Genomic DNA, 72,089 nt, shown 5'->3' with positions numbered 1-72,089 from the left:
ATCATGCTGAGAGTATGTTTCTGAAATATGTTTTTAGCCCCCATAAATAGTAACAGTGTAATCAAAGAAAGATGGATTTTTTTCTACTAGCATCTAATAGATTTCCAATCTAAGCATAATTTTACTTTCCTCTAAATTATCCAACATATTAAGTGGTTTTTTATCATAAAATCAATATGATAGTCTAAAAAACTTCATTTTATTAGTCTACAGACAAAGTTACTTGAATGTTTCCAGCGCTATTTAACAATCAGCCATTTAGCCCTTAAACTTGAAATCAATCATTAAACATTCATTTTATCTAACTACAACTATTTGTAAACATTCTCCTCACTTTTCTTGCATCTTCATTAGTACTCTGTCATCTTCACATTAATGAAGACCTAATAGAGTCACTATATGGCATCAGCACAGGCCTTTCATTACACTGCCACTAATAAAGTGGACTATCAGGTAACAACTGAGGTAACTGATCACACTAAAATGAATCATTGATTAAAAATTACATGTAATAAAGGGGCATAAACACTGTGATATATGTCTCTCTCTTCCCTGCAATAAGGGCTGTGTTCAGTGCTCAATCATGTAATTGAGACAAATTATCTTTTGAGATAATCACTGGTAAATCTATCAATAACATCTGCCAGTAAACAGATGTAGGCAAAATTTGCAAATATTCTCCTAATATCCCATTTCAGATTGTTTGACATGTACAGTGTAGTTGAAGGAAAAGTATCTTTTATGTTTGGCTTGTACAGTATCTAATTTAAGCAAGCTCTGGCAACTACCATCATTCAAAGCAGTCACTCCATAATGGACAATGAAACCTATTTCCTTGAGGATCTGCACCCTGTCTCCATAAATATTTTTATACAGAGATCCTTTGTTATTTCATTTGAAAGATAACTTATTTCTGGCTTCCTTAGCTGCACCAAACCCACAATGCTTTCCTCTCCATGCCACATATCTGTCATGAGTTACATTAATATGAGCTTTTTTTCATATGAGGTGTCATAAACCCTCCAACAATATTCTGAGTTTCTTTTCATGTTTGCTGCCAGTTGGGCAATTGAAAGCATAGTCTCCATCTTGTTAAGAGCTACAGCTCTTGTGTCTGGCTAAATAGCAGAGTAGGTCAATTGCCTACCAGCTGTCCCTTAGGGAAAACAAAAGATTCTCTACCCCTTACCCATCTCCTAGTTTTTCTCAAAAAATCATTGAAACATAATCTCTTTCAGATCTCTACTCCTTTGTGAAACTTGCTTGGAACGGCCAATTATAATAAAGGTTTTTGCAAGTGAGAGGATGCAGAAAGGGAAAGGGTACTAATTTCCTTAGGAGAATGGTTTAAGAATAAATATTTCTCATGTAACTGTTTACCAACATGACAGTTAACATTAACAGCTTATTTTCTGTGTAACAAAATTAAAAAGACTGTGCTTTGGTTGAATAGAGCACATCAGAGCCATTTCATAACACTGTATGGAGACAACATTGGCACTCCTTGATTACAAGCCAGCTGTTTTTACTAATGTCTAATTTTAACTGGAATTTTTCCTGTAGGTACACTCAAAAGTGACTCCACACACAAGGAAGGTCAGGATGTAGACAAACTCCTTTCTATTACATTCCAGAATGAAGAAGTCTGGGATTATAGGTGGCAGTTGAGATCCTGCAGTCCCATGAAGGAGGCTCCATGAGTCAGGACTATCTGGAGATCAGGACATCTGATACCAATATCACTGAAAAGAGATGAGATGGGCAATTATCACCATGTAAAAGAGAAGGTAAATAGGATTTATTTCCTCCCAGAAGGGTATGACACAGGTGTAGTAGTTTTGGCTTTAGTCAGCATAGGTCCCCATTTAGGCCTCAGTTTTTAGCAGGCCTCAAAGGTTGTGACACAGATTAGAGGGGACAGGTATCATCTGACTTAAGCAGCCAAAGAGGTATTTCATATCATCTGACATCATCAGGAAGTGTCGGAGAGTATAACAAGCAAGGTGGGAGGAGTCTCGGCTCTCTTTGGTCCCTGCTTCTGACCAGGACGGTTCCCGCTCCCTGACTGCTGATATCAGGCCCTCCTGCCGGTCGGCACGTCTGCTTAGCCGGGGACGTGAGCATATTCCTGTTAATTCCTCTTTCCCTCTTGCTGGGAGGTTTCCTTTGGGGAGGGGGTTTGGTTGGTTCGGAGTTTCACCTGTTAGCTGGGGCGACCTCGGTGAGCCTGTTGTTGTTTCCTGTCACCATGTGCTGTTTCATATTCTGTGTTAAGCTCTCCTCTTCTCTGTATAAATATAAAAACCTCACTGTGTTTAAAGCCTTGTTTCTGCTGTTTTCCCTCACTCTCCTGCTCTGGGAGTGGACTTTTTGACTGGGTACCAGGCAGTTGGCATTTTGCCAGCCCAAACTATAACAACAGGTTATCAGATGAATCTTCTATTTCCTTCAGTTCATGTTGATTTTCTCTGTCCTCAAAAATTTTGCAAACAAAACACTGCACTTCCTGTATTTTTTCCTATATGGTTTGCACCTTAATTAGAAAAAACCCATCAATTGAATTATGCAGATCCAATCATTCAAAGTTAGAATAGTCTGAAAAAGACTACACTGATTACACTGATGTGATGATGATTACAAAACATTGTAATGGTTAAACAGCTGGAGGGAAATCTTCAGTCTACGGAATTTGGTGAGAACTTTTTCACAGATTTCAATAAGGTTAAAATTTGAGCCCCAACACTGTCATCTTTGCTTATCATAGTCTTCACAACCATCCCATTTCTTTTTTTTTTTTTTTTGTAATTTCCCATTTATTAAATTTTGGTTGGATTAAAGGCCTTTTACAGAGCACTGTGTTCAGAACACTGTATCTTGAATTTAAAGAGTGTCTTGGTTCCTGCCATGACAGAGTTAATATTTTCAGTAGTCAGGAGGGGACATGGGTAGAATCTGGCGGTTATTCTGTATCACCTCATGTCTGTCATTTGCTGGACAGAGGAAGGGCTCTATGCAGGGTTTGAGTAGTGTGGTGGAGGGAGTGGTCGGGTATTGTCAGGGATTTTCACCAGGTGAGCAACATTTCTTTTCTTGTACAATCTGTCATTAGTACTATTGCTGTTACTGTTTGTTTTCTTCTCTCATTGCTGTTTCCAATACATTGTTCTTATCTCAATTCACAATCTTTACCCTTTTTTGTGTCTCTAATTCTCCTCTCCATCCTGATATGGAGGAGTGACACGGTTTGGAAGTGTTTCAGTGGTGTCACGTGAAAGGTGGAAGTTTAGACTTCTGTCTGTAGGTACCCCCAGGAAAGTCGAGACTCTGGTGTCTGACAGTATGTCAGTGTTTTGTAATGAGACCCTTTGTCAAACGATTCACAAGTTTGGAGGGTACCTCCACCACCTTTGTTAGGGGGAACTCAACTGAGAGAAGACCCCTCAGTGGGTCCTGCCAAGGTGTTATCCACTGCTGCCAACTGCAAGGACTCACTTTAACATGGAATAACACTCTTTATTAATACCAATTGTGATGGGTTAGTAAGGTTTGAAGGTTGTCAGTGATAGTTTCTAACTGCAAAAATATGTCTTAAAACAATCTACTGATACATATATTAAGAAAGCACAAGCTCTCATACAAAGCAATCTACTAATATGCTATGGGGTAAGCACAAATCAAAGCTCTAGTCCCAAAAGGAGCATTTAATGCACAGAGAATATATTTCTCATTCAAGGTGTCCCTCTGGCTGGTGAAGAAGGTGGACCCAGCCCATCGACTGACCCCAGAAGTTTTGGTGGAGGTCTTTTCCCACTTTCCCGCTATACCCAACTTGCATTTATAGTATTTTCTTGGGTGGAGTTTGAGTGGCTTTAGTCATAAATGCCTTTTATTTCTGATTGGTGTAAAATTATCTTAATCTACCTAATGCGAGGGGAGGGGAGTGGTCATGGCTTGGCATCTGAGGAGGGGGTTTGACATGGTTGTTAGCTTCAGCAGCAGAACATCTTGATTCTCCCTTGGCAGAGAGGTACTGTATGGTCTAGGACCACAGTGTTCTCACATTTTGCTGAGATTTGAATGGAGGGGGTGGTCACATAGTCTCCACTGTTCTTCCATGCTCCATCTGTTCCTCTGAGAAGATGTTTATGGTTATATTGGGGAGCATGTCAATCTCAGTCTGTCCAGGGAGTTGTAGATGCATTTTACCCTAGAATTCTGAATCTCCTCTAGATTTAATCCTACCCATCATCCCACTGTTGGGAACACTAAATTGGAGAAAACCATTCCTAAACCACAAGGCATCATATACAGATTTAATACCAGTATTTATCAAGATTTATGTTATAAATATTTAATATTTATCTACTAAATATGTTTTTGTTTAATATGATCATCCATTTAATATTTTCAAATTAGCCCTTTTGAAGAGACTTTGAAGTCATATTTAGTCTAGGTAAAACAAAGAACAATGATCTTTTGAAAAGAAAGACATGGATGGAGCACCTCTCCTATGAGGAAAGGCTAAGAGAATTGGGATTGTTCAAACTGAAAAGAGAAGGTTTCAGGATGACCTAATTATGATCTTCCAGTTACAGTAAAGATGGGGCAAGACTATTTACAAGAGCATGTAGTAACAGGACAAGGGGGAATGGGTCCAATCTGAAAGAAAATAAATTTAAATTAGATAACAGGAAAAAAATCTTTACTGTGAGCATGGTGAGACTGGAACAGGTTGCTCAGAGAAGTTGTGGATGCCCCATCCCAGGAGGAGTCAAGACCAGGTTGAATGGGGCTCTACCTTGTCTAGTTGAAGGTGTTCCTGCTCATGGCAGAGTGTCTGGAACTACATGATCTTCAAGGTGCCCTTCTAACCCAAACCATTTGATGATTCTGTGATTATTGGTTTTGCTAGGATGAGACAATAGTTCTTGTAAGTGAAAGAAGAAGAAAAGGTGGTTGCTGATTACTTTTAGTTTATATTCTTCTCACATATTTCTTACATTGTCCTTTTTCATACAGAAACTCTCGCGGGTTTATAGCATGTTGTAATGATTTCATCATTTAAGCAAATGGACAAAGATAGGACTGCAGCCCATGAACAACAACATTGCATGGACAGTGTATTAGCTAAGCCTTCCCACCTGCAAAATCATGATTCAGTTTTTTCATTCTACGTTTGTTAGTTTGTTTGTTTGTTTAATTTTTACATCTCAGGTGATAATATCTGCTACAATGGAGAAGGCTTTTAAATAACCAATCCTCTAATAATGTCTTCTGATGCATGGATGGTTCTGCTTCACACTGTGATAAAGTCTGTGTAGATAGCAGACTGCTGTCCCCAGCTGCAGAGTAGTACTAGAGCCTCTGTTTCTCTGTGATGCAAAATGTCAAATGAAACTAGGTCAGTAAACCATAAAGCAAGTTAATTAGATGGTACTGGGACATAAATGCAGAGCAATAGTGAGCTACTGACATTGCTAAGAGTTATGATCTTGCCCTCCATTCTACACTAGAGTCCTTTTACTTTCTGTTGGGGATGTAAAGAATAGAGACATGAAAAACTGGTATGAACATTTTGCCCATAGACTAATACTGTTCTTGTCCTTCTCTGGGTTGATAAATATGATTTTAAAGGGAAACAATTGGCCTACATGCTGCACAATACTGGGTAAAAATGGTTAAAATTTACATTGTGGTTGCTCTTCAAAATAATTTGGAAGCATAATTTGATATGGATTCTGTAAAAAAAATATGTAACTTTTCCAACACCAGCAAGCTTGTCAGTGATTGAAAAATTTTCTGTTTGCCTTATTCCTGTAAAATAGTAACTTGTTCTTTTTTCTCCCTCTAATAAAATTGTCTCTTTCTTTGTCACCTGTTAACTAGTAAAGGAAAGTGCTGAGATAGTGTCTGATTTCTTTACCTACTTCCCTGCATTACAATCTTCCTAAATGTCACTGTGCTCCAATTCTGTCTTTTGACATCCATATTGCTGAACCTTTATGAGTGAGGCCATTATCCATGGTTCTCTCTTTAGAAGAGAGAAAACTGACTTGCTGTTCCACTGAATTCTTTCAGGTGATACAGTATTTTGGGTTTTGTTGTTTTTCAAAACATTTAATGATGATTTTGTTAAGTGGCATTTAAACACTAGCAATAATAATGTAATCTCAACAAGGCAACTGTGTTCACTTTGTTACTATCAGGCTAATGAAGAGCAATTGATGGAGACAAAACAATGTGAAACCATGAAAGTAATTTTTGAAAGAAGAAACTGGAAGCTAAGTGTTAAGGAAGTGTCATGAAGGGAAAAATAATCATTCAAATCTCTTATTAATACAGACTGCACCTGCAACCCTGCAATGACTGTTCTGACATCGTACACTTAAGGGAAACAGAGCACCTAAGATTCGCAGATGGTTGTGTTTGAAAAGGAATGACAAAAGTCAAAGGGTTCACAAAAGAAACATACAGAATTTTATTAGAAAATTATACACTTGGCATGGAAACCGCTATAGGTTAATCCCTTGCCTTCTAGTGTAAGCACATGCCAGTGGGTTTTGAATAATTAATAGGGTAAAAGGTAAGAGAGAAAAAGCAATTAGAGAGGGAGAAAGAAAGAGAGAAAGAAAGTAAGTCCTGGCTCCAGTGTCAATCCTGCTGATGGGTTATCCAAGGTCCTGGGGTGTGTTTGTCTGGGCTTCATGGGAGTTTCTCTCTATGTAAAGTAGTTATCATATGCAGTTCGTTCTTCTAGATCTTTCTGGAAATGGGTCATAGGGCTTCAGGAGTCTTTGATGGTCCTGATCCCCATCTAGTGGGTTCATGTCTATTTCTTGACCTGTGCTTGCACTGTACTGTGCTGTACTCATCTCCAGGAGTCAAAACAAAGATGTTTGTCCCAGAGAAGTGCTGTCCTACTTCCATGTGTTCCCCTCTCCAGCCACATCCTGTTCTTTCTTTACGGCTCAGTATTACCTCCAGTCCTTGGTTAGCTCCACAGCCATCAGGTTGTTTGAGACAAACATATTAGCCTCTTATCTTCAGAGCTTTTACAAGTGCCTACAATCAAGTCACCCATATCACCGAACCCACACTTCCTTTCCAATTCTTCCTTTCTCCAGCCACAGCAAATGTTATGTTTGACTTTTTTTTTTTTGTATGACAGTTCCTCTGCTAGTGACTTATGTTAGAAGAGAAGATCAAGTCTTGAGTTATGTTTATCTCCTTATGTCACCCAAATTTCATCCAGAGTAAATTTGGTATTTGATTGTGGATAACTTGTATGCACAACAAGGTCAGGGAACTTTAAGAAAAATTGTGCATCTATCACTAAGTGCAGTCAGAGCATGCTTGATCCATCTGCACTTAATCTAAAAATAGAAGGTGTATAATACTATTGCAACTTTTTGATTAATAACTTCTGCACAATGTTTCATTCAATAGGTTTCAAATAGGCATAAACTTCTTACACCTACAATGATACAATAGTGTTAGCATATTCATTATTGGGTTCAGGTCCCTTCATTCACTCTGTCATGCAAATTTTTATATTTTTCTGCACACTGGGATAAGAGAAGCTTGAAAATAATGATTTTTCAAACCCTCACATTTTCTTGTGCCTCTTAAACTGATGCCTATATCACTCCTGTTGAGAGTCTTCTATATTCCACTCTCTTATGTCTAGTAGACTTGTCATTGAAAACCCTTACTCTATATGTTTATATTTCCATGCCCTAAACTTTCTTTTTGTCTAACTCAGACACGTACTAGTTGGTAATGGAGCATTTAACATACTTAACAATATGGTTGGATATATTCTTTTTTACATACCTTGAAAGTTTCAAAATGAGAATTTACTGTTCTTATTTGCTCATAGCTTTCCCACAATACTGACAAAGAGTAATAAAACTGTTCTAAGTGTATTTCACAGAATCACAGAATATGCTGAGCTGAAAGGGACCCACAAAGATCACTGAGTCCAACACTTAACAGGACCATCCCCAAGAGTCACATCATGTGCCCAAGACTATCATCCAAATGCTTCTTGAACTCTGGTAGGCTTGGTGCTGTGATCACTTCCCTAGGGAGCCTGTTCCAGTCCCCAGCCACCTCCGGGGGAAGAACCTTCCTCTAATATTCAACCTAAACCTCAGTTGACACAACTTCAGGCATTCCCTCAGTTCTGTCACTGGTCACCACAGAGAAGAGATCAGTGTCTGCCCCTCCTCTTTCCCTCAGGAGGAAGTTGTAGACTGCAATGAGGTCTCCTCTACTCCAGGCTGAACAGACCATGTGACTTCAGCCACTCCTCTTCCAGCTTCCACTCAAGGCCCTTCACCATCTTTGTTACCCTCCTTTGGACTATTTGGTTGATTGTAGTACCTGGCATGCAATTTTCTTAGGACAAATGAATTTGAATATTTTATCAAAGATGTATTTTTAATTTCTATCAAAAGTTAGGAAAAATAAAAGAGACCTGAAATCGAAGTTGATGTCCATTACCATAAATAATATATTGTTGGTTTTGTTTATAGTTAACAATTGAAACCAAGTATGTAATCATAAGATTAATACTAAATCATGATGGGAAGCAAAAGTACTATTTACTGTAATAATCATGACCCATCATGACATAGCAGCAAACTAAAATGAAATTGAACAGGATTATTTGCAAAATCATGCTAGTATTAATTAACCACTTGTATTAATTGAAGCAAAGTAGTATAATTCTTGATAGTTTCGTTACTCAGCTGACCACTTCACATAATAAACTCAGCCAGGGTGATCTTTTTTTAGGGCATCTGTGTGTAGGAAATTAGAGTGGTTCTGTAGACTTCTATGATCACTTTCCTATGATAATTTACTAAATGTAGGGACTTCGTACAATGTTTCAGTCCTAAAACAAATGCATTCTCAACTTATATATCTTTGTTTATTGCATAAATTTTAGAGCCATCTTACTGAACTCTAACCATAGACAGAATTCCTGTTAGGTTATTCTCACTATGTGAAAACAGCATAATAATTCAGTAGAACAAGTATGTTGCAACACAATAAACATTCAAAGTTGCATCCACAGTCAAGAGTAAGGGGAATGTCTTAAAGGATGATTCAAACTAAGCAGCTCTCAGAACAGAATCAAATAGATATCACAATTAGTTCTTTGCTCAAAACCTTAATTGTTTGAGTAATGATAATGTCTTAAGTCCTTGAGTTGTAAACATTTTTTTGTATTTGGTGGCATACCATTATACACTCTGGTTTCTACCCTAAAGACATACAGGTATTTCCTGCATTTGTGGGTGTATTGCCTCTAATTTGAAAATTGCTTTAATTGCATTTTGTACATGCAACAGGAGGTTATAAGTTCCTGGCACTCATAGCAAATAAAATAAGGAGATGGGAAGCAGAAAGATCTGAAATCAGAAGACTTGGAATGATACTCAATAGTCCTCCTTCTGCCATTTATTTAGTATTGCTTGGCCATCACAGCACTAAGAATAGTACAAGTTAGTTAAGCTCAGAGAGGAAGGCCGGATACAAGTATGATTCATGGTAATGATTCTTTTATTTACAAAAAGGTAGAGCAAAAAAAATATCAGTGAAGTGGGAAAACATGTGATAGTCTGTCTTCCAGCTAATTGCAATTCCCCCAGTTCCTTTATGAAGGGTGATTGAAAATGTCGGATAGCCATTGACTCACAGAATAGGATCTCTATGACACAGGTGAAAAAAAAAAGTCAGATTGGGTCATAACAGCTAACCACTGAGAAACAAAATGTCTTGGGCTGGAGACCTACCAGCTGAAAGACACCATAGTACTCCTGTACTAGGTGTCTGCAGAAAGGTTTTGGTGATGACATGAAGATGTCACAGGAGAAGACTCTGGGGAGGGATAGAGGCTGTGCTCTGACAGACCCAGCTAGTTCCAGTCGGCTCCAACAGACTCACCAGAGGGCATAGCTGAGCCTCTCAGCCAAGATTGTGACACCTCCGGAAATGTACAAGAAAAGACATAAAGTGTTGAGTGGAGAGAGAAGAATGGAAAACAGAGAGCGAGAAAGAAATCTTCTCTTCCTATGGTGAGGGAACATAAAAGTAAGAGAAGGGGGGAGATGAGGTGCTTCAAGCAACAGAGCAGAGATTTCCTATAGCCCATGCAGGAAACCATGCTGGAACAAATTTTTCCTAACAGGCACTGCCTGGAAAATCCATACCAGAGCAGATTTATTTTTTCTTTTCCCCTTGAAGAAACTGCAGGTTGTGGGAACAGTCCATGTCGAAGCAGAGGAAAAATGCAAGAATGAGGGTGCAGCAGAGAAACCTCTATGTACTGACCACAAGTGAATATAGAGAACACATTTGCAGTTTCATAAGTTGCTTTTTTCCCCTACAGAATAAGAGATGAAATACCAGAAAAAGTACAACTGGCAAAAATTGAAAATATGCAAATATTACTTGGAGTGAAAATGTTTGTCCAAAAATTTCTTGTGTGAATGCACAAGCAAAGTGTTTTCCATGCTTTGAACAGAATCATTAATATATTCTATGATTATTTTCACATTAGAGAGAATGTGAAATCTATAACAGAAGAGGAAACATCAAACTTATATTCAGTAAAGAGCTCTTGATTTTGACAACAAAGTAATTGACTGAAGAACTTACCATCACAAACAGTACAGACCTTAATTCAACCTAACACAAGAAACTCCTCTTTGAAAAGGTTTTAATGTAAAACAAAAATAACTTTCTACTTCTGGTTAAGAAGTTTTGATAACAAGAATATCGAGTAGCTTATGCCCCACAACAGAGCCAAGCACATGACTTGGAGTGTTATAGAATGATATATAGCAGTATAGTCTGGAATTTCTTTTGTATATATTTTATTATGGGATTGCTATGTAAACGTAACAGTAACCTAGACATGGTTTTGAACAGTTACCTAGATATGGATCTAAACAAAACAAGAATCATTAAATATTGACAAAAATATGAATGCAAAATAAATATTCCAAGATTGTTTTCTATAGTTAAGTATTACTATTAAAAAGTTGAATATAAATATAACTTACTACAAGTTATTTTGTGCTTTTGGCATCAAGTAAACATGGATGGATGAACGTTAAAAATTTAGATTTGTGCTGAAATGCTGAGGATTTTTTTCACACAATGTAATCTAGTAGTTTTCTAATTTTTCCAGAGATTTTCTTGTTTTCCTTTGACATAATCGAAATGATACAATGATGCTCTGAAGATAATTGAACTCTCAAATAAAACATACATATGACCATGTATGCTTCATGTGAACAAATAACCTAAGTAACAGTAAAGAACTTCTGAAGTTTAGTTTCTGGTTTTGGAATTTGTCTTGTGAGAGTCATTTCAATATGCACTGTCTTCTGAGAGCGGTCCTATGTTAACAGCTGACACACTGTCTTGTATTTGAGTATTTTTTTCAATGAAATTAAGTTCAAGTAAAAATATTTCATTAATTTGTATAATACTTTGTACTAATTAGCTCTTAACTAGTTCATCTTTGTTAACAATAAATTCTGCATTATGTGAAAAATGGAAAGCCATATTGACCTGTCATTTTATCATAAATTCATGCTTGCTATAGAGTCAATGACATTCAGAAACTGTATTAACCTTTGAAATAAAATGAATCACCAAGACAGTAACAGCTGAAGCTTATGTGTCACCTCTACTTAGCAAAGTATGGAAAAATGCTCTCTTCTTTTGAGTCCAAGTAATGTAGAAAACTATTTCAGTTATGACTAACAGGACATGTGTGTCCTGCAATATCACTGACATGCAGGTGATTCTAAAACATTTACACCTAATATAAAACAAATATGCAAAACAAAATGCATGAATTCTTTGAACAAGGAAGAAACCTGAAACTGCCACAGAAAGAAATGGGCACATCACCAGCTAGTTCTAAAAGTTAATGTAATAAAGACAGATGGCAATAGGTTCACTTTGACAATTATTGCAGGGCCACTTCTACTGTCTTCTTGGCTGATGAAGTTTATTTTGAGTATAACCAGAAAACATATTTGGGAAAAATAATATTATATATAGGCAGTAGTGTGCTATTTCTTTGACGGGGAAAAAGATGGAGTTTTGACGATACTGATTGAGGAGATACTTTTTTAATTAATAATCCAGCAAGACAGCAATGGGAAAGAATTAATATATTAGTTGCTGCCAACTTCTTGTGATAGTTGTTCTGTACAGAATCTATTATCAAAGAGGGAAGAAATACCCCATAATTGGCATTCTAAGTGGAGTTAAGAAAAATATTTAAGGAAATTAGGAAAACGTGATTGAAACTTCTAGTGTCTGGTGCAGCAGAGAAGAGTAGTAACCTTTCCTCCATTCCAATGTCACTGCATGAAAGAATAGCAATTATCTGATGTAGTTGGATGTCTGGTATCTATATTTCAGAAAGGTGAGACAGTCAGGAAAAGAAAGAAAGCTGAAATTTACTACTGAGTAGCCTTCTGAAATGAGAGAAAAGAATTGATGACTAAATAAACCAGATTGTTTTCTTCTTTTAAGGATATGATAGCTATTTCTTCCTCTGTAGGGACAACAGTTATAGCCTACTATGGGGTTTTTTTCAGAAATAAATAAAAAAAAAAGTTGTTTAATATTTTGTCTTATATTTTTACTGCATCAAAAATTAATTCTCACATACTGTCCAGATTTTAAACACTTACATGTATGATGTAAAATCATTGCATCAGGTTGTGCATTTGCCTGCATCGTAAGAGGAAATGCCTTTTCAGCCTTTTCAGACATATATATAACTGTATGGCTTTCTCCTTTAAGGCCAATGTATCTTGTTGAACAATCCAGTAAACTGTTCTCAAAATCCTCTTATCAATATTTGAGTGGATTAGTGCAGAAGAAAGTCTTAGTCAAAGATTCCTGAAATCCAGAATTTATTGAGGAAAGTGTAAGCAAACTAATATTCACTCTATCAGAGAGCTATAGCTTTTCTAAATAATCCCAATGTCATGATATTTGACTGATTCCAGTTACAAGCAAAAAAAAACCCAAAGTGAGTATTAAAAGTTGATGAAACTTTATACCTGTGTCTTTATCCCTGTCTTCCTTCATTTGGAATATCACTTGATTTTTACATAAACCAGTGAATTGTTTACTGAATATTTTCATCAGGGTAGTAATTGAAATACAAATAGTACAAAAGTTGTAAAATTCTTTATTTTTGGTCAGATCCTGCAGTAGGAAATCACTAGCACTGAGTAACAAAAATTATGGAAAGATTCATTGATTGATTGGCTGGAAGACAATGAGTGGTCTTCTGATGCTAAAATATAAGTGAGGAAACCACATATTCATCAATTAATTAAAACATTACAAAGTTATTACAATATATCATTCAATGGTGAAATGAATCAGGTCTATGCAACCACTCTATATGGTGTTGGATATTATTATTAGGTTAGGAAAGGTGTCCTTATGCCATTTAGATGTGGCCTTCTGCCTTGTGCAGGGCTGCATAGTTTGTCCCAGTAAACAACATAAATGTAACATATTATATCCTATAATACATATAAATATATGTATATATATATGTGTATATGAATATATATACATGTATATATACATATTTTATATACCTCTAAATATATTTGATATATGCATATATAATGTGTTGCAGCATATAATACATTATCTATGTCATAATTTTCTGTGTCTTTTCTTTGCATTTCCGTTTTATTTATGACTGATTTGCTCTTCTGCACCTAGAATATTCTAAAGTAAGAAACAGCCACTCATAAACAGAACTTTAATGCTAATTAGTAACCATCATATTTAGTTTTATATTAAGTACAGTCTTAAGGAGAGTACATAATTTACTTTTCCATAAATGATCTGTAATACAAAATTTCACACTCTAAAATGTTTTGTAGAGGGTAAAATTCTTCTGTCTAAATATGGTGTGCCACTTCAAAGGTTCATAATAGAAAATAAAAAAAAAAAAGAGAGTAACACAATATGTGAAAATCATTCTTTTTTGCCTTGAATCCTGCACAGAAACCATGATGCATCTATTGCTAACGCAAAAGACACACCTGCAATGTGAAAAGCAATGATTATTAGGAATCATAGTTCCAAAAGTCTGAGATAAAACAAAACTAAAAACAATCCTCCTCCTGTAAAAAGAGTTTAGTAGTGTATCTGGAATATCTCATTTCTCTTTGTTTGCAGAAATCATCAGCTGTGGAAAATAAAAATTAGAAAGAAGAGAAGAGAGAACTAGAAAATGACTCAGCATTGCCTGTGTCAGCATATGTTATTAGAGTAGTAAAACATTAATAATCCTTTGTCTTCTGCTTCAATCCATCAGTAGTTGAAACAGATAACCAAAAAGTGACGCACTTTTGATGCAATACTCATAATAGAAACACGGAAATGTTGCCTTTAAACATTCTAGTCTCATTGTAGAACTGATAATAACTGGTTTCAAAAATAAATCACACTGAAAAAGCAGGGAATTATGTGTGACAAATCAATGATGTAGTGATGGAAATAACTTAGAAGAACATACTAAGTTTTGTGCATAATCTTATGGGTAGCTTTTTATATTTAAGATTAAAATTTGGCTGTACTCATCTAAGAATCTCTTTTTTAGCCCTTCAAGAATTATAGTCCTCAGTTTAGTGCCATTGGTTTGCAGTAGCATGGGAACCGCTGTAAGGGTTTCTCTTTCTACCACAGTCAATATCAAAGCCTTTAATGAATGGAAAATACTCCACCAGTTACAAAGTATTCTACTCAAAAATTAATTCATCCTCTATGTTCATTTAAAAGTTACCTCTTAGTTTGAAAATTTCTAAACAAAATTTCAAATTTACTTGACATATCCTATGAGTGATACCAGTATACATTCATATAACCATTATTCATCTCTGTCTGAACATGCAGAGATGTACCAATTAAAAAAAAAAACACAACAAAAAACAAACAAAACCCGAAAATGCCAGTTTCCCTACTTTAATAGTATTTTGCACAGTAAATTAAATCATTTAATTGGCATATGAGCAAACTAAATGTCTGGGTTTAATTATTAAATGTGTTGCAGTTTCACGTAAAGAAATATTTTATTGTTCTTACAAAACATTAATCATTCTCATTCAGAAAATTGATGGAGGACTACTAAATATTCATGTAAAAATTAAATTTTATTACTTGCATGCAACAGGCATCCGGAATTGAGAGGGGAATACTGCTTGTTACCTAAATTCTTTGTCAGATCTTTTAGTCCCCCAAATGAAGTCAGTTACAGTCCAGTGAAGTGAAGCCTAAAATATACGTAGAATACAGCTATCCAAATAGTATCAAAAATATGTAAAGTTATGTGACTTCTTATCATCAAAACACAAAATGCAATTTATTAAAGATGTGAGAAGTATTAAATGTCTTCTTCTATCACTAATTCCATAAATATTTTTGAGAGTGTTTTTCCTCATGCATGTTTTAGTAAGTTTACCTTTCTTTACTTTCTTATACATATCTACTTAGCTCTACTATTTGAACTGGGGAAGAGTGGTGTATAGATTCTGTTTCTGAAGTATATCAATGTTTGGGTTTATTCTGAATTTTAAATAAACTTGAATATTCCATGTAATTAAAGATCAAAACTATAATAAAAACATTTCACTTCTACTAAAGTACATAATTCTTTCTCAGTGCTGACCATTTTTATTGCCCTTTAAAAAAGATTAATCTGACTGGAAAGTATTTTAAAAATAAAAATATTCCCCTCAAGTAATATCAAAATCCATCACATTCAGTCAGTTGCAAAGGTCTTCACCTTCCTTGTCTTGTGCGTGGGTTTTTTTGAAGAACAAAACACAATCAACATTTCACAAAGCTTAAGACCGTGCCTGAGTCCACTGAGACTTGCTGATAAGTTCTATTTACTATACTTTGTAGATCCTTGCCTTCTTATATTCTCTCTTTTCCCTTTTTTCCTCCCTCTGAGTTACTTAGAGAGTAGATGATGTCTAATCTCTGTTTGAATGATGCAGATGCACTATGCTAACATTTAAGAAAACTTTGTGGAAGGACACTGCATAACAGTGAAGCCCGATGAGAGCTTATCTATTTGGTAGTCAAGAGAGGTCTCCTATCTAGCTACCTCTTTCTTTTATTACTATAATAATTTTTACTTCAGCTTTAATACACATTCAGATATCTTATTTTTCAAGGGACACAAAGTGACATTTTGAAGTGTGGTTATACTGATTAAAAGCCGTAGCACTAGAGTTAATGGAGATATTGCATTTGAATTTCCTCAATAAGTGTGGAAAAATGGCTGGACACCCCACGGAAAGATGGCTGAGAGTAAAATTAGATGAAAATGAGAAGTTATAATCACATTCTAACAGAGGTTTTAATAGTACAGAAAATACAGGGTAAAATGCAGCTGGTACTCCCTGGATGGAATGGGGTTAGCAATAGTAAGCACCTGATAAGGGGAATGGAACCCAGGCTTTGTAGAAATCCTTGTAGGATAGGGAACTCTCTGGTAATTTGCAGCTGATACACTGCATAACACCTGTCACCCAAGGGAGATGGATGTCCTGCTGCTGAGCGAACAACAGTGGTAAAATCTCTCTCCTCAGATCAACTTTGTTCATTATAACCTAATTGTAATATTAACATACACCTCCATCCCAAAGTTACCCGCCTCCAATGTACAACCACCCCACACTGAGCATGAGGTCTATATTTTTTTGACTGTATCTTTAAAAGTGAAATGAGATAATTTTATACCAATCAGTTGCAAAGGTATTTATGACTAAAGTCACTCAAGTTCCACCTAAACAAAGGAAATAGTATAAAGTTCAGTCAAGAATGGGGAGAAAAGTTAGGAAACTTCCTTGTAACTGCTATGATCAGTTATTGGGCTGACCTGTCTTCTCGCCCTGTGCTAGTTCAAAGGTAAACTGGTGGGAGAAATTAACCCAGCTCAAGAGAGATTACAAGTCAGAGTTACAATTTACCAAAAAGATTACAATACATGCAATGATAAAGAGAAAAACTGGTTTTAACCCACAAAACCAGATGTATAACCCAGCACCCTGGGACACGAACAGAATGGTGGTCATTGGCCTGTGGACTGAGCACCACTCCCCCTGAGTGCAAAGTAAAAGGAAAGAAAACCTGTTGGAGAGAACAATGGTCACAGTCTTGTCAAGAGTGGCAGTCACAGTTCTGTTGAGGTTCTGGTCCTCCTCTGGATCCTACAAGTGGTACTAGAAGTCCCCAAACACCAAGATTATATATGCTCAGGTTCAGGTGGGAATGCCCAGTACTTACCCCAGGGTGAGCAGTTTCACAATGGATGAGTATTTTTGGAATCTCTGATGGTCTAGGTCATATCAGCTGCCTGTTATGCCAGTCCCTAATGGCCCATTAGCATAGATGACTGCTCAGGCTAAGTGTAAAGGTACAAATGCCTCCCTGGAGGGGAGTTATCCCAGCTGAGTCATTAGTGTGAAGACGGAAACATCTCCATGCCTTGTGGAGCTTTTTAACACCCAGCTTGTAGCTGCTGCAAACGGTCCATTGCTAACAGTTTATAAGAAATTACATAGAGGGTGCAGAACACACAGTTTTGGTTATATCCACATAATGATAAACTAGTCCCAGTCCCTGTAACTATGACACCCCCCACAGGGACACCTAATGGGTAAGAAGCACATTCTGTGTGTGCTGAATACTTTTACTGAGGATTAGAGCTTTTCTCTATATTGCCTTGACTAGGTTTTCACAGTCAAATACTGGCAACCCTCAAACTTTAACCTGAAACAATTTTATATTAATAAAGAGTGTTTTTCCATAAACTGTTCGTGTGAATCATTCACAGGTGCTAGAACCACTGGCAGTGAATAACATACTTGAAACAAGTGGGAAGACACGCTGACTGGTCTCCCTTTTGCTGTTGGCATATTTTCCTGAATAAGGCAGTTGAACCGCTGATCCAGCAGGACAGTTCAGTGAGGGGTCCATATAACACGACAGTGGCAGAGTGGTTGGGCATAAGGGTCTCTGCTTTCCTGGGGCACATACAAACAAATAACACTAAGAGTAGAAGAAAACTCTCTTTTTACATGACAGTAGGAGCTGGTGAACTGTGCATAAAAATTAAGTTTGACATTGCTTAAGATATTATCTACTTTTATTTGTAAGCTAATTTACAGGTAAATTATACTTCATTTTATACAGCCTTATGACTTGTATCAGGGCAAATTCCAAGGGCAAAAATGGATTTTGCCTAAAGGTTCAATGCTGTAAGAGAACATGTAGACAGTAAACTACCCATTCGGGTTGAGTAAAACTTACATTTTCCTGATTCAATTCCCTAGCAAAATCCAGCATCATTTCAATATCACTAAGAATTGAGAAAGCTGCTACTATTTCATGGCTACACTGCCTTAAAATTTAGCCTCTTAATATTATTTTCTCCTTTATTTTCAGGTTTCATTTGGTTTTCTGGGTTTTGTTTTTTTCATTGTTTTTGTGGGGGTTTTGGGTTTGGTTGGTTGGTTGGTTTGGTTTGGGTTTTTTTGGGAGGGAGGTTATGGGGTTTTTTATTGCTTTGTTCTGGGTTTTTTTTTTAACTATAGGCAGGATAATACAGTGTGTGCTGTTTAAATTTCTGTACATAACTTGAAAATACACTTTTTTTTGCCTCCATGTGCTGCTCCAGAGGACAAGGTGTCACATGCACCATCCCTGTGTAGATGTCTCATATACTGTAAAAGGGTTAGAGCTGCAAAAACCTTCCCTTACTCTTATTTAGATAAGTAATTCAAACCCTTGGTTTCTGAATCTGAAAATGAACTCAGTTTTGCTGGCAATAATACTCAGTTTTCAAGTTCTAAACCCCAAAGACAAGGTCCTAAATTAAACTTAAATTCCCTGTCAAGATATCTTAAAATTAACTTCAAATATTAACCCTCCTAAAAATGCCTTTGACTTAAGCACTTCTTTTCATCAAATACCCAGTGAGTCAACCTTTTAGGGTTGTACTGACCTGGGATACTTTGAGTCTTAATCTTTTTTTCTGAAGGAAAATATTTTAAAATGCAGGACTCTTTCTATTCTGGTGTGATAATTATTGCAGTTGCCTTTTTCTGTGCTCTTTCTAAATCCACTCTTTTTTGAAATGTGGAGAAAACACAAGCACACAGTAGCCAAAATGCATAACTCTGAGGTGTTGTACAAGACCAGATCATCTTAAATTGCACGTAAAGAACAAGAGGATCAGGCAGTGTGAGCACGGGTTTATGAAAGGCAGATCCTGCTTGACAAACCTGATCTCCTTCTATGACTGAGTAAGTCATTTAGTGGATCAGGGAAAGACCGTGGATGTTGCCACAGAATCACAGAATATGCTGAGTTGCAAGGGACCCACAAGAACCACTGAGTCCTGGCCCTACACAAGACTATTCCCAAGAGTCACACCATATGCCTGAGGGTATCATCAAAACACTTCTTGAACTCTGGGAGAATTGGTGCTGTGACCAGTTCCCTGGGGAGTCTGTTCCAGTGCCCAACAACTCTCTGGGTGAAGAACCTTTTTCTAATATCCAAATTAAACCTCACCTGACATAACTTCAGGCCATTTCCTCAGGTTCTGTCGCTGGTTACCAGAGAGATCAGTGTCTGCCCCTCTTCTTCCCCTCATGAGAAAGTTGTAGAATGCAATGAAATCTCCCCTCAGTCTCCTCTTCTCCAGCCTGAACAGACCAAGTGACCTCAGCTGCTCCTCATATAGCTTCCCCTCAAGGTTCTTCACCACCTTCATTGCCCTTCTCTGGACACTATCTGAGAGCTTAATGTGTGTGGCTCAGCTTCGCGAACAAAGATTTGGGAAGGCCTGTCCCCACGTGGGTGTGCCCTTCCAGCCTGCGCAGTGGATTCTAGGTGAGGCACAGCGTGCGCAGAACTGGTCCCACTGTTCAAGTCCTGAGGTTCATCTGCCACGGCCGAGAGAGCTTGGACAGTGCCAGTGAAGTCCTCAGGACTAGAACATACAGCACCCGGCAATTCCCAGGAGGTCTCCCATGGAAGTACTAATCCAGGGCTGACTCTGCTTAGCTTCCGAGATCTGACGGGATCGGATATCAGGGAGGCATTTAACTGCCCTGAGAGCTTAATATCTTTCTTTCTTTCTTATATTGCAGTACCCAGAACTGCACACAATAGTCAAGAGGAGGCTGCACCCATGCACTGTAGACTTGGGGCCCAGCAGAAAAAGACCTGGGGATGTTGATTGACAGCACTGTGTCCAGGTGACTAATACCATCCTGGTTTGTGTCAGAAGTAGTGTGGCCAGCAGGACTAGGGCATTGATGAGGCCGCATCTTGAGCCCTGTGTTCAGTTTTGGAGGTATTTAAAGATGTTTTGCTTAGGGACATGGATTAGTGGTGGTCTTGGCAGTCCTGGGTTAATGGTTAGAATTGATGATCTTAGAGATCCTTTCCAACCTAAATGATTCTATGATTCCATGATTTTCTAAGATGAAATCTTCTATATTATTTTTTCATCCCTTTCTGATGGTGCTCAAGATTTTTTTGCCACTTCTTGATTGCATAATGACCTGATGTTTCCAGAAAATCGTAAATTTTGATTTCAACATTTCTTTACTAGATTGTGACTTCTAATTCAGAGTTCAACAGGTGTGATTTAGAATTCTTTTCCTGTGACATATCATCCTACATTTATTTACATTGAAACTCAAGGATTTCGTATTACCTGAAAACTTGGAGATTTCACTGCAGGCTTCTAATCCAAGTCACTGATGAAAATGAAAGTAGTCCTCCTACTGGTTTATGGAGAATTTATTGGTGATTCCCTTCCACCTAGAAAGTGAATTGCCTTCCTTTCTTAACCTCATTTCAAACCAGAAAAAGAGCTTTTTCTGCTACAAGTTACTTTTGTTGATGAATTTTTTGTAGAGACTTGCCACAGAATTTTTCACACTTCAAATATCATCACTTCCTATCTCTCTTATCATTTGCTCTTCTAAACCTCCTCAAACACTAGCAGGTTTTTTGGGGTGTGATTTCCTATTGCAGATTCTTTCCTAACAAGAAAATATTCTTTCTGATTCTTTCCTAACAGACTATGTTTATTCATGTTTTCATGATTTCAGTGATTTTATCTTTTATTACTGTTTCTGTCGTATGGCTACTCAGGAAAGAAGCCAGGTTTATGTCTGCTGTTCTAAGAATTCCTCTCAGAGTCCCACTGGTCACCTGTGAGTCCTCTGGCAGAGCTGCAGTTTCTGATGTTGGTCTCTGCTTCTACAGCTTCTCATTTGGATTCTTTCAGAACTCTGTGGTGAATGTCAGGAAGCCCTGGTTACACATTAGCACTGAATGTACTTATTTGGTCTAGCACTTTCTTAAAACTTATTTAACTCTTCTGACTTACTTGTTACAAATAAAGTATTACATATAGTAGTCACCTGACACCTAGCTGCCTGCCTGGGTTTTATTTTAAATATTTCTCTGTTACCTTCTAGTTTTCAGTTCCAGCAGCCTTGTTCCACTTTGAGTGAGGTGTTTTTTTTTCTTGTGAAGGTTATTTTGATCCTCTTCCTAACATCCTAAAGGCCTCATCTGTCTACCACACTGTCATTCATTCATTGCAACATTTCGTTCCCGTCTGCCTCCTGGGCCTCACATGTGGGACTAGAAATATTTTACAGAACCCTCTAGTGGAGCTCAAGGATGTTGGTCTCCTGGTTTAGAGTATGAGTTTAGATTCTAAGATGTTTTTTCCTGTGTTCCCCTATATCATTAATGATAAGGATCACAGTCCATGACTCCCAGCTGCTTTTCTAAACATCTTGTGAAGTTCACTGCATTTACACTCAGCAGGCAAGTTATTATGCAGTTTTCTGAGACATCGCAAACCCTTGTGTCTATATCTTAATAGTAAAACTCCTACTACCATAACCCATTTGAAAGTACTCTACTGATGTGAGAGTATCCCCTGTGAAACAAACAAACAAAAAAACCCCACCCCAGTCCTAAGAGCAGAGACAAGAATAATTATACTTTAATCAGTCAGAATAAACTTAGGAAATTTCTCAGAATTAGTTTTCTAATCAGTCATAGTTTAATGCAAAATGCCATGCCAATGAACTTTAAGCAAAAAATTAAGTACATTCCAGCCAGACCCATCAGAGGTATATCTACATACAGATGTATGTATGTATATAAAGAAGCATATGCATTTACAAATGTTCACATTCATATAATAGAACAAATATTGTGATGTATGTGAAAACTCATACAGTTTGGGAGGTTTTTTACTGAAATTCAGTATAGTTTATGAGAAAATCTTTATATGAAGTTTATATTAAATAGTTTATAATATAGTCTTTCTAGAAAGAATATCTTATAATATTTATAGGCTTCTCAAAATACTTACTAGAAGCAAAAATTTCACAATAATATGTCTGTGCAAGAGTAAACACTTACCTCAATGAATTAAATTTCTCTTTCTTCTTCTGTCTCTGTAGCCATGAAAGTTGTGTTCATCGAGTTAAGAATATATAATACATTGTCATGGATGTAAGTAAATGGATAGTTCAAAATTTCTCTCATACTAAAATAAATATATGAACATTACATTTTTATAAATTGTTCATATATTTCAAAATGAGAGCTATTCATTGATAACTCTTTAGTGAAATAAAATCTAAATTCATCAAATATGGTCCTGTCTCTGTGAACAATATCCTGAGTTTTATAAAGATGAAACCACGATTTCTTTGTACCAGATTTCTCTGTCTTGGTGCACCTAAATCGAAGAGAAAACAGCAGTAACGTCTGCTTTTAAAGTTGTTTTAATATAGTGGTGGCTAAGTCTCAGTGCTTTCTCTGGACCATTTACAGATCCTAATGAATTCTAATCTAGCATAAATGTGATTAGAAATGCACTAGATTAAGGAGATTGATCTCTGCAATAGTTAATGAAACTGAGTGAAAGAACAGGAAAAAAAGATGCTGCAGATCCAGTTTTTACTGCCCAGAGTGTTGTTCATCCTTGGAAGTTGATCTCATTTACCATGTGTATGACTGATGTAGTATCATGAAACACTTTGATCTGGGAACAAAGGTTGTGAAGGTCAGGATGCAGTGAAACTTCATTTTCACAACTCTTCAACATGCTCTTATTCCTAAGTGTAATGCAACAAACTACTTTTATGAATGCTAACAGAGCAATTATATTTTCAAAATTATTACCTGTAGTTTTATTTTCAGAATTGTATTGAATTCTATCTATCTATCTATCTATCTATCTATCTATCTATCTATCTATCTATCTAATTATATTTGGCCAAACTTGACTACTAACCCAACTAAAAGCAGCATTAAAAATCAAATTTCATCACATGAAAAAAACCAACAGCTAATAAAAAATTAAAAAGAATTATAGATAGGAATAATATTATTTATCTCTAATAAAACAAAACTCTTGCACATGTTCCATAGTGATGTACTAGAGGGGAAAAATAATGTCTCACAATAATTTATTTGACAATGAATAGAGAGCATAGACCTTACCCTGTTTTAACAACAGTGAAATATTAGTTTAAAGTGCCCAGAGACAAAGACATTTCAAATGCTACTATAGTTGCCAAGAAGCAAAGGTTCCTGCATTTTAAGATTGTTCCTTAAAACAGAGAGATGGTTTTAAGGCAGTAATTCATTCAAGGGGTTCAATGGGCACCATGACTCATGAAAATTTAAAAATGTCAGGTGTTTGTGAGATACATTGCTGCCTTACACCAATCTCTAATTATATGTTATAGATAACCTAAATGAAAGAAAAACACAATTGAGTGAAAAATAAAAAAAAAAAATAATGTGGATCCTCTTTATAATTCTGAATACTGTACCAGTTTCATATGCACACAAATAGTACAGGAAAAAGTCTTTCTTTTAACTGGTCTAAAACTGCTCACTCATAAATTTCATTTTTAAGTCTGGATTTCATTATACTTCTGTCTACTGCTTTGATGAATTCTTTCAGTTATAGATAAAACTTTTTTGTTATATTTTACAACTATTTGGCAGTAGAGAAGGTGTGTTTGTTCAAAGGTAAATTTCTTTGGTGGGAGAAATGAACCCAGTTCAAGAGAGATTACAAGTCAGAGTTATGATTTGCTGAAAAAATTACAATAAATCCAATGATAAAGAGAAAAACTGGTTTTAACCCACAAAACCAGATGTATAACCCAGCACCCTGGGACACGAACAGAATGGTGTTCGTCAGCCCCTGTGCCAAGTTCCACATGGACCCCCTGAGTGCAAAGTAAAAGAAAAGAAAATCTGTTGGTGAGGATAATGGTCACAGTCTTGTCTAGACTGGCAGTTGCAGTCCCGTTGAGGTTCTGGTCCTCCTCTGGATCCAACAAATGGTACCAGAAGTCCCCAAACACCAAGATTATATATACTCAGGTTCAGGTGGGAATGCCCAGTACTTCCCCCAAGGCGAGAAGTTCCACAATGGGTGATCTAGCTCTGTTAGTCATGGGGTATTTTTGGAATCTCTGATGGTCTAGGTCATATCAGCTGTATGTTATGCCAGTCCCTAATGGTCCATTAGCACAGATGACTGCTCAGGCTGGGTGTGAAGGTGCTGATGCCTCCCTGGAGGGGAGTTGCCACAGCTGAGTCATTGGACTGGATACAAATGTCTTTTGGTTGAACTGGTGGTCGCAGTCCTGTTGAAGTGACGGTATTGATCCGTTGGGGATGGGGGAAGCCCCTGTTATGATCTTGTTATTAAAATTATTAGAAATGCCTCTGCCCTAATTAAGGTAAAAATGAAACCAGGTGACAAAGTCAATAGTATGGGGTTTATTTAATGATAAATGTGAGGCAGAGAAAGAGAGATAGAAACAGGAAAATGAGGGAGAGAGAAGAAAGTGATAGAGAGAGATTAAAATACAAAATGTATCACCACTCTGTAACCTGGCAGCATCCCATTTGTCTGGTTCTTCTAGTCTTCTTGGTGGTGGGTGCCAGGCACCCACCCTCCTTGGGGTGGGGTTGAAATTTTGCAATCTCCTACAACGGGCTCTGTATTTGTTACCTCACTTAGATCATGTGCAGTCCTCTGGTGTTAGAAGGCCTCAGGAATGAGTCAGGGGGGCACTTTGTAGGTCTTTGCTGGTTTATGACCCTTCACAGCTGCCTCTCATGTGAAATGTCCCATGTATAGTGGCCCTCCCAGGGTGGAGGTGGGAGATTACTCCTCTGGTTTGGTGTGGAGAGATCTTGGCATCACACACCCAAAATCGTTCTCCCCTGCCACCCACTGAACTCAGCTAGAGCTGATTCTTAACACAGAGACATTGTTCACTGAACTTTGTTTACCTTTGCTCAGATCTGATATGATTAGACAGTAGTCCTATCTCAAGTTCCCAATCAGTCCAAATTCCAGTCAGGAGGCAGAGGGAGGGGGTTGCTTTGGTGGTCGTAAAGAGGCAGTTGCTTCTTTGCAGTTTGACAAAAGTCTTTCTATGATTTTGACATATTTAAGACAGTAATAACATTCAATCCATCCCAGCCCCCCACAAACTCAACTTCATGAGTTATAAACACTTCAAGCTCAGGTGGGAATGCTTTGTACCTCCCCTGGAACAAGAAGTTTTACAGTGGGTGGTATCAAGGGACATGTCACTTGTCTTTGACACCTCCAAAGACGTTACAGCTGCCTATTATGTCAGCATCGATCATGGTCCATCATGGTTCAACATTTGAGAATAACCAGGCCAGATGCAAAATGTCTTCAAGGTTCCCTGGAAGGATTTTTACAGAAGAGTTATCATGTAAGGGAGGACACTGGCATGAAAAGAAGTATTACCCACCTCACAGAATTTACCTCTCATTGACTTTTTCCCTTATCTGGAAATCCAGTTTGTATCTTCAGGTATGCACACCCTTCTTCACCTAGGATAGCTGGATAATGGCACCGACTTACCTGACCTAAAGGTCCTTTCCTAGTAGGTTTGTTCAGGGAGGGGTGGGCTTTGCTGGATCAGCAGCTGTTTCTTTTCAGTTTGTTACAGAGGACAAGGGTGGGCTTTGCTGGATCAGCAGCTGTTTCTTTTCAGTTTGTTACAGAGGACAAAAGAGAACTATTTCATGTGATATATAGAACAGTAGGACAGGAATACTTCCTTTTTTTTTTTTTTAATGGCTGAAGTGTACTCTTGCATGTATCTTAGCCAGTTGGTCCACATTGTCTTCTCATTATAGACATAATAATTGCATTTTGTTTCTCTGTCTTGTTTGCAAACAAACCAACAAAAACCCTCTTGAAAATTACTTCTGTTAGCAGACTTTTGCCTAAATAAGAAAGATACTTTCTGATAAGAAAATTTTGCATTTTCCTGTGAAAATCTTGTCACTAGAAGGCACTAGGTTAGAGATTAGAGATTAGGGGGTTTTATAACGTCAAAAGGAGGAAATAATAAGTTATGGATGTTTTGCAGTTTTCTTATGCTGCAACACTCAGGCTATTTAGATCAGAATAAATTTTGATTTCCGGGTGTGTTTTACAATTATGTCACCATAGTAACCTGCATAAACAATGTTTAGATTTCAACATGCTGAGGTAATTTCTATATTTACAAAAAATAATTATGATGATGAAATGGACATCAGTACAATGTTTACACCTATGCTCATGGAAATAAGATGTTGAGAAGCTTTTGTAGTAAAAGAATAACATTAGTCAGAGTGACTACTGTCAATGTTCTTGAAACCTAGTCATTTGTATCCATAGGTGTTTAATCCATTCAAAAGTTCATCAAATGCATCACAGAAAAAAATCAAATTATGGTTTCTCTCCTGAAGAAGTTTATAAAGCAAAGCCTGAATTAGTTCCATTTAAATTTATACTTTTGATTTAATATCTGTGATGTCGTTGTCTCTATCTATAATCAGTTCTTCTCTGGAGAGCCTTTGTAGCCTAAGAGCACATTGCTGATAAATCTAACACCTCAGATCTCTAAAGTTTGGTGGGATGAATCTAGACCCTGGATTTTGCAGTTGGGATTGTGTTTGGATTGTCAGTTTTATATGACAGCACTGCACAGGATCAAGCTCTCAGCTTTACCCTATGTGAAGTCAGCGGATCTCCATATGGTTGTAACCTATTGCCCACAGGCAAACTACTTAAAACTGGGGCGTGAATGTTATTCTATCTCAAAACAGTGGGGCTATGTGTTGGTTCATTAGCTCACAATTTGCTGCCAATTTGAGGATAAGGGGGTTAATTTGAATTTATTTACAAGGTAAATTGCTTCTGGAACATTATTGTTATTTTTTGTAGCAGTTGAGAGACTTAAAGGTGAATTATGGTAAAGATCATAGGATATCTAATGACAAGGTTGATGAAAAGCCAACTGATGTTGGATTTTAGTACAGCTTTTGGTACTGATTTTCATAGAACCCTTCTGGACAAAATGTCCAGCACATAACTGGATAAATACATCAGATCTTGTGGTGGGTGATCAACTGGCTCACAGATCAAGCACAGAGGGTAGTAGTGAATAGAGGAACATCAGACTGGTGATCTGTCCCTAGTGGGGTTCCACAGGGCTCCATCTTAGGCCCCGTGCTCTTCAACATCTTCATATATTACTTGGACAGAGGACTGGAAGGGATACTAAGCAAGTTTGCAGGTGACACAGAACTGGGAGGAGCCATTGACTCCCTCAAAGGCAGGGATGCTCTCCAGAAAAATCTCAAGAAATTGGAGGACTGGGCAATCACCAACCACATGAAATTCAAGAAGGAAAAGTTCCAGATTCTGCACCTGGGATGGGGCAACCCTCTATGTAAATACAGACTGGGGAATGAGATGCTGTAAAACAGAAAGGGACCTGGGTGTCCTGGTTGATGGCAAGATGAATATGAGTCAGCAGCTCCCTGGCAGCCAGGAGGGCCAACCATATCCTGGGGGGCATCAGGCAAAGCATCACCAGCCCATCTAGGGAGGGGATTGTCCCGCTCTGCTCTGCACTGGGGTGGTATTACTTTGAATATTGTATGCAGTTTTGGGCACTGCAATATAAGAAAGATATTAAGCTATTAGAGAGTGTTCAAAGGAGGGCAACAAAGGGGATGAAGGACCTTGAGGGGAAGCCTTATGAGGAGTGGCTGAGGTCACTTGGTCTGTTTAGCCTGGAGAAGAGGAGACTGAGGGGAGACTTCATTGCCATCTACAACTTCCTTGTGAGGGGAAGAGGAGGGTGAGACACTGATCTCTTCTCTGTGGTGACCAGTGACAGGACTGAGGGAATGGCCTGAAGGTGTGTCAGGGGAGGTTTAGGTTGAATATTTTCTAAGGTTCTTCACCCAGAGGGTAGCTGGGTGTTGGAACAGGCTCCCCAGGCAAGTGGTCACAGCACTAATCCTGCCAGAGTTCAAGAATCATTTGGAAAATAACCTGAGGTAAATAGTGTGACTCTTGGGGGTGGTCCTGTTCAGGACTGAGTTGGATTTGATGATTCTTGTGGGTCCCTTCCAAGTTGACATATTCTATGATTCTATAATTCTGTAATTCTGTGAAAAAGGACAATGAGAGAGTAGAGAAATCAGTCTAGATGCACAAAGATATATCCTCCCTTTTTTGTTATATGCCTTCTTATTTGTGTGATTCAAGAAAGTGGGCCAAAAATATTACCAGAACAGTTACAAATAGTAAATAAATTCAAGATAAATCAGCTGTTTTTTCTTATGCTACCTCAGCCACCAACTCAGTTTAATTTTTCTTTATTCAAGAGGTTCAGTATCTCACATTTAAGTAGTCTACCAGCATCAGGCATATTCAAATCAATCATTAAAGTAATTTCCGCCAAGCAGCTTCTGCACACTTAGCCATGTATCATCAATCAAGTGCTGTCAGTCTCAGTCAGCTTCAGCTCCTCTGCTGACTCATGTTAGAGATACTGTGTGGACTGAAGATGCCACAAGCATGCATTGGGCATATCAGAGAGGAAAGTTGTAGAAGGAAACTATTTCTACCCTGACATTGAAAAGAAAGGGAGTTGAGTGGTTTTGATAATCTGGTAACAACCTGTTGTGTGAAGCAGAAGCCTGCTCAGGATTCTGATTTAAGTAGAAACTGTGGGAGCTGTAATGAGGTAAAAAGGGAAATGTTCTATTTTATTTTGCTACCCCCAAAGCAACCAGGAATGTAACAGTAATGGAGCCAAAAAGAATATGAACAGAGGACCATGTTTCTAGCATACCTAGAAGGAAAATTAAGATGAAGATGTTGGGTTTCCTCTTCTTCATTGTAGGTATCATTTTTAATATAATTTTCAATGAATTAAGGAAAATAAAAAGTTTTTTGTGCTTTCTGTTAATTTTTTCTGGGTAGTTCATAATAAAGGAGGAAAGGGCCTCTTTTCATCACTTTACATTGTCTCCTAGTGCCTAAGAGAAAATTCAAGAATCTGTCCTTGTATTTAAGTACTGTATTTATGATTTTGCAGAACTAGTTAATAAGTTAGGCATCTTTCCCTCGAAAATCACAAGTAGAGGCCAAATTAATTAAGTGTTCTGAGGCAACAAGCCAAAGACAGCAAGTTCTGCTGAACTTAATAAGATTAATTGGATTAGGAGTGCTGGCAAATCTGCTAAAATCATTCTTTCGTATCTGCCTAGTCAAACATAGAAGACTTGAGGTTCCTTTTAAAAAGAAAACCAGTGACTGAGCTTGGGCACACAGTTACATTTTTAGGAACTTCATTCATATATATGATTCTCTGTGGATTTCTGGATATTTATGTCAGATTCCTCTGTTTTGGAATTGAGCTCTGTGTGTGTGGTGTTTGGCAGTGTTTAACAGATCACAGCCCAGAGAAGAGGAGACTGAGGGGAGACCCCATTGCAGTCTTCAAAATCCTCATGAGGGGAAACAAAACGGCAAGTACCAATCTCTTCACTCTTATTACCAGTGATAGAACTTGATGAAAACGGCATGAAACTGAGTCAGATAAAGTTTAGGTTTGATAGTAGGGGAAAGGTTTTCACCCAGAAGGCAGTTGCATACTGCAACAGCATTCCCAGGGACGTGGTCACAGCACCAAGCCTGTCTGAGTTCAAGAAATGTTTGGACAATGCTCTCAGATACATGGTGGGATTCCTGGGGTGTCCTGTGTAGGGCCAGGAGTTGGGCTTTGATGATCCTTATAGGTCCCTTCCAACTCAGCATAATCTATGATTTTATGAACTTAGTTGATTACTTGATTATTTTATTGGACTAAATATATAGCTATAATGTTAGAACCATTACAGTTCTTTCCAAAATGGCTACTTACAAATTTTCCTTTTCAAGTATGAAGCTAAAACTAATTATCATTTAGAGCTTTTTCTTAAGACTTTTAAAATTTGAAGTATTTATAATTTAAATGCTCAGTGGATTTTTCCATTTAACAACATAGCAGCATTATTAATGTCCATAGCAAAGAGCTTTGCAGTTATTTCTGATAGCAGTGATACCGTATAAACACTGTCCTTCACTATTCTAACCTTCTCAACTAACTAATGGTACTTCTTCTGCTGCTAGCATGTGGATTCATGAAAAAAAGGAAAAAAAAAGACATTGGTTAGTCAAAGCTAGAAATGATTCCTCTGCTCCTTCATCTGGGCATGTAGTTTACATGCACCAATACTTACATACCATCACAATATATGCAAACATTCTGGGTTGCAGAGATAAGTGTCCTACCTGTGATAGTCAAGAGAATAAACTGAAGACTAAATTGACAACATATGACAGTATATCTTGCCAGGAGGAGATATGGGCTGGCTAGCATATGATGAAAGCATGGTACATATCTACTTACACATGAAGAGAAGCACTGTATGTAAAATAAATGTACATATAATGTAAAGCATTCTTCAAACCATAAAAACTTTATCTTACACAGTAATAGTCACCAGGAATATTATCATTAAAGCTCTGTCTATTCTGCTTTTAAAACTTATGGGTAATAAAAGCAAGTAATGATGTACTGGAAAAATGTTTTTTATCTTTTACCAGCCTTTAACATTTAAAGCTAACTTTCAAGCTTGTTTCTGTCTTTTCTAGTAAGTCTTGACTGACTTATCTCAGATAGATATAGGTGTATTGTGTTACATTTACATACCTGACTCGGTAGGTAAAAACATAACACTTGCAGAGTGATTCAGGATGCCAGATGGTCATCAGAAACTTTTCTAATGCTATGTATTGCATAATACTAGTAACAATACATGCAGCATGACAGTAATTGAATACATTTTTATTTAATTTTCATTTAATTAAAACTGTACATATAGTAAAAATTATACAAAATGTAGTAAAGAAATGATGGATTTTGAGAATTTTTGTTGGTCAATATTTCTTGAGTCAATACCTGCCTTACATATCTGTATTTGAGTCCATGGGATAGGAAGAACAAGATAGGAAATTAAATTTTACAACAATTTACTGTGGAATCATTGAATGGTTTGGGTTGGAAGGGACTTTGAAGATCATCTAGTCCCAATCCCATCATGGGCAGAGATATCTTTCAAAAGATCAGGTTACTCAAAACCCCCTCCAGCACTTACAGAGATGGAGCATGTACAACTTCCCTGAGTAATCTGTTCCAATGTCTCTCCACCCTTATCATAAAAGAAAGTTCTTCCTTACATCCATCCAAATCTACTCTCTATCCATCTAAAAATGTTGCCCCTTCTCCTGGCACTGCAGGCCCTGATATAAAGTCTCTCTTCATCTTACTTATAAGCCCTCTTTGTTTATTGAAATACTGCAAAAAGGTCTCCCCAGATACTTCTCTTCTCCAGGCTGGACAATGCCAACTCTCTCAACCTATCATCATAGGAGAGATACTCCAGCCTGTGAAATACTGGAGTCGAATCTCACTGAATTATATATTCATGTGGTTTGGAGCCAACTCACTGTGAGTGTGTGTGCAGGGGAAGTGCTAGGCTCAGCCTACAGGCACTTGATAAGGCCTGTCCAGAGAGGACATGGCAGGGCCAAGACAGCACATGACCCGCAACCTCTCAGCAGAGCCGAACAAACCCTGCAGCCAACATGGCCATGTCCATGGCGAGCACATGGCAGCACCAAGAACCATGTATCTGGCCTGTCAGTCAAGGAAGGCCTGCCTAGTAGCCTGCCCATATCATGCCCCCTGGAGACTGTGATTGGCTACAGCATGCCTCACTCTGTCCTTGAAGGCACTGAGTGATCAATGACCCAGATGTCCTGCCTGGGAGGCATGGTCACGGTAGCCAAACTTTTTATATAAAGGCACCCAGGGTCTCCATTTTGGGAGTCTCCCAACATGTGATCTCTTGGCAGCAACTATTTCCCTTTCTTCTCTTTCCTCACTTTTTTATTTCCTTAGTCTCTCTTTTCTTCCTTTAGACTTTTCTTCATCTCATGGATAACTTAAAACCAGTAGTGTTGTATACAACTGGTTGCCTTGTGGTGGATGTTTTTGTGAACTGAGTTTTTGTGCTGGGCTTTTTGGTGAAATACTTCTGTGTTGGTTATGTTATCCCTGTAAAATCTTTTACCAAAATGTCTATTTTCTCACTAAATTTTCTCCTAGAGAAAATGTAGCAGCATTTTCCATGGACATAAATTTGAGGTAAAAACAAACCTAAGGCTTTTCAGAAGTTGATTCATGGGGAGGAAAGGATTTCATCCAGTTGTGAGGTTCACATGTGCTCAATCCTCACAACTGTCAAGGTCTGGTCTGGATGGAATCCTTTCCTTCCCATGAATCAACTGCACTACTGTTTGGTTTTATCCACAAACTTGCTGAGAGTGCACTCAATCCTAGCTATGTCATTAACGAAGACATTAAGTAATATCGATCCCAGAATGGAACTTTGAGGGACACCACTATTGGTGGTGTCCATTTGGATATTGAGCCACTGTCTGATACATCGTGATGTATCCTTAGGTGCAACATATCTATATTTTTTTAAGCTATTTTCAGTCACTTTCCACTGGCACTGTCAGTTAAACAATTCCCTTTATTTCACATAAGGAAATGTGAACTAACTTGTAAATGTCTCAAAGGTACAGAAAAAAGGTTTTACTACTTCAAGGGTGTTTAAAGGCACAGAGGAAATGTCACAGAATTGCAAAATGTGACTGCTATTTGTGCAGTCACTAGCCCACAGTTTAGAAACACCTGTGAATAGTTGAATAGTTTAGTTAATGATTTCCAATGATATCCATGGATAAATGAGTCTGCTTTGGCAGAATATCTAGTCATTTCAGCGTATTTTCTCAGTGTTATGCCAAAATGCATAGTTGTTCTATCACTATTTAACATTCCATTGTACAAATATAGATGACATAATTTTTTACCTAACCTTGAGAACAAATATGAAATTATATTCGGGCAAATGTTTTTACATATCTTGTTTGTATCCTTCAATAAAAGTGTCAAACAGTCTGTTAGAGAATATTTCTTTCAGGAGCACTGTACATTTTCTGTCTACTCACAGCAAGATCTCAAGAGAATGACATGTAATTTTGTAGTGCTGTATTTAAACTTAAAGATGTGGATTATGTTAAAATAAAAGTCAGTATCCTCCTCCTTCTCATGAAACCTAAAACCAACCAACCAACTCAACCACATTACATACTGTACAAGTAAGCTCAGAAACAATGATCTTCATAGAGGAAGGTGATAATCTTGTGGCCAAAAAACTAAAAGCACGTTTAAGCTTCTCTGCAGTCTGTTTGAATACAAATTTCTCTTTGCTTGTAAATATACAGCATCAAATCGGTTTTCATGTTTGATTGTACAATACAGTGTTGAATTATATTTACTATCACTGTTAATAAATCTGAAACAACTTTTAGAGCTCCTATAATCACTGGAAACTCTCTTTTGCTTGAAAACACTCCAAAATTTCTGAAAGAGTCCTAGCTGTTGATTATAAAGCCCAAAAGAAACAACTTTTTTTAAGTGCCAGATGAGAACATCTCCAGTACAGACAGTTTTAGACAGCCAGACAATGGAAGATAATATTCAAATGAATCACCTCTCTGACTGTTAAGCTGTGATTCATTTGACCTGACTCTATGCATTTAAAGTCTAGATGTCTGCTCAAATATCTACTTTGCTCTTGTCACATATTGAGAATACTCTTTACTGTTCAGATTCCCCTCTTTGACAGAATAGAAATCTAAATAGCTTAAATAGGCACATAGTTTTTAAATGTATAGATTTAAGTAAAATTAATATTTTTATTTTCCAATATGTAGATTTACTTTCCGGTTTGAGAGACAACTCCAGCCTAAAATAGAGGAAACTTGTGATCTAGTCTATAATTGTTCATATCAGATACTTAATTATGCTCTCAAATGTAATAACTGAAATTTATCAAAGGAAGAGATGATCAGTACTTTTGATTGCCTCAGAAGTCAGTCATATGATCTTTGTCAGGTATCTTTATTTCAACCTGTCTCACACTTTAATGCAGAGAACACTGTGCAGACTACCTAATAGTAAAAAGTGAAAACTACAAATTTATAAAAACTAAACCATCTATTATATTACAATGCTTAAATAAGTTTTTTCAAGGGTTAAAGATTTCTTAAATTTATCTTTTAAAACAAAACTTAAAAAGTAAAATGACAGGCAAAGGAATAGAAAGGAAAATGGAAAGGAAAAGACAAACTAAAAAACATACAGAAGACTGCTTCTTCTCCTTGGAATCTTGCAAAATAATCAATTGTAAATTGCAACATCATTATTATTATTTTTGGTGGGGTTTTGTTTGTTTTGTTTGGGTTTTTGTTTGTTTGTTTGTTTTGTTTTCAGTTCAGGTTGTTTTCCAGACCATTTAGGTAAAGATTGTCCAAAGTATATGAGTGTGGCATTTTTGGGGGTCCACGAGCAACAGCAATATCTGACAAGTGGATTTGGTATGACTATGCAAAGAACTAACTGTTTGCTTTCTCGATGGAAGAAACAAACAAAAAGTTATTTAAAGGAAATAAAAGCCATTTTCACAATTTCTTACCAAAATGGAGACAGGAGAGTGAGAAGTATAGGGAAATCAGTTTCATTATTTTTATCTCATCTCATTTCCAAGTGTATCTTCTTGGCAGAAATTGCAAAGTCTGAATGTAACTAACATTTGCAAAACAAAGAGGGACAAGAGGGCATTTCTGTCTTCCATTTTTTAATCTTCTCTTTTTCTTGTTCATTATTATTGTTATTGTTTTATTGTCATTATTGTTACTATTATTTGAGCAGCTGGTAGGGTTATTTCATTGTTATGACTGGGATGTTGATTTGAGGGGGATCTGGTTCTTTAAGGCTTTTTCTTACTATAAAAATCTGAACAAAAATTCCTTAGACATCACTAGCTAATCCTTAAAGATTATGTTTTACCAACAGATATATGTGAGATATGTTTTCTTCAGAGAGTCAAGGGAATTTATTTATCTTCAATTCTTACAGTCTTCTGCAAACAGAAGAGTAGTGTTGGAAAAAGTAGTCCACCATTTCTAGTTGTATGTATCAATCCTCGGAAACATTTCCAACAAATTTGTTTAGCAATTTTAACCTGGATTTGAAAATACTTTATGATAGAAGACAATATATACATCTGCATCAAACAAATGGATGATTTTATTTTTTTTTTCACTAGGGAAAAATAAAACCACAACCAAAATTGAAGGAAAGAAAAAGTTTTATGAGATTAAGAAAATAAATACAGCTGTCTGGAAGTCAGATGAATTTCTATAAAATGTGGAGTCATTTCAGTGAGGGGTCAAAGGGAGAAGTAATCACTTATCATAAATGCCCATCACATTTCTTAAAGCACTTCTGCAAGGTGCTTAGAAACTATGCAGTAGAAGCTGGTTTAAGAAAACATGTAGAACTGCCTACTTTAGATCATTAAAACAGAGCAATTTGAGGGCAGTAGACATTCCCATCACCTTAACAGTTTATAAAGGGAATCTTACACAAAGTTTTCTAACAGATTAGTGAGCTCCAGCAAATCCCACCTTTTTTTTTTTTTTGTCTGCTCTTGACTTGTGTCAAGACTTGACATAATTTACCACTTTAGTTGATGGTGATCACTCTGGAGGAAGACCTAATAAAATCGGGTAATCATGGAATTAGTTTTAAAGAGTTTCATTTTCCAAACTTTTTTACAGGCCAGAAAATATGTTTAAACCTGATATTGGTATTTATTCAGTTAGCAGTCCAGAAATAAATTCTTTTCCTGTCCCTATGTTACTATGAGTAATGAAGTATGAAGTGGTTCTATATTCTAAAACCTTAGAAATCTTTTCTGTGACCAAAATTTATTGAAAGTACCCATATCTACACAGATACATATATATAAAACCTAGCAAGTAACTTAGACGTAGTTGTTACAGGTTCCCCAAACCAAACAAGGAAACCCCCTCAGAATGCATAATTGTGTCTCCATAACTCAGCATTTTACAAAGATATTTTGTTAAAACAAAATTACTTTCTTATGCATGATTGGAAGTATACTGAGCTAGGCCCAGAACTTGTCCAGAAGAAATCTGCAATTTCATTTTGTTTTGGAAAACATTTGGACTTTTTCCTACATCAATGATTCAGATAAAAAAAATCCCCAACAAAACACACATAAACAAATATCCCTCTTCAGGTCCGTCATGCAAAAACATCACGAAGGTTTTTATCAAACTGAGTAGGCTTCTTGATTTTATAGTTGCATGAAGCAAAGACTTGTCTGGTTAATGTCTATAACAGAACTTATGTCATTGCATCTGTGACCCAGGACAGAATTATTCTTAATAATCATAATTAATTTCTACAGACCAATTTGTCTACAGCAACAACAGCTGTTCCTTTAACTAACTGTCTACATTTTGGCAAGAAAGTGCAAACAGAACTGAGTAATTTTTGCCTTATATTTTATTTGACTTACAGCATGAAAACTAGGAGCAAAGTCAGTCCTATTAAGCAGCTTTTGTGTTATTTTCCTCTGTACACAGATCTTTCACTTGGATTTATGATTTCCTCTTTTCTCATTGAAGACTTTTCAATCTGTATATAGCAAGTTGGGCCAAATAATTCTCCAAAAGTCAAGAGAGTTTTCCCCTCATCTTCAGTGGGAGCACTTTCAAGTGATTAAAGGTAAGTGGAGATTATGTGGCAGATGTTTTTCTATTTGTTGTGGGAGATTTCCAGGTTGGTTTTTTTTTTTGTGTTTTGTTTTGTGTAGTTGTCTTTTTAATGAGAATAGGTGCTTCGTGTTTGGTTAAATCTTACAAAATTACTTCAGTAATTAATTAGCCAATAAAATCCAATTGTAGCTGAAGTTGGAACTCTTAAAACACGTTTAGATACTTGCGCATAATACAACTCTGAGTTGACCACTATGAGTCCTTTTAATAGCTCATAGACAGTAACAGGAATTTTCAAGTACAATGCACATAATTGTAAGAGAATGTGTATGAATTTATATGAACTGTGCCATACTGTTTCTATCCACTGACTATGGTTAATATAGTACAGGGGCCTAGTATGACTATCTCAGATATAGTTATTAAGTTAGGTGAGATGAACCTCATCCTGAATGTTAAGAACATTCTTTAGGAAAATATACCAAATTAAATATCATCGAATATGAAATGGACAAGGAAATGGAATGATTTCCATTCTACCTTCTGTCCAATTCTGTATAAACCTGGCACTATTGTATTTTGTTGACTCACAGCAGATTTGCTAAATGTAGCTGTGTTATATATTTGCTTCCACTATGGGTAGAATGAAGTGTGAACTTCTCAAACTCTGATGTCTAATTCTCATCTAACTAGGCTTTGTTTATCGTTAACAAACACAAACATATTCCTTCAAATTATGTTTTGTCTGAACTATTTCAATCACTACATAGGAAATACAGGGTGACCATCTTTTAGAAGCACAATTTAGGAAAAATAAATCCTGAGACAGTAATTTTAATGGATTAAGAAATGCATTATCAGATATTCCTGAGTTGCATTATAACTCTCTGTACAGAATAATGGAGCATTTTCCAACTTGAATATGTTTTCTGGCTATTGCTGGAAATCCATGATGGGTATCCTTTATTATCCAATCTCATGGAGGCTGGATTCCCCTTTATTGCAGACTATAGTTGGAGCACCACTGTAATCACTGCTCTTCAACACAGGGAGTCCAAAGAGTCAAGGTTCATTCTTGAGCTTTGTGTAGGGTGAATATATACAAAATTATGTAGACAAAATAATGCCTGCCAAAATGAATAGATACATAGGTAAGTAGATAGACCAACTGATTGCCACTGCCTAATAGTACTTCATTCAAGTTCAAATTTTGAATTAAAATAATAATAAAAAAGGAAATGTTGACAGGATAACCTGTATCTCTAGATCATCTTTTCCTATCCTTATACTCAGTTTCCCCATAATTCCTTTTTTTGAGTATCTCAGGTCTTTATTTCAGCTCTGAACATATTTGCACAGTTCCTGTCTGGTTTTCCTTCTGTGGTTTTCTTTAATACCTGGAGATTATTACAGCTGGATTACTTCTCTTTCATATGTAAGGTGTTTTCCGTGATACATCTCTGAATTGGTTAAATGGTCAACAACCAAGAAAATTACAATTCTCTAACAAATAAGAGACATTAGCCACTCTATTGTATATTTCCACAAGCTAAAGCAGAGTTAGAGATTATCGTTATTTTCCTGCAGTAGATGCTGGAATGGTCATAACTGTAAAATCCTGAGTTATACTGTTGAAGGTCTTGTTATGCTATAAGATTGACTTCACCTGACCAGTTTCCTGCTCTAGCAAATCTCATTATCCCTTCTGCAGGCACCCAAGAGATTTTGGCTAGGGTCCTTTCCCTTCCACATCTCCAAGGGTTTGCATATTCTACAGGGTATGGCTGAGATGGAGTTAACTTTTTTTCCATAGCAACCCATATCATGCTGTGCTTTGCATTTGTGTCTAAATCACAACAATGTTTTGGCTGTTCCTAAAATGCTTTTGCACAGCATCAAGACTCATCTTTCTCCCTTGTTCCCCTGCTACATCCTAATATGCTGGGGTGAACAAGAGGTCAGGAAGGGATATACGAGGGACAACTGACCCTTAAAAGGAAAGGAGTATTCCATATTATAAGACCTTTGTGTTCACCAATAAAAGCTCAGAGAAAATGGGAAGAAGGAGGCCATTTGTCTTCTCAAGTAACCATTACATGTGCTTAGGCCCTGCCTCCCAGGAAGTGGTTGGGTATCTGCCTGCTGTTTGGAAGAAGTAAATAAATTTCTCTTTTTGCTTTGTTTTCCATTTTACACTGTCATTATTTTGATGCTTAAGTCTTCTCACCATTCTATTTTCTTTGTGTCCCATGAGCAAAATGTAGGATAGGTGTTTGGCTGCTGGTTGGGATCAACCTGCCCCACATGTGTAAGGCAGATAGGCCCATGTGCAGTAGGCCCAACATTTACCAGAAGTATGAGGTTATTTTCCAGAGAAAAACATATAAAGTAAATCTTTCCTTACTGCTTGCTAGTACCTGAGATAAGGTCTCTAATTAGCTGAACAGTTCATCTACAACTCAATATTTGAATTGCTCTGGGCTCTTTTAGGAAAGGTTAGATAAATTATCTTGGATGTCAGGATGTGGCTACAATTCTTGTTTTCAAAAACTATTAAATACTGTTCCAGATAAAGTGTACTATTGTAATCCATTGTCTGACATTACTTTTTTATAGTTTATGCATTAAACTTCAGGAATGTGAGGTGAACAGCTTTAGCTGGAAGTTAAAGTCAGTAACACTCAAATGATACTTAAGCGTAAATACAAAAAAATAAAGCTTCACTTACTCAGAACATGTAACAATGTAAGAGGACTGATAAATCCTAAAAGGTATAGCCTTCAAAATGTTATCTTTATTTCTTACTTAACTTTTTCTTTAAACTTCTGAGCATTTTTCATCACAATCTACATGATCTGCAGATATCTGCTGGGAGTCCTTTCAGGACACCTGTCTTTCCCCTTTATCCCATAGAAGACTTATTAGTGTATTCCAAGGTACAGAAAACCTGGGTGTAGCTTATTTGCCTGACTTAAAAAGATTGAAACCTACTCAAAATATGTGGTTACTTACACACAATAAATAAAGCTATCCTGGAACATCATTGAAAAACCCAAACCAACTTTTTAAAGGAATTATATATGTTTATATTATTAATATGCAAATATATCTATGTACAGCCTATAATTAAGCTGACACAACATATATCAAAGACTATAGAGGGTGAAAGGAATGGGGGGAAAAAAATCCATCTCTAGACATAAAAAGTCAACTGCGTGTAATAGCTAGTCAATTGAGAAAATATTGACATTTTATGTGTACACCTTCTTAGGCCTTGAGTTATTCAGAGAAACAAAACATCCAGAATTCCAAAGTACACCATGAGAAAATGAAGGTGTATCACTGTGCAAAAGTCCAGTCTAAGGCAACAGGACTCTTGCAATCTGTGAGCTGAGCAACCAAACCCTGCTATGCTTGGTAAGATGCATAACTGCCTCTGATCTGCATGATGGAAGAAATGTAATATTCTTGTCTTCATAAAAATGTCAAAATTTTCCAACAAAGTACTTGCTATATTACAGTTATATTTTGGAAAAAGGGTTAACAAACCCCACATTTAGCTTATATAAAACAATTCTATAAATATAGCATTGTACTAATGTTTTACAGGCAGGGGATTTTGAAGAAAGGACACCAGCTGAGAATCACAGTGAGTACAGTGAAAAGTAAAAGCACATGCTAGAGACTACCAGACATAATTTAAATTTAATTTGCTAAAACAAACAAACTGCTGATCTGCTTGAGGTCAAGAAGGCTCTATGGGGTCCTGACAGACTGAATCTCATCTGGCCCCATTGTATTGTGAATGTCTAAGTGGCACAGCTAACTGTCTAACTACTGCCTTCTGGTTTACAAGGGGTCTATTCTGCTCTTTGTCCCTGTCTACCAGCTCAGGGGGTTGGTTGCCCTAGGGATAACTGGTCTTGCTGTTAAAGATTGGATGGAACCAGGCTCTTCTCTGGTGTCAAGCGATAGAACAAGAGTCAACAGGCAGAAAACAATGCACAGAAATTTCCACCTGAACATGAGGAAGAACTTTAGTGTGGTTGACTGTGCACTGTAACAGATTGCACAGAGAGGTTCTGGAATCTCCCTTACTGGAGGTATTCAAGAACTAATTGGACACAATCCTGTGCAATGTGTTCTAGGATGACGCTGCCTGAGCAGGGAGGTTAGACCAGATGACCCACTGTGGTCCCTCTTTCCTGTGACTTTATGTAACATATTACAGTCAGGCAGTTGAGTGTCTGTCAATGCTAGTATGTATTTGTGAAAGGAATAAATAGTGAATACTTATCTTAAGCAATGAAATACTGTCTATTAATCCCAGTTCACTTTAGATGCTCACATTGCAGATATCTACATATGAACAAATTGCATAGATACTCTCTACAGTCAATAGGGAAGGAAATAAGTCTACAGCAAAATTGATCTGTCATCATTTGTACAGGTCCATTTTGCAACAGCTGTCCAATCATATATTGAAAAGCCAAAGTAACTGGGCTGTACTTCCGTGCACAATACTGCATTCTCAACTGCATCTCTTTCTGCTAAGTAACAAAGAAAAATATTTGCTTTCAGTTTTCTACAAATAGAATTAACTGACTCAACCTTTTTTAGTACCATGGATAATGACTGCCTTCTTTATTCCCCTGCAAATCAGCAACACTTCTTGAAATGCAAAAACTTTCAGGGTTTTAAAACAGACAAACAACCCCACTCCCAAATGCCAGCAACTCCCCAGCCCCACAACCAACTCAAAACAAAATAAAAAATGCTAAATTTCAATGATATCTGCTGTATTATCTAACAGGAAAAATATAACATTTCAGAAAACATGATTTTCCAAATGTTATAAATGCTTTGAAAGAATTGAGTTGTTTTCTAACTTCATGAGAGATGTCAGCTCCTCTGTTTTATACAAAAGCTTTTCATGTCACTTTCTGCTTACTGGTCTTTGGTAAGCTCCTCTATTTTGTCAGTTCACAGTCCTTTACAAGCAAAGAATAACATAACTTCTATAAAGCACTCAGTGGCCTTCACAGTAGCTCTCGTGCCATCAGATTCAAGATAAACTCTGGTGTATGCACTTTAAAGCAAACAAAATGTCTCAATATATAACACATCTGTGGTACAGTCCTGCAAAGTGGCTTTTATGTGACTAGCACCACTGAACAGCAAGTGAAGGAGTGCCTTCATGTCAAGAACCCTAAGCTGAAAGTGGAATCAGTCTGCCCTTATCAGATCTATGTACCAGTAAGCCTAAGTCAGTGGCTATGTCAATGCCTTTACTGTATTGTAAACAGAATAAAAAATGCTAAGAGGTTAATAAAAGAAAGGTCTTGCTTTCTTTTTTTACATAATCCTTTTGTTACTTCTTTTGCTTTTCATTCCTGTCATGTGAAAGAGGGGAGACAGAAATACAAAGACTTCTAGTCCCACCTGTATTAATATAAAATTATTAGCTATAAGCATCCTCAGAACAATCAAAGCTTTATGAATCCAGCACTGCCTGCTGAACTCTGGACAGACCACAGGCTGGAAAGATTTTTGATCTTCCTTTGAGGACCACACTTAAGCCAGGGAGAACTTAATAGCAATAAGCATCTCCAGAAAATTAGAGCCTTATGGACCCAACACTGCCTATTGACATGGATAGCACACATGTTGGAAGGGTTTCTGACCTCTGCTATGAGACCACACTTAAGCCAGGGAAAAATTAATAGCTATACAAGCGTCTCCAGACAATCAGAGCCTTATGGTCCCAACACTGCCTGTCTGTAGCGGGTAAACAAGTCAAAAATATGTTTCTCCATTGTTTTCTGCCTCTCAATACATTCTGCTAACATTGCCATGTCAGCTTTAGTGGAAAAGCTTTCTCAAGGAAATACTTCCTGCCAGAAAATCCTGCTTTTGTGATCAGTATCCCACATCTGGACCTGACTACGTGCCAAAAAACATGTGTAGAGATTAAGAAAGCATTATAAAAACCTGAAGATGAATTCAGAAGTTAGAGGAACAAGAGACAAGGAGAAACTAGGAAGCCTCGCCTAGTCTTCTTCGGATCTCTCCTCTCAGCTCGTCTTACCTTTCTTCCAACACCACCAGCTGTCATCTGCCTCGAAGGAGAGACTGCTTGTCAGCCTGTAGAGAGGGCATCGGCCTAAGAACGAGACTGCCTGCCAGCTTGACTAGTCTGTGACTGTCTGTGGAGGTATATCCTTTCTCTGAATTTTTCTCTTACAGGCTAAAATAAAGCACCCTCTTTTGCAGCTACTCCAGAAGCCGGTCCGGTCGTGAGGGGAAATAACTGCATTTTGCATTTCAAAGACTCACAATCCTCTTGCAGCCAAGAGATAACATCGTGGCAGAAACAGAGAGAGCATCTGCATCTCCCCCCCCTTTCTCTCAGTTACATCGATGAGGCACTCAAGTAGTTTTTCATGGTGGTATCTTTTCTCTGCTTCTATAAATAATCTTAAGCATTTTTCCTAACTTTTCTTATTTTTCCTCTTTTCCTTTCGCATCTCTCTCGTAATCAATTAATAAAAATCAGTTTTGGTATTTACAGATAACTTGTTTGAGTTTTAATTTTGCTCAAGAGAATGATTCGAACTTGTAGTTCAATCTGCATAAAAACTTAAGCAGATCTGAACGTCACACTGTCAAACTCTGGACAGCACACAGGTTGGAAGGATCTCTAACCTCTGCTATGAGACCACACTTAATAGCAAGAAAAGAACTTTTCTCACAACAGCTCCTGAAATAACATTTATAAATACAAGTATGTGACAGTTATTGTGGGTTTTGCTTTGCCAGTGAAAACATGTAGCTGCAAGATTGTATTTAATTGATGACAAAAGACCCCAAAAGAAACCAGCACAAAACACATTCTACAGAGATAAGCATACCAAACTTAAGTTTCAATACAGCAGTGTATCCCACTCCCATGACAGCCAGAAACTAACAACAGAAAACTACCAGCTAGAAACATAACCACCCAAAATACAAATCTAGATCTCCCCTCAGTAACACAGGGCAATAAAATAGCTTGCACACCACCTTCTCTGTAACACAAAGCAAAAGGAAAGAACAGAGCTGTTTCTCATCAACACACATCAACAGCTGAAAAGGAACTGCACACAGCAAAGGAACACAACTAAAATAAAGTAAGGTATATACCTAGTAAGTTGCAAAGTGTAAGGCAAGTTACTGTTATTAGTATTAAAGTAGCAAAACATGGTTAGTAAATAAAGTGCTTATAGAGTAAGAATCAAAGTAGCTGTAAGCATAAGATAGAATGTATAAAGTAATAAGCTTTGTAAGACAGTAAAGTATAAGATCTAAAATATAAAGTATAAAAAGCACATGGTTTTTCACCCCTACATTGTTCGAAGAGGTGGGAGGAGGCAGGGCAAGCTGCTCTCAGCTACTCCTGCAGAGACGATGATGACTTTTCCCCAGATTTTGCTTATGGCCAATCTCTTTTTATACTTTTTTTTTTTGGTAGTATGGGTGGCTCTAGTCATTAATTGGTCTTAGGGTGATAGACAGCATAGGCCTGAAGGGCTCCCTGTATATTCGTAGAAGATATCCCAAAGGAAGGCCATGTCATTTCCACAACACTCCATCCTTTGTTAATCTTATCAGTCTGGCTTTAGCACTTTTGAAAAGCCACTGGGAAGTCTTTGTCCTCTGACTATGGTTCTGAGAGCATCTCTGGGGGATGGGGGTGGGAGTGGGGGTGGTGTGTGTGTGTGTGTGTGTGTGTATGTGCGTGCGCTGAAGCATTTCTCTCAATTCATCAAGACCTTACCAGGACAATCATCCCACACTTCCCATTACTGTGGATCCATAGTTAAGTTGTTTTGGCTTATGAAGTTGCTGATCACCAGCTGCTGTGTAGGAACTGCCTATTTATATGCTGTAAGCCCAAAACAAATACAATGTAATTCAACTAGTGCTAGCACAAAATTGAAAGAGTATTAATGGCATGGAAATACTTTTCTCTATTTTTTAAGGACTAAAAATGCTCACACACAAAAAATAGGATGTGTGGTACTTGTTTACCTGTAGTAGTTTGACAATGTGCATAAACTTCAGAACTGCCTTATCTTGATTTTGGTTTGGGGTGTTTTGTTTGTTTGTTTTCCCAGTTAACTTCATTAATATTTACTTCACCACAAAAATTCATTTGTACTTTTCATGGACTATCATAATCTGTACCTGATTTAGAGTTTCCCCTCAAATGTTTTAGGCTATTTCTCTATGTCTTTGCTGGAACCAGCTACATCTGTTGCTTCCCACCAATTTGCTTCCTTTGGTGTTCTTTGAAACTGCTAAGGTGTTTCCATTGTCATTAATGCAGAATGTACATATTGTTTCAAACATCCCACTTTCATTGATCATTGCAACCAAAAAATTACTCTCCTTTCTTTCCACACTGAGGGTATCATTTCAAGTAATTCAGTAGCATTCTTTTCATTATGACAAGAAAATTCATCAGAAACCTAATTATTTTCAGGAGTAAAAAAAAAGGTTTTCAAATTTGTAACATTATGGTACATGGTATGTACCTTATACATCATGGAATCTGTTCTATGTGTAACTTTTACTTCCTTTTTTCCTATTGCAAGTGGGCTATTTTTTCTTTCCCTTAATATGTTAAGCCCTTATGTCGAAAAGATGAGCAAAGACATAATTATGAGAGATCTTCCATTCAGATTTGAATAATTCATGAAATTAATACTTCATTCAAAAGTCACCACTTTCCCAGTGGTGCCTCAGTGCTTCTACAGTTCTCCAGTGTAGTGCAAGTCACATCAGATAAATTATTTCAATTTGCACTAAAATGCCTCACAGAGCTGATTTATTAAAATATCACAACTCACTGGGAGAATGGGGACTTCCAGTTAGTTCCTGTGGGACTCAACTGTATAAGTCATTAAAACTGAATCAGGAGAGCGTATGTTGACACACCTAACTTGTCAATATGACATAGTGAGGTTGACACTGCTAGAGATGCCATTGCATGAAATTTTGTGACAGACATACAACAGTAAAACAGTTTGTGTTAAAGTCACAAAGTAAACTAAAAGAGGCTTCCCTTGTATCACCATTCATGTGTTCAGATCTAAGGAGGAATTGTCAACTCCATTGATAATACTCCTTAGCACAATGTCTTTCTAGACATTACTGCAAAAGTATTTCAGAAAGTAACATAGGGCGGGAGCTGAATTACAAGAAGACTGAGGCCTGATTGAAAGACACTGAAAAGGAGTTTTTAAACTTGTTTCAAACTGGAAGTTCAAGAAAATGTAAAACCTGTCTATTATCTTGAGGTAGGAAAAGGTAGCAAGAAAATTGCTGTTCCATTGAAACGTATTGTGTTAGGACAAGTAAGAGATTGTTTTCTCTTTAGTTGCCTGGCTCCTGTAGCTAAGGAAAAAGAACAAGGATTTTCTACTGCTGAGGTCCCAAATTCAATCCAAATTGGACCAAAAGTCTTTTCCAGCATTTTCACCCACCATCTGAGCTCAAGCTGTTCAAGTGTCAGTTTTTTCTAGCTTGTAAGATGTTGTGTGCTTTGAGAAACTGGTATTTTATTGTGTACCTACAAAGGCATAATACTGTCACTGTAGTATAAATCATGCTGATGACACAAAATAGGACAAAACTGCTCAACATTATCAATCACTGTCAAACAAACAAGAAGAAGTTTATCTGACAAACATAGCTATTTAATGTGGGTTTTTTCCCACTGCAGAAATATGAACAGCTTATGTGTTTTGGGGGAGCTTTCCAAAAGCCTGTCACTGATTTTTAGCTCCAGATTGCCACTGAAAGTAAAAAGGCAGGAGTGTGACTTCCCCTGTGCCACTGAAAATTTCCTTTAATGTACTTTGTCAACTTTTTTGTGCTTCATTCTTAACCCAGTAAAAAATTAATAACTCACCCTCAGATACTCCCTTTAGTTTGTTCCAAAATAGAGGTGGGAGTACATTGTAGAGCATTTGAAAAATATTAATTCCTCTTACGTGTGTTCACTTCAACTGTTTTCAAGCCTACTCTGTGCTTATTTCCTGTCAATATTGCAGTGATCAAGCTTTACTAGTGATAAAATTCATGAAAGATACCTTCAGCTTGAATACTCAGTTGCCAAAATCAAAATCTGAATTTCATAACTAATCAGTGGTGTGAATTTAAAATATCTCATTCAATATTGCATTTCAAAAATGTACCTCAGCATGCAATTTAAATTCTAACAAAATGCAATTTAGTTCTTCATTGAGGGGCAAGACAAAAGCAATTAATTGACTGTTAATAAAAATTAAAGGGAGGTCAGGAAAGGACAGTATTGGGAAATTAAAAATGTAGATGTTAGAAGATATTTGGGTATTTAAAGGTCAGGATTATGGTTTATATTAACGGATTAAATGATTATTTCTGTTGTTTTCACAGGAGGTTAAGGCTTCAAATTAGTTTACAAATTTGAAAAATTCTACTGAACATCTACTTTCATCTTTATGTACTCAAGATGGAATTAATCTTAGAATAATCTATAATCCATAGAGAGCTGGGCATCACCAAAGGGAAATTTACTCTATCACTTTAAGGCTTCTGGGTTAAATAAAATGAATCTTCCTCCTCATGTATTGGCTATATGCCAAGACTGGCCTAGACTAGTTACATTAAGGCAAAAGTCATATTTTAAAAACCCTTTCATATGTCTTTGTTGAAACATAAGATCGAGTAGCCTAAAAAACCACAAAAGCTCATAGTTGTATTAGTTAAAGAATGAAAATGCACACATATTTTTTCACTGTGAAAATTCTTAATGTGTTCTTTAGCTGAATCCAAATAGTAGTTTAAGAAAAAGAAACCGTAAAGCATGCTTTCCTTTTTATATGTTAAGATTGACATAATGTGACTGTTGATATCTGTGTATATTGTGTATATACTCATGTGATGTATGTTCATTATTCAAGATCTTAACTTATTTGTATTTGCCTGCTGATTTTCATTTAGCTTCTTTTCAATCATCATAATCACTTTTGTGTGTGTGTGTGTGTGTGCATGTGTGTGTGTGTGTTTAAAATTGCAGACTATGGAAATGATGCTAAACTGGGACAAATTGAGTGATAATCCAAAACTGCCTTTCTTAGGAAACTAAATATCAAGATGACCCTTGATGTTATTTCTGGGTATCTACCATTGTTTCTCATGAAGAATCACAAAGGAGGATCAGATTAAAATGTAATCTTTCTGTGTAATCACCATTTGGCTCCTCCAAATGCTGGCAAAGGTCCCAAACAGAATGTCATAAACTAGAATGCTTAGGGTGAAAACTTGGCTACGTTGGAGTTAATGGTAAAGTTTTCATTGATTTCAATGGACCAAGGAATTTATTGAAATTATAAGCATACATCATGAATGATGTATTATTAAATTTTTTTAATGTGTAAAATGTCTAAAGGATATAGACAGATTTTCTTTCTCTTCATATATTCCCTTTAGTTATTATATGTCCTGCTATGACCTCAAATTTGAGCTCCCAAGAAGTTCTAATTATTCAGAGCAGGCTTAATGTAGAAATGTCTTACACATCTGTCATATACATCACCTAAAAAGCAGATTTAAAACATATACTGTATTTATTATGCTAATTCACTTTGAAATCTATGGTGAAGATGCCTCATGCCTTTCAAACTGAGTTTGCATAGTAAATTTAACATGGGTCCTGGTGGCCCACAAACATTATCCCTGAAGCAGTTTTAACAATGCCGAAAGGACGTATGTAGTGTACACACTAGGAAATATACATACAGGGATAAAAAGGGGGAAAAACAAGTACTTGTATTTTGCAATGTATGCTTTAGTAGTTCATGGTTTGGATTCCTTTACTTAAATGTCTTCAGTTGCTGTAATCATGCTTTCAGAAGCAAAAGCACTAAGCAATAGTACTGCTAATGTGGTCTTTCCACAAAATGGCTAGCTTTTATCAGAGTTAGCATTTTCCAGACTTAAATTTTAAAAGGTGTTTTTACTGTTGCCAAACAGGTTATTTCCTTCAGAAAAAAATTATCCTCCTGCATCCCCCATCAGTGACACAAATAAGCCAGTAAGTGTTAAGTTCTGTGTTCTCATATTTTTAATCACCATTGATAGTGGTGGGTTTTTTAGGACCAGAGGGTCCTAAAAATTTAGATGTTTTTTAATACCTGTTAGAGTAAATTGTTATAGTCAGATTGAAAAGTGAATATGTCTCTCTAGTGTATGCAACATGCTATAACAGTTATTTTTTCTGGCTAAAAATTTACAATAAAATGCAGTACAGATTTCCTATACATTCACTTTCTAAGAATGAAAATAATAGGAATTTAACAATAATCCCACCCCATCCATCACTGCAAAGCTTATAATTTTAAAGTTAAATTTAAGAGAAATATAAACGTGTTTTAGTATACAAATGAACAGTTAGGGAAGACAAATGTCACTAATGAGCTCCATAGTGGCAGTTCTGGCTATAGCATAGTAGTTTCTTGTTCCAGGTTATATAGACTGATTTAAAATTTTCCTTTTCATTCACCTTTTTTTCACCCTAGATTAGTCATTAAAGGGTGGGTTTGAAATTGTTTTATTTCTTTAAGTGCATTTTAATATAAACATCATAGATATTTTGAATCCACAAGGATTCACAAAAAACTGCTCTGTTGTTCTGATTTCTGATCTTCATTGAGTCATTTCTGAGCTTTGCTCCAGATGTCTTCTTTAAACCTCTAGGAGAGGCATGGTATTAACAAACACTAATACAGTTTTTATAGTCCCTGGGCTCCACTGTTTGCACAGTATCTCTTAAATAGCAAGATCATCAGATATCATGAGACAATGAGTAATTAAAGAAAAAAAAAGATGCACCCTTCAGAAATTCTTTTATTTATGGCTTTTGAAAAACATTCATACAAACTTCAGAGATATAAAAATTTTACCTATATATCTCAGAACAGTCTAAGAGAAACTGCAAACAAACAAATAGCCAGAAAACTAAAAAGCAAATGTGAAAATAGCTGTCTTACAGCCCCTATGTGGGTTTTACTTCTGAGTTAATGAGGTGCAAGATACTAAGGATATCAGTATTTTCAGGTCAATTTTTCTCTCATTCTCTAACTTCTAAGCTGAAACTGAGTTGAAAATTATGTACCTTATCTTGAATTTCTAATGGTTTTCTTAGCTGTCATAGATGACAATATGGGGTAGGTGTTTCTTTTTAATTACCATGGAAATGATCACAAAATACAGATGAAGCCTGAGCTGACACTTACTACTTAAATTAATCTAAAATTTTATGTTAGTGGAAGTGAGAAGAAAATGAGTTGTGCTTGACTTAGGTTTTCATCTCTCACAATATGTTAATTAAAGTGTATTTTGGCAAATGTTATTTTAATCACTAAGAAAGTTTATCATAATGACAAGGTCTATAACAACTATTCATTGAGTTATGGTCAAAAATCTTGATATGCTTGCATTATAAAAGGTATAATGTGAAGGAAGAAATATTTAATTTGGGACACTACAATTACATAGGTAAAAGATTACATATTTTATGTTACTTTTGACAGTTTTTATTTCCATATATCTATATACAAGTGTCATACATATATTTAGATCTGTATGTATGTTTACAATGGTATGTATGTTTGTCGGCATGTATAAACAAGCAAATTAATCAAATTTCTTTAAGAAAGAACATAAAATAATTATCAAAAGTGATTTTCCTTAAATTACAATCAGACCTTCAAAAATTGCCATAAATAATATTCATATCAAGCTGAAGCTGAAAATATATATAAAAATATAATTAAAATACAGTGAAAGGAGTCACAAAGAGTCTTGATGACATACAAAACACCCTGGTTTACTGTATATTAGAACTTCTATGAAAAATGTATATCCTCATAAATTTACTAAAACAAAAATGAAAGTTTTACTGATCAGGAATACAAAAAGACCAGGAACGCTGTCCTGAAAAGCCACAGAATAAATGCAGGCAAGGATGACGGGTTTCATGGGCTGTCTGAAGGCAGTGAAGCCATTTAAGGCCAGGTCTTCTGCATGGATGTACTGCTGATCATATTGCCTCCTCACCACCTCATCTCTCTGAAGAAAAAAGCCCTCAGCCTTAATTCCACCATGTTTTCCTTTTGCTGTCTACAAGGTTTCTTGTTTAAAAGCAGGAAAAAATGGCCTGATTTTCAAAGTGATTTAGTATTCATGACTTGAAAGGTTTTCACTGGGATTTCCTAAGATAGGTCTGTCCCAGTTTTGCATCAAGCCTTCAAGTCTACTCTGAGGAACAAGATTCCTTTACTTTGAGGAACATGAGCCCTGCCCTATGTTGTGACATACTATTGTGCCCCCTTATGTCTCAGTTATCCTAGTAAAATTATTTCTATACACAGCAGAGCATTGTGGTGTTCAGAGATCTGACTCTGAGGCCATCTGAGAAAAAAATCACATTGCTAAAGTTCTTGGAGTTGTTTTGACTATTCATATAAGTGTTCTTCATAAAAGAGTGTGTATATATCCTGAGTATTATATCAGATCGTGAATAATGAGATGTTTTATCTTAGGGTTCTAAATATGAATTTTTAAGAAACCAATTTAAGGCAAATGTCTGCTGGAAAAGTGAGCCTGTCTCTAAATTAGTTTTCTAAGAACAGGGTATTTGCCAAGTAAACACAAACACTTTAGATGATGGCACAATTTCAGTAAGTATATGAAATGTATTGACATATCAAAAATACCTCAAAGTTCAGTATCATCTTGCAGAGGGCACAAACTAAAACAGTGCCTCTGCTAGTATTGTATTCTTCAGAATTTTGTTAGGAGCAGTTGAACTACTTAATATCAAAACCCCATGTCTGTGTAGACTATGTATCTTAAGCAAAGGAAACTAAAAACTTATGTGAACACAAATTCACTCTTTATATTTTCTTGGAAGCAAAGGGATTTCTTTAATACCTTGTATAATATGTAACATATATATGTAGTTATTAAAACATATCCTTATTGTAATACAAATTTCCAAATAAAAATACATATAGCTACACATATAAGTATTATAATATAGGATTAACTGTATACAGTTAATCAAACTACTAATACACAAAATTCCAAATATTTATTTAGAAAGAAAATTATAGAAAATAAGTATTTTGACTAGTGATATAAAAGCACTTTTAAATATGTTGATATAGCTATTTAAACCTAAGAAATTGAATAATATTCCAGAAAAATGGATCTATTATATTAATTTATAAGTTCTGCCAAAGATAAATGTGGGAGGTTTTCTACAGAGAAGTGTTCACAGTAACTATAAAAATTATAAAAAATATCTGTATCTCAGTAAAACCTAAAAATGTTGTATGGTTATAAGGAATCAACTTCCTGAAATTTTTCTTCTTGTTAAAGATAATTTTAAACAATCAATTCAAAATGGTGCAATGTTCTAATTCAAAATAAAAATTCCATTGGTACTGTGGTTCCATAACCACTATAGATTGCACATGTTTCAACTATATATTTTAACACTTTTTATATAAAATCTATAACAGCAGTAATTTTCTAACAAAATATACAAAAATATAACCAAAGTGAGTATCGCTAGACCTCAGGTTAATATGTTCTTGCATTTTTATGTATTTCTTTTGGCTGCAGATGATGAATTTAAAGCATATTTTTTTACTAGGAATTCCCATTTATTATTGTAAAGAGAGGGAAAGATATATTTTATATGGTGAAATTTTAGAGTGATTTTCTGTGTGCAAAAATGGAAAGCTCTTTTAGACCTCTTATTACACTATAATATAAAGCCCACTCTGCTAAATTAGTTGGAAATTCCATTTTTATCTTAAACTATAGACACCCAGATAATGTGTAATATCTCTCTGGCATACCTTCTCAGCTTCCAACAATTATGCCTACCTTGAAAATTGTATTCAGATTACTATTTTTAAAAGACACTGATTGTTCTATGCCTCAATTATTTGTCTAATCCCTTTTAAAATTCATTTTTACTTTCAGTCTCCATAAGCTCTACTGATAACAAAAAAGTAAGTACTGGGAGACACAATATGTATTGTATTTATTTATATTTCTAACATAGTAAGAGTTTTCTCTAGAATCTCCTACCTTCTAAGTACTTCCTAATTCTCCTTTTATCTATGTGCATCTTAATAGTTTCTCATGGTTTATCATCACTTTCCCTTGTACCTCATCATTTCTCTCTGCTCCAGGGAAGCATCATTATCACATGCCAAATGTGTGCATCAGATACTCAAACAGCTCTGACCCAACTCTATTAGTTATCTTTGACAACCTATGATTTCCAGTAGCAAATAAGTAGAATTAAAATTAAGTAAGCATTGATCTGCTCTTCAGAACTATTACATGGCTTTTACAGATATGGAATTTATTCTGCAAAAAAGAATTCTTCTAACAACTTACTGATTAGGCTTTATGATGTCCCGTTGTAACTTTTCAAACAGAAATACATTTTTCCTCTTGGAAATGTTTTATAATCAGCAAAGTTTGTTACCTCACGATGTCTACCATTTAGAATATTCTGAACAACACAAATAACAGCACAGACAGATAAGACTGGCCATCACCCTTCACTGACAAAATAATATCTAATTCTTATAGTTCATTTTCTCTCAACCCTTGCTTAGTGCATGAGAGGATTTTTCCTTTTATTTTGAGACAGCTTAATTTCTTTAAAAGCCTATTATAGAAGTTCTCCTAAAAGCTTTTGAAGATCCAAGTACACTAAATCCACATGAATAACCTCATCACACTTCTTGAGTCCTTTAAGATAATTCTAATAAATTTGTGAAACATAATTTCCTTCTGAAAGGTAGCTCTTTTTCCACTCCTCCTCTGCTCTATACTACTCTCTTATTTTGTATTCCTCTAGTAATTCTACTGCTACGTATAATTTATATATATTTGACAAAGATTGAGGTTAAATGGACTAAACTGAAATTTGCAGGATTACTTTTTGTTTGGGATTTTTTTTTAGTCTTCACTTCTCTCTTCCCACCCCCCTCCCCCCCTCCTTTTTTAAAACAAGTTACATAACAGACATTTAGGAGTTTTATATTGCAGTTCCTTCAGGGTTCAGGGGCAAGAAACAGTGCAGGTGGCAATTATGGAAGAATGACAGGTGCTACTTTCAGAGAGGTGATGCTCTCTGACCTTCAGAAATTGCAGAAATGTTTTTCCTCGTTTCTGTTTGTTTGTGGCTACTTGAGAATTGTCACAATGGAGCTGGCTTTACTCATGAACCCGTTAGTCTCTTTCACTCAAAGTGAAAGGCACCTGGGATAAACCCAATTGTAATAGACTGGGCCTCAGGCTGCCACCAACCCTCCTGGATTTACTTTGAAATGTATATGGGGAGAGGCATTAAAAGTGGGATCCTTTATCCTCAAGAAGAGGATACTTTGCAAGTAAATAATCATGAAATATTTGAATTAATGATATAGGAAGAAGTATGGTTTTGCCACAGCTCATCAGTTTGAGGAAATAAGAGCATTAGACAATGATCAAACAGCTAAAGCCAGAGATCCAATCAATGTACATTTACAAGTAGTTCCTGCCAGGTAAATTTCCAGTGTTTGCCACCAGCTTGCCAGCTCCAGCAAAACTCAGACTTCCAAGTCAGCTGGTGAGATAGACTATTCTCATGAAGCCCATAGAAGTTGTTGTGAATATTGTTCTGTTCCTGGTATTTCCAGGGCTTGTACTCCAGAAATGTAGGAACAGTTACATCACAACTGTCAGGATCTCAATGACTACCACATCCATATTTCCAAGGCTAGTAACCCAACAGTCTGGCACAGTCATCACCTTGTAATGGTAGATTTCAACAGTTTCCTATTTGTTTCAATTTCTAATGATAGGAAAGCTAAATGTCAAACTACTGTTTTACCTGTTTTACCAACCAAAATTTATTTCTGCATTTATTATCTATGATTCACTGGGGCTTTCCCTTTTTCAGAAGCAAGTTTCTATATTTCTGTGAAGAAAGCAGAGGTATGAAAAATAGAAAGAAGATGCAGATATTCAGAAATAGCATACATTAAAAAGGGGGTAAGAAACATACATTGCCAGAATAGTTCCTAACTTCAGAGGATTTATAATAAATCTGCTTCATTTCACTGCAATCTCTACAGACTTCAGAAATCTCCACAGACATATCTTAGCTTTTTCCCTTCCAGATCTCCTTAGAGAGTTCAAGAGTGCCTTTTTAAATAAATGTTCATAAGCGGGATTGTATAATATAGTGCTTCAATTTTTTCAGTCTGCCAGTATCTCAAAGGAAAACTTAATTAATATAATTTGCTTTTCTGTGAGATTATTTTGGGAATATTTTGCTCCTTCTCTACCACTGTGCTGTTGTATAAATAAATTGCCATAATATAGGAAAGCAGGGAAGGTAAGGAAAAAACAGACAGTAAGGTGAGAAATACTAAGCCACAGTAAAATACTATACGGACTCATAAAGTTTTGTCCAGTCTTTCTCCCTTTCCCATTTTTTTTGTTTTACAGGTTTCCATATAGTGTGTTTATACAAAAAACCATCCATATATCACAGCAGCTACCCTGTGCTAGCAGTAAGTGTTATGTTATCTGCAATGCTGAGTATCCTGTGAGGTCTTTCATGTAGCTCTTGCTCAGGAATGTTTCTACCTTCATTCCTGGAGGAATTCCTCTGTATCACTAGGACCTTCCTATCCCCTTACCTTACTGCTAATGTGTATTTAATCTATAAGCTAGTAAAGGGTGTAAAGGAAGATCAAGAATCCTTGAGAAAATCTTGGAATGGGACTTCTCATTAATCTGGTGCATTTTCCTATGTGTTGCAGACGACCATGTATTATCATAAAACCATAATGTTTTGGGATGGACGGAACCCTGAAGATCATCTTGTTCCAACCCTCCTCATGGGTGGGGACACCCTCCACCAGACCGGGTGACAGTTTTCAGGTTAAAGGAGCAAACACTTCATTCTGTCTGTCATCCTAGCCTTGTGCCTCTTCCTCTGTGTTGAAGAAAAGAAAAAAGGCATATAAGAGGCATGCAGCATGAGATGAATGACTATACTACACCTCTTGTATAATACAAGCTTTGAGACTGTGTATTTATTGGTGATGTTCTGCATTTAAATGTTTTTTTCCAAGATAAGTTTAGCTTTTGCAGTATTAGCCTGTCAACCTCTTTTGAAGTCTTTATCTATTAGCCACTTAAAAGGGATGCAGTGGATTTTTTTTTTACCTTTCTGCATCAGCTAAAAAGCTGACACTGTAAAATCCTTTTTCTGTGATACAGTGAATGATCAGAGCAGATAGACACTCACTGAGTGTCCAATTCTGCAGTAAATCACAAAGAGGAACAGAGTAGGCGACTGTATTCTCTAAGTAAGACTAAGTAAATGACTAGGAAAGTCAATATGAGTCATCAGCCCCAGGGCCCTGGTAAAACAGGTAACAGTATCACATAACCTACTGTGTAGATTGATCAAGCTCTGCCTTCAAAAAAGTAGATTGTACCTTCTCGCATTTCAAAAGCTTGCTGCTGTGATCAGTAAAGTCCTTTAAATTTACATACTGATTCATGTACTCCTTATAGCCAGGTAGTTGTTGCATCAGTGTGTGTATAACTTTTACCTGGAACAGGTCATAGATAAATGCTAAATAATACAGGATATGATGTCCTGAAGAGTTTTGCATGTAATGTCCCTGGAGCTTTTACCACAGATGTTTTCAACTCAGTCCTCTCTTACTTCTCACTTGCCTCGTTCATTAGACATTTCATAATTACAGCATCCATTCTTTTGATTCGTATACAATTTCATGCATGAGATCACAAGAGCCGTTTTCATGATTTCTGAGTAGATACAATGTATTGCATGCCTATTGCAGAAAATTTTGTCATGGGAAGTTATGATTTTACTCCAGTACTTTTAAACTTTGGAAAATGTAGATATAACTTTTACCTTCAAATTCAAAATGTACAAAAACTTTTGGACAGTGTGGAGTCCTGACTAAAGGCAATTGAAGATGACAAAATTATATAAAAATGTCTTATTGAAATCCCATGGCCCTGGACTTTTGACTTTGTTTACTACAGGTTTTTTAGGGGGACAAGAGTAATTCAAATGCTTATGATTACAATGCTGTAGTCAGCTTCAGTTGCCTAAGGCTAGGTTATGGAGAGGCATAAGGTATTCCTCAAATTTTCAATGCTGTCCAAGTGTTGCACAGCAGTGATGGTGCAGCAAAAACATGCAGAAAATATCTCAAGATTCTCTACTCTTCTTTCATGTTATCATAGGATTCTACTATTTTTTCAGACATTAATGTATTCAGTTGCAAAAAATGGCTTAATTATGGTAGTACATATAATTACTGGACCCTTTTGAACACATAACAAGGCAGAACAACATACTTCACTTTCCTCTTTTTTATTTTTTTAATGATGTTCTCAAAGCAATATTTATTAACATTTCATATTGTTGGTCCCAGCAGAATTCCTTTCTTTTGGTCCTAGATAAAAATAATGATATATAATGATGCATGATCAGGAATATGATGCTGTCAATAAGAAGCATTAATTAACAAATTAATTAGACACAATTTGTTTCCTTCCCTCGTGAGAGGAAAAAAGATTTTTTTCTATAGTGTTGGAAAGCATTCTAAATAAGGAAAAAAATGCATATATAAGTCACCTAAATGCTGCAGCCTCAATAAACTTCCTCTAGGGTTTCTTTCTCCAGGGTAGATACAAATTGTTTTCTTACACTGGCTCACTCATCCCCTAAGCCACAGTTTGCAGACGTAATTTTCTTCTCCTTTTAGTGATGTCTTAGGAACTGCAGCAGTAACATAGCCACTCATGGCCCCCGCTTGCATCTAAATGAAAACCTCTTTGATAAAATGGAATAATTTATGTATAGTAACATTTCTTCAGGCCAGATGTATAGACAAGCATATTAGATGTTCAGCCCTCTGTGCTGGAAGTGTTTTGCCATTTTAATTAAACACAGGAAATGCCTACTTCTTTCCTGGTTTGCTCTGGGTATCTCTGTAAGGTTAAGTGTATGTAGGTGTCATAATGGAAAAAAAAAGCATGTAAACTAATAAAAAATAACATAATTAAGAATACAGTTCAGTTTGTCACATGGTTTGTTGTCCTTGTTTGCAGAAAACATTTCTTTTGTGAAAACAGGAATGATGTGTTGAAATTTTATAAAATCACTTTCTAAAGTATTAATTGCATGCCAGTTTTCTTGGAAAGCTTTTTCCCATAATATTAATAATAATAGCAATCAGAAAATTACAGTGCATTTAAAAATCAACAGAAAACCACCACCTTCCTTTCCCTTAACAAATACATTTCCTTTTCTCTATCTTTTATCTCTTTATTTCTATTTCATTTTGCTTGTCAATAATTTTTGAAGGAACCATGTTGAGAAGATTAGTGAACAACACTGTTGGCAGGAGCTTCTATAGCCATGGAGAAGGCCTGTAAGATACAGTAATTAAATGCATTACAAAACAGACATTGTATGATGTTTAGGGTAATGGGATGAAATGCCCTCTAGAGGTGTGTATTTATTGCTATCAAGAAGCCCTAGATAACTAACTTAGCCTAGTCACCAGCTTGCTTTCATCTAAGGTTGGATGACATGGATCTCAATGACAAACTTATTTTCTGGAATATTTTTTGCCCTAAAATAAGAAACACACTTATGATTTTGAATTGTGGGGAGTATTTTGTTGTTTTGGTGGGGAGTTTTATTGGGTAATGAAGAAAAACGAGTTTGACATGAGGAGGAAAATATGTGATCTTACAGTTGAAAGAATAAAATATTAAGGAGAAATAAATAAACAATATAAACAAAAAAAAACCAAACCAAAACAAAACCCAACACTGCGGTGAAGACAGCAGGATGCACGAAGCAGCTGTTTCTAAATAATGCCACAAAACTTTGTCCCTTTCTCTTTGCAATATCTGAATAATCATTAAAAATGACAATGAAAAAGATTGTGGCTGTTTGATGACTGTGGAACTGTCAGTATCAGAGCTGATCATGCAATCAATTGTTTCATAACTGTCACTTAATAAATTAATACAGAGTTATACAGATTAATCCCAAGCTTTATGTCTTTGTGTTTCTCTGTTTACTTCTGATTTTCTCTTAATTGAAGCTGACTGTAAGAACCATAAATAATGCCAGAATATTACAAACAATGTAACTCTGAAGCAGATAAAGTAGCAAAGAAACAATTAAAAGAAAGGATTGAAAACTATTAATATGAAAATTACAGTTAATAAATATATTAATTTATACCTTAAAGACAGAAAGGATATTTACCTTTGTCCCTATATAATTAGGCTCACCAAAGGAAGACTAAATAATTGTTTCCTACCTGGAAGATGCTGAACCTTTTCAATTATTGTGTGAGGTAACGGGATAGTCTCTAATGAAAATATGAAACAACACAAAGTCAGAATTAGAAAAAAAATATGTGCAAAGTAGTCAAACAAACTACTAAAACCTTGAAAAAATTGTGGATGAAGTCAGGTTTGTTATATTTTTTTCCATTTTTTTTAATCTTTTTTTTCAGTCCAGAAGGGGTTTTTTCCAGCTTTTCCATTGTGCATATGATGTAATGCTATAACGTATATTATGTTATATTTTCATATGATAATGGTAAATAAGCATCATCATCTTCAAAGCCAAGAACTTAATTTGCCCCTTCATAATGAAGCATATTTTGTGTCTAAAATAACAACTTCACTCAGTGAAGTTAGATCACAGAAGTAAAACAGTATCCACTTATGTAACCCTGATGGTTGTCAGGTGATAAACCAAGATGAAAAGTTCACTCTCTAACAGCTTTGCTATGTTCCATATCCTTGCCAGCTAAGGAAGCAGCATGCCAGTGTTGTATTCACTGTAATCAAATTTCTCTAGAACAGCAAGTTGTTAGGGCTATTAAATGTCTCAACTGGAAACCTCCCATATGGCTAAACAGGCTGAATGAACTTATGCTTATTTAAGTAGCATGCCCCAAATGCTTCCAACATCACATATATGGTTTCCAAGATCACCTGTTTACTGAGATTTATTTTGAGAAGCCACCAGATTTCTCATAAGGTTTCTGTCATGAGTAGGTTTTTCCTTATGCTAAACAATGTAAAAATTTCACTGCACCAGCAGCCAAGATGTTCAGGTTTAAGTGGTCTTCAATTGGATCATAGACCCAATTATGCCCTGAAGTCCAAAGCTGGGCTGCCTTTTCACAAAAAACATTGCTTCACTACATAGTACAGTACTGAATCTGCCCTCATCTGATACAACTTAATGGGAAGAACAGACGCACGATCATTCATTTCTTAAAAATTGAGTGGAAGCAGTATTTTATTTGTTTCAATACAATCTCATCATTTAAGGGAAAGGTAAAAAAAAAAGATATATATGGTTTCTATGGCTTCTTTAGTTTTAAACTCACCACTGCAAAATTCTTATGACTTTTAACCTCATAGAAAGAATTTTATGCAAGGAAGTACGATTTTTTGTGGATTTATATGTATCTTTATAAAGATGTCACTGGTTGCAGCTGGGTTTTGTTGTTTGTTGTTTTGGTCTTAAATATTTTCTTAAATAAAATTCAACTAATCTGCAAAGGAATACTTATGAAATTAAAAAACAAATATAAATTTTTGCCCTGGGTTGAGCTGGCAAAACGCCAACTGTCCAAGACAGAGTGAAAAGGGTTCCTCCTCCCCCCAACCAGCTAAGGGGAAAAGAAGAGGGAGAGAGGAAAAAAAAACTTCCAAAGCCAGGTCTATGCTGAAACTAACTACATGTATTTATACAGAAAAGAGAAAATTAAGAGGATACTACAATATAACACACACTTACACAAGTTATGTATAACAAGAAATAACTTCCCACTTCCCAGTAAACACAAATTCTACTATTTTAACTACAAATTATTCTAGAGAAGTTGGTTCTTCAGAGACAGACTTAAGCAGAGAGAAAAGCTAAGAACAAACATTTTACTTCCCTCAGATAACATGATGTTAAGCTGGTGCTCTGGGCTTGGGCCTCCCCATCCCTCCTGGGACAGCAGAGTGTCTTGCTGGCACCACAGCTGTGAAGCAACTGAACAAGCCACACCCATACACCAGCTCTTACCCCTTTTGAGATGATGCAATATGGTATGGAATACAATATTATTGGCTAGAAGAAGTCAGCTGTTAGCTAGCTCAGCCCAGCTCAAGTCAGCTGACAATTCCCAGGCCTAGCTGAACTTTTAAAACCTAAATTTAGGCCCATCTGGCCAAACCCGTAACAATTTTACAAAACTGTAAATTACAAATATTGATCATGATAAGCAGATGGTAAGCAATAGTTCTTCAATTTAGGTTAGTTCAATGTGATAGTTCACAACCTGTATTTTTACTGCAGCATGAAAAGAAACATAAAACCTCAAGAGCTTGGGATGCTTCATAGGGAATAAATTAGTGAAACAACATTTGAGATGGCTTATATGACTGTTGCTGGCACATAATTTCCCAATAAAACTGTTTAAGATACAGATGTTTTAGAAAATTAAAACTGCCTTTTTTTCAGTTGAACTATTTACCAACTGAAATTTTGAATATCTGCTTAAAAGGAAGTAACTATTTTTGGTTGGTTGGTTGCTTGCTTGCTTACTTGGTGGTTTTTTGAGGTTTCTTTTTTCAGGGAAGAGGTTTATTATTATGACTGAAACTATTCTGTATGACAGCAGTTTTGAACAGATTCCATATAACTTTAAGTTTGCATGCACAGCATCATGGTCTTGTTAAGGAGAAGAATTACTACTGCACTTCTTTAATGCCCTGAGATGATTTCTTGCCTTCTCTCCTCTTTGCCTTTTACTGTCTCTGGGATATGAGCTTAAAACTGTACCTCATGCAGTCTAGATTGCATCAAGTTGTCTAATGTGTTGGTGATCTCCTCTGGTTTGGGCTGTGATGTTTCTTTCTTTGTGTGTTTAGGTTTTAGTTTTTTTTTTTTTAGATAATGGTGCATTAAAATCATTAGCTCCTGTTTACTATTAATGATCACATTCCTTTTGCTGTTGATCTTTGCTTTTAAATTTGACCTTTCTCGCTGTCTGCTAAAATTTAGAGAGTTGTGACAAATTCACAATAGCAATTTAAGTGTCAACACTAAACTCTGGAGAGCTGGTTTTAACTTGAATAAAGCTTTTAATGTTTTGGGGTTTGTTTTGTTTTTGTTTTGTTTTTGTTTTGTTCTCCCTCTAGTATTTTATCTCCCACTGTTGGAATAAGTTTATGTGATGATGAGCTGAAGACTTGTCAGGTTGAGTCATTCCCTAATATTCATAATTGTTTCAGAGTGATCAAACTAATCTAATTTTGGTTTTGGATTTGCTGGGGGTTTTTTGTTTGTTTTGGTTTGTTGTTTTTTGTTGTTTTTTTCTGAGAAAAAACATATTAAAAATCATTCTAATTCAAGGTAAGACTGAAACTCTGTACCTTCTCAAAGCCTCATAAGCATCAACAGGGTATTTTAATTTGAACATACCATCAATTTAAAAGATGAAGATTGACTTTTTTTTTAACTACATAGCAAACCTCCCACTGACTTCACCAAAGCCAAAATTTAATTTCCAGATCAGCTTGCAAAATTTTATGAATAAAAAAAGTCTAAATTGACAAATAAGATTACTCAGAATGAAAAATCCAACCAAGTCTATTTAGGAGAATTGTCCAGGAAAGATTTACACCATTCATTCTAGAAGAAAGAAAAAGAAAATTGTAATAAATGAAGGGATGACTTTTCTGAGCTATAGCTATATAAAAATATTTTCCCTGGGGAGAAGTGTTACTTTTATTGTGCAATAATAGTCTTCAGTCTTGGGCTTCAGACATTTTATCAGGATATTAGTAAATGGTTTGCCTTTAGGATAATATTTTATCATTATTTCCCTTAAAACTAATTACTATTTATACAATAAAGCATTTATAGTTTTGATGATTTGGCTCATTGGATATAGGCATGCTACTGAACAGCCAGTGGTGACTGAGACAGCTTCTGACATCAAACTGCTAAAATAAAAAGCTGTTTTACATGTAAGAAATTGAGTGTTTGGTATGAATGCTAGATCAGTTCAGCATGCTGCTCCCTGAATCTCTAGAATATCCCATGTTATTAATTCCAATTTGAAGGGCAATGGGAAAAAAAACCAAACAAACCAAGTAAAAGAGAAAATTTTCAAGTTATATTCTTTCAATTCCTCAAAGAGACAAAATAGCCAGGATAAATAAACAAATTATGATTTCAATTCCTCTACAGAACAAGCTACCACTCCTAACAAGACTTTTCAGAGGCCAGAGATCAGCCACTATAAAAAAGAACAACTCTAAAATGTTCTGCAGAGTTAATATTAAAGATATATATTTATAAGAAAAGGGAACATGATATTATGGTGAACTGAACTGTATTCTACTCATACATCTGTCAGTGCCCATTTTTAGAGAAAAATATGAGCAATAATCCTGTAGCTGTACAGTTGTACTGCCACTTCTCTCTAATATATAAATAGTTTTAGAATTGTAGTCAATCAATAATATTCACTAAATCCTGATTTTTTTTTTTTTTGCCATTAACTTCTTGACTAAAGAATTCTGGCAGCGACAGAGAGTATGCTGATTAGCCCTTTGTGAATAATGCCCTTAAAATTAACTAATGAATTAAAAAAAAAATCCCCCTGTTTTTACTCAATGCACCTGTTCTTTTCTTACTACCAAAATGTTGCTTGTAGTGAAAAAAAGAAAAACAAGAGACCCAACAATTACTAACTTTGTTAGAGGATTCATTTAATTAAACTAAATAAATCTGAAGGATGAAACTGGTAAGACTTTCCTCAGAGAAATTTCATCCACAACAATTTTTTTTGGGTTAGTCTGAACACTATGTCACATATGGCAGCATCAGAAAATGCTTATCTCTCTTAATATATGTATAAGAATCAAGTGCTTCTGTGTAGAGAATATGTTCCAGGTAGATTCAAGCAGAAATACTCCTCTAACTAGTTTTAGTCTTCTCCTATGCAGCTTACAACATCTGAACTAGTAATCCTACAGCTGCATGGTAGTCAATAAAAAGAAATGGTTCTTTAGAGCACTTTTGGCATAATTTACCTGGCTGAGTGTGCTGGTTTAAAGGCGAACCAGCAGGGGAAATGAACTCACCATGAGAGAGAGATTATAAGTCAGACCTAAAATTTAATAATAATATTACAATAACAACACTGACACAAAAGGGAAATTGCTTTCAACTCACAAAAACCCAGCAGTATAACCCAGTGTCCTGGGGCACAAACCCAAGGGGGTTTGTTTGCCCTTGTGCTGAGACCCCTGTGGCTCCTCCAAGTCCAGAGCAAAAGGAAATGAAAAGCCTGTTGGTGCAGGTGAGGGCTGTGGTCTGGGCGAGAGCGGTGATCTCCTCTTGTCGAGGTCCTGCTGCTTCTCTGGATCTGATAAGAAGTTACCAAAGTCTTCTTACCCACCACTTATGTACCCTCAGGGAGCACCCAGTCCCTCCCTCTGGGCAGGGACTCACACAATGGGTGATTAACTCTGGGAGCCAGGGGGTATTGAACTGTGTGATGGCCCATTAGCAGCTCCGCCCCCTCAGACTGAGTGTGAAGGTGATAATGACTCCCTGGGCAGCTGCTGCTAATAGCCCATTGTCCTTGGGGAATGAATAGGGGGGGTAGAATACACAGCTTTGATCACCCTCACACAGTGTCAACTGGTCCCTCCTGATCAACTAGGACACTGAGGAACAGAATCACCTATAAAGAAATGAGAGTGATTAGCTCAAGCAAGTACCCAACTCTCTTGCATATTGGTTTGTTTTTAAATTGTATATTTGTGTCTTGGGTTTACCCAGTAAGGTTTTGATAGCAGAAAAATGAGCCTCAGAGGTGGCCTCTTTGAGGTCAAAGATGGATCTGCCCCTCTGTATGACAGATCTGGTTTTAGCTGTTTCCAATATGGACCCACCACTCATATAATATGGCAAGCAGTGCTGCAGAAATGGACCTAGGGGTACTGGTCAATGTGCAAGTTGAATATGAGTCAGCAGTACTCTGGCAGACAGGAAGGCCAACCACGTCCTGGGTGGCATCAGGCACAGCATTGCCAGCTGGTCTAGGGACAGGATTGTCCCACTTTGCTCTACACTGGGGCAGCCTCACCTTGAATGCTGTGTGCAGTTTTGAGCACCAAAATTTAATAAAGATATTAAGCTATTAAAGAGTGTCCAAAGGAAGGCCACAAGGATGGTAGAGGACCTTGAGGGGAAGCCATATGAGGAGCAGCTGAGGTTATTCTCTTTGTTCAGCCTGGAGAAGAGGAGACTGAGGGGAGACCTCATTGCAGTTACAACTTCCTCGTGAGAGAAAGAGGGTCAGACACTGGTCAGATCACCACCTCTGTGGTGACCAGTAATAGGACATAAGGAAATGGCCTGAAGTTGTGTCAGGGGAGGTTTAAGCTGGATATTAGAAAAATCTTCACCCAGAGGGTGATTGAACAATGGAATAGACATTCTAGATTAGTCACAGCATCAAGCCTGTCAGACTTCAAGAAATGTTTGACAATACTGAAACAGAGCAAGAACCAGAACCCAAAGAGTAAGCACAAAGTATAATTCCTGGGACTGAATTCTGAGGGATGTTTATATAGAAACCAGGACTTGGGGATTACCCAAGATGGTACTGGGCTGCAGAAAGAATGCTTACACTTACATACCAGGAGATAGGGTAGCAACATAAAAGGAGATAAGGAGATGGAGTTCAAAACTCTTGCACAACCCACCCTGAAGTCAGCAAAAGCCAGGAGGTGTTGAAAAGTTCATGACGATCAGGAGCAGAAATACGACCACCTCCCAGATGAAGTAACAGGATGACCCACCAAAATATTCCTCAAAAGGACAACATGCTCCTGACTCCACCTGTTATGAATATTATAATTAAGTCCTGCAATAATATGAATATTTATGTAGAAATGTTGTAATCTCTCACAAAAATTGTATAAATACCCTGACTTTACACTGATTACTTTGGAGTTCTGTGTCTGGTGCTAACCAGGAATCTCCCGTGTTGCTCCAATAAATACCTTGCTGTTTATGGACTAAAACTCTGTCTCTAAACAGTTTTATTATGCCTTTTTGGGCATCAATACTCTGAGGCACATGGTGTGACTCCAGGGGAGGGGCCTGTTTAGGCCCAAGAGTTGGACTCTATGACCCTTGTGAGTCCCTTCCAACTCAGCATATTCTGTGATTCTGTGCATTATAAAACATATAGGAAATAGATATTAAAAATGGATGCAAGAAAGATATAAAAGATTAAATAAGCATTGTTTTCAAAATTTTATTTCATTTGACTTATTAATGGTATAAAACCCTCTTTCTTCCCACACCCTGTTGAATTGTCTTTCATACCCCAGGGAGTATACAAATCCCATTTTGCAAGCAAGTGCCTCAGACAGTAGTTTTACAATCTATTGAAGTCTTTTGTTCATTTTGTGCTAATAAGTAACAGAACAGTGTAAGAATATGAATAGTTGGGTATATTTCCACTTGGTTTCAGTCACTAATTTAATAGGTTTATTCATGGATTTTCTGACTGGATATTTCCAAAATATCTCTGATTCTGACAGCTTTTTTTGAACATAGACCTCATTTAATCCTTCTTGAAGTCTGAAAAGCTTTCTTTCTGTCTTATGAGAAAAAAAGAAGAATATAAAAATTCATACACTATTTTAAGTAGTTTTAATAACTTACATAGCAATTGCGATTTCTCTTTACATATGTTTAAAAATAATCTAGTTGTATGTTTATTTAATCATTAGAATGACATTCATTTCCTGCTTTTCCATCAAAGAAATTATACACAATGAAGAAAGGACATTGTTCTTTCAAGAAGTTTGGAAGATGTTGTCATTAGAGAGAACAGGAACAGAAAGACTGTGGACTGTGGGATCAGAATACTGGTTTAGTTTCTGGATCTATAGTGGGAAAGGGCCCAAAATGGGAAAGAGTAGGAACTTTTGAGAAATTGTGAAAGCACTCTTCCCACAGTGAAAGTCCTAAGAGATACAGACCATACCAGTGCTATGGAGACCACCAAGGAGGAAAAGACTTGGATGTTGAGAGCATTTCAACACCCTCTGCAGAGGTGACCATCTTCTGTTGACTCTGTAGGAAGTCATGGGGATGGCATCAGTCAACTATGGGTGACAAGAATCCCCTGTAAATATTTAGTAGTGTGTTTAAAAGAGAAGCAATAGAAGTTCTTTCTTTACTTTGTCTCATTAAAAGCAGCATCACTCTTTTTCAGACTTGAAATACCGATGTCACATAAGCCCTTGTTTCTCTCTTCTTTATTGCTATGGGTTATTGATATCATAAAGGCCAACATCAGTCAGTTGGGTCTTGGTAAGATGAACATTGTGCTTGCAGAGGGAGTTACAGTGCATAATGTACATTTGAATCCAGGAATAGATGAGCTCATCTTCATATAGAAAGCTTTAACTCTTGATACTTTATTTGTTGTGTTGAAGTAGATATTTCTAAGCTCAAGGAACAAACTGTATAAAATAACCTGCCAGTTTTCTCTTTTAAAAATAATGTACACATGAAGAATCTTTTGAAGAAAGACTTGAAAGAGTTTAAAATGCACTTTAAAAGAAAATACAAGTTTTTCCTCTGTTGTACAGAACCAGAGTGTGCTATCCCTTGCTTTATTGACATATTTCAAGCTCAGAACTACTTCTGATTTAATTTGTGGGGCTTTTTTAAAAAAAAAAACCTTAAACCAGTGATACCCATAGATCTGTGTCCCACTGATTTGGCAAGCTTGCAATTTTTAAAAAATACATAATAATTTATATCACCTGCTGAAGAACTAAGAAAATTGCACTGCTGAGCTATGACATCTATCATCATATTTGTAATTTCTTGTCATCAGTGGTGCTCTCCTACATACTTATTCACACATTTCAAAGGATCATTGGTATGGCAGTTACACTTCACTTTGGTATTAGTGGCATTTGAAACAATATTTGCCACTATCAAGTCCTTTGTTATGTAGTGTTAACAGACTATTGAATAAGGCTCAGTTTAATTAAGAAACATTTTATGATAGCCTAAGGGAAAAATAGTGGATCTAGTCCCATTTAGAAACTATACAATAAAAATGGCTGCTAGTATCACTGTATATCTATTTTTCCACTGGTAAAATGAAATTCAGACTAAACCAGGAATGTATTTATGTGGTGTTATTGTAATAGACCTGTAGTTTGTTAACTGAGGTTTCCAGCACACATCTGTGTCAGCACTTATGGTGACAACACACTGACAAATGCAATATAGGTACAGAAAAAATAATTAGCTGGTGCTGTGTCCATTTCCATTTAAAATGTGATCAGGATCTCAGTCCTGCTTATAATTTCATTTTCAGCAGTGCTGTGGTGTCCAAGGAAGAACAGAAGAGTAATGAGACATTTTTGCTAAACAGGTTTGTTGGTTTTCCTTTCCACCTCCATTACGTTCTTTTTTTTTTTTCTTGTCAGCTTTTGACTCAAAACATGAAATTTTCAGAATGCCTAAGGGCCATAATAAAAAAGACAGAGTTATCTGAAGTGGAACTTAGTCTGCAGATACCTGTAATGAAGAGTGTGGTACTGGAAAGCCCCATACAACCTCTGTAGACATGTTGTTATTCAAATCTAAAGTTTTCAGGGCACCATATATATATATGCACCCAGAAGTTTCTAAATACTCACACATGTAAGTTCAGTATCTGAGTTTTCTTGGGACACAGAAATTAGGTAATACTCGGCCTAAATCCCTCTGGAGTTGACTTTTGGAGGCAATCTTGGGAGATGCATAATACAGGAGGCACAGAACTGACACATTTCAAACTGTCTTGTTAACACTTTCCTTTGAAGCGGTGGTGGAAAGGAGCCCTTTAGTTTTTATATACTGATCAGAAATTTCACCAGGCTGCTTTGTTCCTCATTGTCCTTGACAGACTTTGTATTTTCATTTCTCAGCTTAGTGAAGCAGACTAGATAACACAGCAGGTGGGAAGATCACCTTATCCTTTTCTCTGTAGAAGCCATGCCAAACTTTAGACTTGGATTCATTTGGCCAGAAAGAGGGAAGAAAAGAATATATAGAGTAACAGTTACTGTGTGTGTGAATCCTTGTTTTCAAGGACTTTTTAGCATTTTAGGTAAGACTTTATTGGTCTCCCAGTTCTCTGAAGAACAAAGCTTATTTTTACTCTCTTTTAAGCATAGAAGTGGTGTCTTGGGTTGAGCTGGCAAAATGCCAACTGCCCAACACAGAGCCAGAACCTCTCTCCCTCCCCTGCTGAGAAAAGAGAGGAAAAGAAAAAACCTCTGGAAAGTAAAACTAGTTTAAACTAATTATATATATTTATACAGTAAAGAGAAAATTAAAACTAAACTATAACACACACTTACACAAGTTAGGAATAACAATAATTTCCTGCCCCCCACCAAAATCAGATTCCATCACTCTAGATCCATAAGCACCCCAAAAGACACCCAGCAAGTAACAGAAAGTATAACAACAAAATGTTTCTACTTCCCTGAAACTAAAACAAAATACAATGCAGCAGCGGCAGAAGCAAGGCCCAAGACACCAGGGCAGCAGTAGCACATCCTGCCTCCACTGTAGGCATGATGGAACTCAGTGAATACCTCCTACTTGTGTATTCATATCTCAGGTTTGCATCATCTGGTATGAAATATTTCTTTGGTTGCTTAAGTCAGGTGATACCTGTCTCTCCTAATCTATGTAGATTCTCTGAGCCTGCTAATTTGAGGCCTAGCTAAAACTCCCACCAGTGACAGTTTGGTTTTTTTTTCAGATTTTGATGACATGGGGAATGACTTTTAAAAATCAATTAGGGACTTATAGGTGTTTGCATCTACAGTGTAAACTATGGGATAAATATTTCCCTCACCATACTATCCCTTATCAAATAAGATGCTGCTATATTACATGTAATATTTAATAATAATAACAACAACGTTAATTATAACAATAATAACAATAAAAACAATTATAACAACAATAATAATGACAACAATAACAACAACAGTGTTCACTAAAGTATGTAATAAATGTATATTGCAGTATTTGACCTTTTTTTGAATCTTAATGACCATTTGTTTTAGGATGTCTTTCTTATTTTCCTGTATTGTCAAGCTCATAGCACAAGAGCATCACAGAGTGAGACCCAAAGGCAGCAGCAGGAGCTCCCAAATGTTCCTTTTAAGAGAAGATGAGCAACAGCCAAATTACTCATCTTGCGATTTCTGCTGCCTGAGTATGTTGACTCCAGGTGGGAAGAAAGAACAAGCTGATAAATCGTGTGTTTGTGGTGGGATTTGGGGGAAGGGAACAGGGAATGGGACAGGATGGGAACCGCCTGTTCTATCAGAGCTGCTGTGCTAGCAGTAAGCTTTTGGGCACCTCACTTGAGTTGTGGTGACAGGAGCTGTTGTGTCCAAACAGAACTGCTCCTACAGCTGCATCACTGCTGAAGCTTTTACAGCATTTAAGAGATAATTCACCATGTAGGTTTTTTCACACCAGTAATAAACATGCAGAATCATGGTAGTTGGAGAATGCTGCCTTACATGAAGCTCTGCTTGACAGCTAAAAGCAAAGACTTAATGTTGTGTATCATTCCTGAATAATGTAGTGGGACCTGCTTTACCAAAACTGGTGTAAAGTCTGTTCTTTCTTACTTTTTTTCTTTTATTTTTTTTTATTATTCAAAGCTGTATTTACTTTCTAATACTTTTTTTTCCACAGCAGCAAGTGATGCACAGTGGAAAGCTTTTGCTAGACAGAAGCTTTGTTTTCAAAGAAAACCTCTTTACTACTGTCCGTGTAAGTGAGGTGTATCCATTACTGATAGTGAAATATAGCAAGAAGTTTCTATTCTGAGTGAAATCACCGTAAACAATAATAATAAAAAACAACTATTCTGAAATAAGACATCCTGCATTTGTCCTTTTTAATAGCAAATTTTAGCATGACGTCCTCAGGGTTCACATGGGCTAGACCAATATAAGATTAATGCTGCGATTTTATGCTCAGTTGCTTTAATATGGAAGGGAATCAGTTTGAGAGGGAAAATTATTTTAACACAAAAACAAACAAAAAACCCCTCCAAAATGAAAACATAAACAAATAAACAAAACCAAACCAGCAATGAAGTCAGGAAGTTTAAGAGTGAAATTTACAGCATGATTTCTCATACAGTTCACCCCTGTGTTCCTCCCTCCCTTGAGAGTCAAGCAATGTCATAAAAGGTGTTGCTATAACGACACTAATTGATATAGTGGGATTTCATGTGTAGCAACAAAAAGCCAAGCCACAGTAGTCCTGTATAGCCAGTGGTGTAAGACAACCCATATATGATATTGAGATCAAACACAGTACAGTAATTACCAAGAAAGGCCAGATTGTGTTAAGGCACTGCATGAATATCTACCCTTATGTTTTGGACACATGAATGACCCTCAAACATACTGATACATTTCATTCTGCTTGTTAGAAAGGAAATTGACACAGAATGTGGAATTTGTGCAAAATAGTAAAGACATTACATAGCTATCCCATTTTAAAAAT

General features: G+C 36.4%; 1 long non-coding RNA gene across 3 annotated transcripts; it reads left to right on the top strand.

The window, feature by feature from the left end:
• The first annotated feature begins 29,757 nt into the window (after positions 1-29,757).
• On the top strand, positions 29,758-62,681 carry LOC139669704 (uncharacterized). Of its 3 annotated transcripts, XR_011697309.1 has the most exons (8): positions 29,758-30,018; positions 37,121-37,262; positions 40,862-40,901; positions 43,361-43,466; positions 49,313-49,373; positions 53,336-53,364; positions 55,314-55,405; positions 56,182-62,681. It is a non-coding gene; the product is annotated as an uncharacterized lncRNA (long non-coding RNA). The 3 variants fall into 3 exon arrangements; XR_011697310.1 differs by lacking the exons at positions 43,361-43,466; positions 55,314-55,405 and adding an exon at positions 55,865-55,929; XR_011697308.1 differs by lacking the exon at positions 43,361-43,466.
• Positions 62,682-72,089: the final 9,408 nt, after the last annotated feature.

This window comes from Pithys albifrons, chromosome 1 (genome assembly GCF_047495875.1).
Source record: "Pithys albifrons albifrons isolate INPA30051 chromosome 1, PitAlb_v1, whole genome shotgun sequence".
Taxonomy (NCBI): Eukaryota; Metazoa; Chordata; class Aves; order Passeriformes; family Thamnophilidae; genus Pithys; species Pithys albifrons.
The sequence above is the reverse complement of the archived record's forward strand: the minus strand, read 5'-3'. Positions and strand labels throughout refer to the sequence as shown.